The sequence below is a fragment of the Mixophyes fleayi genome, chromosome 8, assembly GCF_038048845.1.
Source record: "Mixophyes fleayi isolate aMixFle1 chromosome 8, aMixFle1.hap1, whole genome shotgun sequence".
Classification (NCBI taxonomy): Eukaryota; Metazoa; Chordata; class Amphibia; order Anura; family Limnodynastidae; genus Mixophyes; species Mixophyes fleayi.
Genome location: NC_134409.1, coordinates 57,741,149 through 57,813,237, shown reverse-complemented (window position 1 = coordinate 57,813,237; position 72,089 = coordinate 57,741,149). Strand labels below are relative to the sequence as shown.

At 38.8% G+C, this 72,089-nt stretch overlaps 1 protein-coding gene across 4 annotated transcripts; it reads left to right on the top strand.

Moving 5' to 3' along the window:
• The first annotated feature begins 20,259 nt into the window (after positions 1-20,259).
• On the top strand, positions 20,260-69,467 carry GPSM2 (G protein signaling modulator 2). 4 transcript variants are annotated; one of them, XM_075182608.1, is made up of 16 exons: positions 20,269-20,359; positions 30,305-30,367; positions 32,857-32,889; positions 48,596-48,817; positions 49,265-49,400; positions 51,107-51,249; positions 51,336-51,459; positions 55,078-55,193; positions 55,570-55,725; positions 56,289-56,397; positions 57,457-57,586; positions 62,395-62,465; positions 62,929-63,108; positions 63,842-64,004; positions 65,525-65,742; positions 68,175-69,467. In XM_075182608.1, exons 4-16 carry the CDS (start codon positions 48,597-48,599, stop codon positions 68,340-68,342), a joined length of 1,935 nt encoding a protein of 644 aa, XP_075038709.1. In that variant the 5' UTR covers positions 20,269-20,359; positions 30,305-30,367; positions 32,857-32,889; position 48,596; the 3' UTR covers positions 68,343-69,467. The 4 variants fall into 4 exon arrangements, with proteins under 4 accessions (XP_075038707.1, XP_075038710.1, XP_075038709.1 ...); XM_075182606.1 differs by lacking the exons at positions 30,305-30,367; positions 32,857-32,889 and adding an exon at positions 43,038-43,324 and having other exon boundaries at positions 20,260-20,359; XM_075182609.1 differs by lacking the exons at positions 30,305-30,367; positions 32,857-32,889 and having other exon boundaries at positions 20,261-20,359.
• The last annotated feature ends 2,622 nt before the right edge of the window (positions 69,468-72,089 follow it).

The following is a 72,089-nucleotide window of genomic DNA, read 5'->3' as shown; positions in this document are numbered from 1 at the left end:
CATATGATTCAAATAAACTGACTGCAGCCAGTTTTATTTGTGGATAGAAGTAATTTACAGCTTCCAGGTAAGCAAAATAAACATAAAAAACCTATAGCTAGTCCTGCATATACTAAACATAAAGTGCCTGATTCATCAAGGGACGCATACTGAGCGCAATGTTCATTTGTCCTAGAACGCACGTACTTCAGCTCTGCGCATGCCCAAAGTCAACAAGGAACAGATCCGTTGCTTGATAAATTGTGTAGCAGTCATTTATGTGGTGTAAAAACTACACGTACGTTTGATTATGCTATGCATTTGTATTGTGAGCTATGGGAAATCCCCATGTTATAAATAGGATCATTGACGCTTAAGAGTTCACTTTGCAGCGGAGCTCTTAGGAACCAGTTTTGCGTAGTCTACCAGGAATTTTATTTTGCAGAAATTCCATGAATCTATTATGGATGAAGACACTTGGATGTAGGTGAGCAATAAATAGGGTGAATCAGGGTAGTATAGGGGTGTTTTTAATTCGGATACAATTCTTTTTACCCGTTTGTTTTATGTACATTTTTCTTTGGTGCACTACAAGTCCCAGTGGGATGCTGGCATTTGTGGTTCCTGATCTCCCCAGAGAATCCAGCCCTGTGCTGACCAGCCTTGGGCTGGTTTGACATTATGGAGAGGGGACTCCACTCTCTAGGCTTTCCTGCTAAAGTGCCACCAGCCCATGCTGACAAAGCCTAGTGCTGGTAATAGTAAATTCAGGGGGACCTCACGCTTTTTGTCCCCCAGGCTAGCAGCACTAGGGTTGGTTAAGCTGTTTGAGAGGCGGGGGAACACCTTTTATCTTTTAAAAACCTTAACACATTTTATTTGCATTTATCAAACATTAATCAAACACATACACAAAATGTAAATATTAACAATTTTTTTTTATTTTACTTTTAAACAATGTGATTAAAGTTTGAAAATGAATAGTTTTGATGGAGTAAATTTAATAAATAATTGATTTTTTTTTTTTTAAATCTCCATCTTATAACTGGGGGTGGGGGAAGTCGATTATGGGGCTTTCCAGAACGAGGGATATGAACTGTGGCTCAGGTGCTTGAAGTCTAGAGGATCTCTTCTTCAGCTGGGAATGCATGTAGGAATAGAACTGGGAGGCATACACTATTAGGCGCCCATCCCTTCTTCTTTTTCTTTGTGTGCCAATTTATCTGGACTTACCACCCGGCTCTTTGGGAGAGAGGCAGCCACCTTTAAATGTGGAGTGTTTTCTATACATTGATGAACTTCTAACCGGATTATTAAGTAGAGCACCCATTGTATCTATCTGTGTGTTTTTAAAATATATATATATATATAAATATATATATATATATATATATATATATGTATGTATATAGACACATACACACACACGCACACACACATACATGGACCATCACTGGGCAAAGAAACACACCTTTAAAACACTTTCATATGGCCTTGTTCTGGAAGGTTTATATTAATCAAACACTGAGTCATAAACATCACTATTACATAGCAAGTGTTGTACTTTGCCCAATGAAGTTTATTAGAAGCCACCTTGCTTTGTAATGGGCCAGATATATAACAATAAGATTATTTTATATTAAAAAGTACCATTAATTAAGAACTTACACCTCTCAATCTCAGTCCTCAGATGTGCGAGGGGCTCGGTCTGTCTCCTCCTGAATCCATTGCTGCTGGACCTGCACAATGGAGCACCTATGGGCTAATTCTAACCGCAGGCGCCTTCGGACTGCCCTGTACCTATTTCTAACCTCAGGTGCCTGAGGACTGCCCAGTAGCCATTCCAATTTCTCCTCATTCGTCACATACCAAGCTGCGGGTCAAAAGCAACAATCCATTATTGCATTGAAAATCTGCAGCCCGGAACGAGAGAAGGTGGCTGACTGCATGTTTGCAAGTGAATGAGACCTTTCAACATACTGCATACTGATTGGTTCTCACTGCATGTATAAGCGTATGCACGTCATTCATGGATCCCTTCAATACCACATGTATGATGGCTGACTCAACTGTCAATTAATTTAAATTATAATCCGCATACAGACAAATAGGAGCGTCATACACAAACAATTGCAGGAGAATGCACATGCATACCCTATATAAGAGCTGTAGAGACAATCATTCACTCCTACCATTTTGTGATTTATGAATTGAAAATTTGGATTCAGATTTTTAATTCCAAACATGGATTTAAACTTGTGCCATACTGGTGAGTACCAGGCCCTATGTGAGACAATTTACAGCCCATTTAAGTATTGTTACTAAAGACTGCCTTTTTACCCTCATAGAAGTGGAGGGAGCTAAATGTCACACCGAGAGGTGTAGGTTTCGGGCAGTTTGTGGTGGAGAGGCTGCACTCTACCACCTGGCAGCTCTCCGCCCCGCCCAAAGGCCGGATATGGGCGGATATTATCACGCAGGCTAATGCCGTGGCTCCAATTCGTCGAACGCTGACTGAGGTGACAAAAAGGGTAATGTAATCAATGTGGACCACTAATTCATATATTGTGCTCTGCATCCCTAGTACAGGTCATGTTAATTTTCAAGTGATTTCAAATCATTGTCCAAGGTATAAATGAGTAATGTCTTTAGTAACTTTATATGTTAGGACATTATCCTACAAATTTTTAAGTATTAGCAAAGGCTAGGATCATAATACTGCCACCAGACCGTATGCACTGTGTTGTATGCAAATTCCTGCTCCGCGTATGGGTTTAAAAGAGGAGTGAGGAGCCAAGGGTGAAAAGGGGATGCATTGAGAAATGAAATACCAAACATACAAATGTTCAACAGCAACATGATATGTTGCTGTTGTAATGGTACACTATTTGACAATTTAGTTTATGGGCCTGAATCATTAAAGCAAAGATAAAAAAGGAGTAAATTTGCACCCTGGCAAAAACCATGTTGTATTGGAGGAGCAGGTAAATTTAAAATGTGGGGACGGATTTATAGTTGGGGTAGGGCATGTCCTAGATCACCTTTAAATGTCAGTATAAAAATAAAGCTATCAAGTATTTGTATGCTACATGAAAAGCAGCCTTACGTGCAAAATAATAAACTAATTTCCTTTGCATTGTAACATGCACCATATTGAAAGAGTTTTAATATTCTGTATAGGTGGTAGACCTACCATTTCTGACTACAGTGTATAGGACGACAAAAGGTTATTGTTAAATAATGATGAAATATAAAATAGTACCTAATAGCCACGTGTCACCATGTGGCCTTGCACATCCTTGCCTCAGTTGTAATCTGCACCACGTCCCTGATTGTCTAAAAGCAAAGGAGTCATTGGACTGGACAACCATGGTACTTACTTCTATTTTCCCAGCTTGCACTAAGGCTATGGATGTGGATAAAAGGTACGCCACACTCTATTAACTTAATTGGTTGGGACATATGGGTACTCACAGCGAGCAAGGAAATCCCGTAAATTAAGCCAAAGTTCAAGACGGCCAGAAAACAGAAAAATCCAGAAACTGATCATGAGCCAGGAATACAGCATACAGTATCAGCAGCATGGACACTATCACTGGCAGTGAGCACAGGTCCCCTTATATTATAAAGGATAGGGAGCCAATCAAAGCCATGCTAAAGTTGCACCCCCCCGAAGAGCCCTTCTCTGGCTAAACAGGAGGAAATGTCCAGGATGTCTAGCAATATGTTGCATCCAGGAAGACAATATGGTGGTGGCACTCTGCAGTGTGAGTCGCCACTGGATCGACCAGCACGGCATCTCCGAATGTTTGATTTTTTGATCCACTCTTCACCTTGTGCCGCTGCTAGTTACTGTAACCATTTGTTATAGCGTAGTATAAAAGGGTTTGTTCCTTATTTTTTTTTCTTCAAGTAATAGATTCATGTGTATTCATGTGTAGATATAGTAATAGATTCACCAGTACTGGTGCATGCACCAGTACTGTTGCATGCACACACCTAACGTGTGAAAGGGTTGATACTTCCAATTACTACCATTAATTCCGATTATTACTTCAGTAGTCTCTCTCTCAATCGATATACAGGTCATGATTCTCTCTATAATAACAGGGCACCTTAGAATGCAGTATGGTTAATTAACCTATTATGCAACTATTACATTGACACTTATGTCTGTGAAATAATTCATATTGCAGCATTTTATAGAGTAATTGCGAGGATGTTATAATGAGGGCTATATAGACTCAGGATTAACGATTCTCTAGATACTCTTGCTTACTATTTTCTAATGCTGGATGCCAATGAAAGTGAATTGTGACTACTCTGGCTGTGGCTGTATGATCAAGGTATACACCAGATATACAAAACATCAACTCAGCCATAACGTTCCATTCGTAGGACTGATACTGTATTCATGAGCATATATAGGCGACATTTTGATTACAGTATCAAGGGCACCAATTTCATACAGTGTGTATCTCCGTGACTCGAGAGTATTAACGTTATGGGATTACTTTATATAGACTCATTCATTATAATTATTATCCATTTTAATACAATATTAGGAGTCTCTAAATACACTGGTCAACAACCATTCATCCCTATATGTGGACATATGTATATCACATTTAATAGGGGATTCATAGGCAGCAACACAGACTAGCAGTCAAACTGCTATTTTATATTACTTTTTGTTTGTATTATTAGTCCTCCCTTTATTTCATTTTTAATATTTCGCTGCTTAACTCTATTCTCATTGAGAACCATATTATTGATATGATTATATACATTTTCTCTCTTTTTTTAATAGTGAATAATAAAAGTTATATTTTAACACCATTCTTTCTGAGAGTCCTATTGTCACGGTCGTCTGAATTTCTTGATCCGATTCGGGACCCTTGGGACTAGCTGGAGCAGGAGTGAAACAGAACTTAGCAGCCTGGATGAACTTCTTGCTCATGTTCGTGCTGATTGTAGAATATAGCAGGGGAATTAGCAGTCTGGAAATGTAGACAGGAACACTGCACTTGTAATGCAGTCAGGAACACTGCACTTGTAATGCAGTCAGGAACACTGCACTTAGGAGTGCAGACAGGATTACTGCACTTGTAATACAGTCAGGAACACTGGAGCCAAGAACTATCCTCTGGAGAGAAGTGTGTTGTTCTGGCAATGAACAGATCACAGCAGAAGGTTTAAATAGGATGTCCCAAACAACTATTGGCTGATCAGTTCATGTGATCACAGCTTCTGAATCTGGTTGGTTTGGAATGATCACCTGACTGCATCCAAGATGGCCGCGCCCATGCTGCAGGACAGACAGTATGTGTTTGTTTACAAATGAAGGTGTGGAGAACGGGAATGCTGCAGATGACCAGAAGGGACCCAGGTAGCCGTGATATGACAGCGGCGGATGAGGTAAGTGCGGCTAAGATCCCGATTTGTGACAGTACCCCCTCCCTTACGAGTGGCCACTGGACACTTAGATTGGGGCTTAGTTGGAAACTTGCGGTGAAATTTTTTGATGAGAGATGGAGCGTGAACATCAGAAGCTTTGATCCAGGCCCTCTCTTCTGGACCATAGCCTTTCCAGTCGACTAGATATTGTAAGGTTTTATGTCGAAACCGAGAGTCCAAGATCTCTTTAATTTCATATTCGTCACCATGTTCAGTCTGCACTTCAGGAGAAACCAGTTTGGGTGTATAAAACCGATTTAGCACCAGTGGTTTCAAGAGAGAGATATGGAAGGTGTTGGGTACCCTGAGGTAAGATGGTAGATGTAATTTGTAGGACACTGGATTGATGACTCGGGAGATGTTAAACGGTCCAATAAAGCGAGGAGCGAATTTCATAGATGGAACTCTGAGGCGTAGATTGCGAGTAGACAGCCAGACTCTGTCTCCGGGTTTCAAGCTTGGAATGGCTCATCGCTTTTTGTCGGCCTGAATTTTGTAGCGTTGGGACGCTTTAAGTAGAGATTCCCGTACCTGGCGCCAGTGGCCTGAAAAATTCTTTAGGAAAACTTCAGAGGCAGGTACCGAGGCTGTAGGAAGTGGAGTAAACAAGGGTACCCTGGGGTGTAGGCCATAGACCGTATGAAATGGAGTGGAAGCAGAGGATTCGTGATAATGATTATTATGAGCAAATTCTGCCCAAGGAAGCAGATCTACCCAGTCGTCTTGAGAAGAGGATATGTACAAACGGAGAAATGTTTCTAGGTCTTGATTAACTCTTTCCGTTTGCCCGTTGGATTGGGGATGATAGGCCGAAGAGAAGTTTAGTTTGATCTGTAGTGCTTGGCACAAGGATCTCCAGAATTTCGCCACAAACTGAACTCCTCTATCTGAGACGATTTCTTCAGGACACCCATGCAAACGGAAGATCTCCTTTATAAATTGCTGAGCCAGGATAGGTGCTGATGGGAGTCCACGGAGAGGAACAAAATGCGCCATTTTAGAGAATCGGTCAACGATGACCCAGATGGTATTGAAATTATTAGAATTGGGCAAATCGGAAACAAAGTCCATAGAAATATGGGTCCAGGGTTTGGTGGGAATAGGCAGAGGCAAAAGTTGACCAGCTGAAGATTGTCTTGAACTTTTATGTTGGGCACAGCTGCCACATGCGGAAACAAATTGCTGAACTTCCTGATGAAGCGTAGGCCACCAGTAGCTTCTCAATATGAAAGATTGAGTTTTGCGGATGCCAGCATGACCGGCAAATCTGGAACAATGTGCCCATTGGAGCAATTTTTTCCGCAGATTCTCAGGAACAAAAGTTTTCCCCTGGGGAGGTGTATTGTCGGGTCTACTGACTGCGATGCTGAGTGGGCTGATAATAGGCCGTGGATCCACAATGATGGAATCTTCTTCTTTTACCATAGAACGTGACAGAGCATCGGCCTTGCGATTTTTGGAACCGGGACGGAAGGTGACATGGATATCAAATCGAGAAAAGAATAGTGCCCATCGGGCCTGACGTGGATTCATGCACTGTGCAGTTTTAAGGTAGAGCAGATTCTTGTGATCCGTGTATATTGTGACAGGATAACGAGCTCCCTCAAGTAAATGTCTCCACTCTTCAAGCGCCAATTTGATGGCAAGCAGCTCTTTGTCCCCTATGGCATAATTTCGTTCAGCTGGTAAAAATTTTCGGGAGAAGAACCCGCAGGGATGCCATTGCTCATGAGCTGGTTTTTGGGAGAGAACTGCCCCTACTCCGACAGATGAGGCATCAACTTCCAAGTAGAATGGACAGGTTAAATCTGGTTGCCTCAGTATGGGAGCAGAAATAAATGCTTGTTTCAGAAGTTGAAAAGCAGATTGGGCTTCTTCAGACCACTTGGCAGGATTAGCTCCTTTTTTGGTGAGGGCGGTGAGTGGTGCTACTACAGTAGAGTAGCCACGAATAAATTTTCGATAGTAGTTAGCAAATCCCAGAAATCGCTGTACTGCCTTTAGTGTAGATGGTTGAGGCCAGTTAAGAATAGCTTGCACCTTCTCTGGGTCCATACGGAGACCGGTGCCCGAGATGATATACCCCAAGAATGGAATGGATTCAACTTCGAAGGTGCATTTTTCAAGCTTGCAATACAGTTTATTCCTTCTGAGACGGCTGAGGACCTCTTTAACATGTCTGCGATGGGACTGGATATCAGAGGAGAAAACAAGGATATCGTCCAAATATACCACAATAGTATGGTACAGTAAGTCCCGAAAGATTTCGTTTATGAAATTCTGAAAAACCGCTGGGGCATTGCTCAGACCGAATGGCATGACAAGATATTCGTAGTGCCCATCCCTGGTGTTAAAGGCGGTTTTCCATTCATCGCCACGCCTGATACGGATCAAATTGTAGGCCCCGCGGAGATCCAACTTCGTAAATATATGCGCACCTTTGACTCTGTCAAATAACTCTGTGATGAGGGGCAGAGGATACCGGTTCTTGATGGTAATGTCGTTGAGACCTCGGTAATCGATGCAGGGACGTAATCCACCATCTTTTTTTTTTACAAAAAAGAACCCGGCTCCTGCCAGTGAAGAGGATGGGCGAATAAAGCCCCTTTCCAAGTTCTCTTTTACATATTCAGACATAGATTTTGTCTCAGGGATAGAAAGGGGGTAGACTCTGCCACGCGGTGGGGTTTTACCCGGAACAAGATCAATGGGACAGTCCCAATCCCGATGAGGTGGTAGAGTTTCAGCGGCCTGCTTACTGAAAACGTCTGTGAACTCTTGGTAGGCAGAAGGAACTGGCAAAACGTCCTTATCAGAGGTGGAGCAATGTGGAAGAACACGTTGTAAACAGGACCCGAAACAAGTTGGAGCCCACGCCAGGATTTGTGGAGTCGACCAGTCAATATGGGGGTTATGCGTTTGAAGCCATGGAAACCCGAGAACCACAGGGCTAGTGGCTTCTGGGATGACCAAAAAGGTAAGAGACTCGGAATGCAGAACTCCTATTTGGAGCGTCACTGGAGAAGTCTGATGCGTAATGGTACCCCCTGGAATACGGCTACCGTCAACCGCAGAGAGAAAGATGGTCACTGGAATTTTCTCTAGTGGAATGGCTAGTTCAGCAGCTAATCTGGCAGACATGAAATTCCCAGCTGCTCCAGAATCCAGCAGGGCTGAAATGTATTGGGAGCCTTGAGCGTGTTTCAGAGTGACTGGGATAATACAGTCCTTGCCTTGTGGGGAGCGAAGAGCCACTCCTAGGCTCACTTCCTCATTGTCAGCTAGGAGGTTGTGTTTACCCGGCTTACGAGGACAATGATGTAACAGATGTCCGGAACTGGCACAGTATAAGCAAAGTTTCTCTCTAACTCGCCGTTCTCGCTCGGTGGGTAAAAGACGTGCTTTGCCTAATTGCATGGGTCCTTCAGGGAAAGGAGACGGTACACGGACCCGTTGAATAGGGTGGAACTTGGGGTGTTTCAGCTTCCTCTTTTCTAGAGTTCTTTCTCTGAACCGAAGATCAACCCGATTGCAGGTGGTAATCAATTGGTCTAGCGTTGTAGGTAAGTCCCGAGACGCTAATACATCCTTAATGTGGTCAGACAGGCCCTGCCAGAAAACCGCAACAAGAGCATCATTATTCCAAGATAGTTCAGAGGAAAGTGTTTGAAATTGAACGGCATATTGGCCCACAGACTGCTGCCCTTGCCGAAGGCGCAGAATATCTAAAGCGGCTGACGTTGTTCTTCCAGGCTCGTCGAATATTCTGCGGAAGGTAGACAGGAAGCTATCAATGTCAAATAAAATTGGGTCAGATTTTTCCCAGAGCGGTGATGCCCATGCCAGAGCTTGCCCTGATAGTAGCGAAACAATATAAGCAGTTTTGGTACGTGCAGTGGGGAAATTTCCGGGTTGTAATTCAAAGTGTATACTACATTGGTTGAGAAACCCGCGGCAATTCTTCGGATCGCCATTGTATTTAGCTGGCGTGGGAAGATGGAGTCTGGATGAAGTAAGTAGTGAAGCAGGTATTACTGGCTCAGGCGGAGTATGGGATGGTTGACTGCGGAATAACTGCAAGGTATCCATACGTGTAGAAACATCCTGCAGCAATCTCAAAATTTGCCCCTGGTTAGTTTCTTGTCTCTCAATGCGTTCAGCTAATATTTGGACAGAGTCCTCCCTCGGGGTATGTTCCCCTAGCGGATCCATTGGGCCAGAACAAACTGTCACGGTCGTCTGAATTTCTTGATCCGATTCGGGACCCTTGGGACTAGCTGGAGCAGGAGTGAAACAGAACTTAGCAGCCTGGATGAACTTCTTGCTCATGTTCGTGCTGACTGTAGAATATAGCAGGGGAATTAGCAGTCTGGAAATGTAGACAGGAACACTGCACTTGTAATGCAGTCAGGAACACTGCACTTGTAATGCAGTCAGGAACACTGCACTTAGGAGTGCAGACAGGATTACTGCACTTGTAATGCAGTCAGGAACACTGGAGCCAAGAACTATCCTCTGGAGAGAAGTGTGTTGTTCTGGCAATGAACAGATCACAGCAGAAGGTTTAAATAGGATGTCCCAAACAACTATTGGCTGATCAGTTCATGTGATCACAGCTTCTGAATCTGGTTGGTTTGGAATGATCACCTGACTGCATCCAAGATGGCCGCGCCCATGCTGCAGGACAGACAGTATGTGTTTGTTTACAAATGAAGGTGTGGAGAACGGGAATGCTGCAGATGACCAGAAGGGACCCAGGTAGCCGTGATATGACAGCGGCGGATGAGGTAAGTGCGGCTAAGATCCCGATTTGTGACACCTATGAGTGCCTCATAACAGTTTCTTCCTCCCTTTTTTGTGATATTTACTAAAAACACTGTGTGAGTGCACCGTTCCTGGTGGCAATTATAAATAAAGATACAAAAAATATATACAATTATTTACATATTAATAAATGTGTCATCAGTGTACCTGTGAAGACTTAACCAGTGCGGTTCATATTTGTTTAGAACCATTAATTTTGGTCTGCGATGGCTTGTAAAGGCAAACTTGCCTTTACAAGCTATCGCCGCTTTAAATTTCCCCTGCAAACTCGACGATTTCCTTCGACTTGCAGAAATCGGAGCTTCATGTATTTACCCCCTGGTCTTTTCAAAACTTCCTGCGTTCATTTGATTGTCTAATTGCCTGTCAGCCCTGTCTATTTAAAGCACCTGCCTCCCTACTAAGGTGCCAGATCTTCAGGTCTTCTTACCTGTTAGGACATCTCCTCCTCTGGCTCCTGTTTATTGCTTCCACCTCGTTATTCCTTGTATTTAGCAACCACATTGCAGATCATTGCGCATCTCCTCTGATCCTGCTCCAGGGCATCCAGCTCATCAGGACATCAGCGCTTCACCATCCTTCAGCCTGTTGCTCTCCTGTGTACTTTTGTATCACTTCCGCAATCAAGATGCTGCTGGTACTCCGCAGATCGTTGAGCATCACCTCCGATACTGCTCCAGGGCTTCCAGCTCATCAGGACTTAATTGCTTCATCACCCTGCAGCCTGTTACTCTCCTGTGTATACAGATGAGGACAACTGGACTATGATTAGAGAAGGGATCTCCAAAACCTCTATTTCCTCCCTTGTGAAGAAAATTGCTTATAAAATATATTTCCAAAGGTATCTGGTTCCAATCAGGCTAAAAATGATATACAGAACCACCTCTGACCTGTGTTGGAGGAGCTGTGGGAACGGGGGTCCTTCCTCCACATCTGGTGGTCCTGCCCAAAAATTGCTGTTTTGGGATGTTGTGGTCTCTCTAATCAGTGATATTACTCATGTTTAGATATCTAAACGCCCTTGGTCCTTTCTTCTAGGCTCCACATTAGATGTTCATGACAAGCACTCCGAGAAATTGTCCGTACAAATTCTTAATGCAACCAGATGCTTGGTAGCCAAGAAATGGAACAACAACTTTTAAATAAAATTTGGTTCCTGGTGTCAATGGAAAACATATGGGCATATAGGAACAGTAAATCACATAATCACACATATTACAAGTATATAATACCCTTTCTAAAATAAACATGGAAGTCCAAATGTCACTCCGAAATAGAGCAGCAAATATAGACTCCACAATAAAAGTCACTTCAAAATATATGTGGATAAATTCTTCAAAACATCTCGGCGTCCCCTTAGGGAAATGCACTTACTAGATTATCGTAATTAAACAGCAAGGAATCTTTCCACGATGACAGCTTCACTCCGGAGCTCACTCCCCGATAATGGCACTGTTCTCCGAGCTTCACCGCTGTCTCCAGAACACAGTCTAAACGGACACGCTCACCAAATGGAGATAGGTCTCCCTCAATTAGTAATCAGCCAACACCACAACAGCTTCCGATATGTGAGTGCTGGTATCCGACCGTATGATCCTTCTTATAATCGCTTCTTTCGTCTGTATTTCCTCAAATATATATATATAAGTACCGCAATCTTCATTAATTATGTTGTCACTCACAGCGGTAGGATATGGAGAAGAAATGATATGTGGAAGAAACGGAAAGCACTAATAGTGCATTATCTTTTTAAAAAGCATGTATTTATTCAAAACAGAAAACTTCAGACACATACATAAAAGAGTATCACTTATATGATTCTTTCTCGGTTGTACCCTTACCCGCATAAGATGTTAAATATGCAAGAACAAATTATCCACAGAATCGCCTGCAATTCATTGGACTCAGCATTCACGGTAAGAGGTACAGATCCATAAAACTCCCCAGCGAATGCGTTTCAATTCAACTGAATCTTTCTCAAGGCTGAGCCTAGGGAGACCTATCTCCATTTGGTGAGCGTGTCCGTTTAGACTGTGTTCTGGAGACAGCGGTGAAGCTCGGAGAACAGTGCCATTATCGGGGAGTGAGCTCCGGAGTGAAGCTGTCATCGTGGAAAGATTCCTTGCTGTTTAATTACGATAATCTAGTAAGTGCATTTCCCTAAGGGGACGCCGAGATGTTTTGAAGAATTTATCCACATATATTTTGAAGTGACTTTTATTGTGGAGTCTATATTTGCTGCTCTATTTCGGAGTGACATTTGGACTTCCATGTTTATTTTAGAAAGGGTATTATATACTTGTAATACGTGTGATTATTGACTTAGAGTCAGTATTGTTTTTAAGCGCCGTTTTATGTATGGTATTTGTGTCTTAAAATATTGTATTTTCTACTATACTCCGTTGTGGATAGGAGTTTCCATACATAGGCAGCTTTGAAACCAAGAGTCAGCGCTGTTTATTCTATCTATATTTGCTTTGAGTAAATCACATAAATTCTCCCAAATACTTTATCTTTCATAGACCCCTGTGTTCCCATACTTCTAATGCTCCGTCACAGGATGTCTTGACCCTCTTCTTATAAATAGCCCAATGATGACTGGGAGTCCCATACTAGGGGGTATATTTACTAAACTGCGGTTTGGAAAAGTGTAAATGTTGCCTATAGCAATCAATCAGATTCTAGCTGTCATTTTGCAGAATGTACTAAATAAATGATAATTAGAATCTGATTGGTTGCTATAGGCAACATCTCCACTTTTTCAATCCCACAGTTTAATAAATATACCCCTAGGTCTCAGTTATTCGTATTTTAGGTAAAATTGGTTAAAATTGAGGGCTACAGCTCTGTTTACTTGTAGAAAAGATTATGATGCGCTCTACTGATTTCTTGAATTGGAACGGAATTTGACTACACTTTGCCAATGGTGCAAATATAGCTTACATTAAGGGCATCCCTCCCTTGTAGGTAAACATAAAATGGTATTAAATAGGCGCACAGTGGTATGTTTCTAAATTAATATACCTCGCTGATCTATATATACACTTACGGTGTAATAGTGGACTTAGTGGTTAATAAGTCTTTCTATTCACTTAGTCATCTGTTTGCGCACTCTAACTGTACACTAAATGTCATTCAAGGTGAGGCTAAATTCATAATATTTTGAAACTTTTATTGAAGAATAACTATTATAAACAAACTGACTAGAGTTAAAAAAAATATCAATAGGTATTATCCATATGCAAAATTTTTCATCCACAACACATAGCAATAAAAGGCAATACAACAAGAAAAACAATAAATACATTCAATTTAGCATGCCTAAAATCCAAAAATTACATATTTGATCACCATCAAATTAATACATGTATAAATCACATTAAATAAAAGTGCTCTTCATTGAGGTTATAGCAGTAAATTAGTCCACACAATGATGATCTCGGTTCCAAGTCTTGGGTGGAATACCAGCAGTACCATATGAGTAGCAATGTCAATATTACAATAAATAATATAAAAAGCAATCTTTAAACTTGACAGCAAATGGTTATCCAACCATTTTGAATATATTTGTAAACAGATGACTCTTTCCTGATAGATGTGTAGAGCTGAAATATAATACTTGCTGTTTTCTCCCAAGTTACTATTCAGTCTGGGCACCCAGTATAAAGGAACTTGGTATTCCACTGAGTAGATTAGGTTCCCGACTCTACCACAATTAATTAATCCCATCATTCTGGGGTTACGATGGTTGAAAACTCACTCAGTTCGATTAGCAGCATGCTCAAGTCACCTCCTAGGGACCGCTCTGTAGCAAACATGGCCTCTCTTCAGTGTGTTTACCTGGAACCCTGCCTCACCCTCCCCTCCAAACTGGCTCTTCCTGCACCCTACTCCTCCTTCAGCAATGTATCCAGCAAGGCCACCTCTGAGAAGTTTCCTCCTCATTGACTATTGAACTTGCTTTCAGCTGAAATAAACAGCTATGACATTCTGTCTTCCTGCCACATAAAGTGCCTGGAGCAACTGCCCATAACCTGACTTTTGTTACTTTTGCTCCTAGTACTTCCTTGGCAACTTATGAAGGTGACTACAGCTTGTCTAAGAATAGTTTAAAACAATTTCCCTGTAAGAGAGGATGAAAGGACTGAATTGCAATTCAGACTGCCCATAATTCAAGAACAATATGTGTTATATTCATTCTGTAATCTGTGTTACATTCAGAAAGAGATGAGCCCACAGCCTGTGGTACTGGAGTCTGTCATGTTATCCAGTCTAGTTTTAAAAGAGACACACTTATTGCTTTTAGTTTTGGAATCTGTCACCATTTTAAAGACTCTTTGGTGATTTTTGTCAACTGAATGGTGTGATCCAGAGAGATTTGTCTATGATCCCGCTAAGTCAGTGAGTCTAAATAGAGATTTAGCATTAGTTGCCATGTTTATAATCCAGTCTTGCTCCTGCAGACAGGCTATTACTAGAATTATCCTGGACTGGACAATGTGCTCTGTCTTCCCTGTCACTAGGATGTCGCCCGGATAGAACTAGAATAATGATAATACTGAACCCATGCCAATGCTACTCGTGTAATGAATACATTGGTGAAAGCTCTCAGGGGATGCTGCCATACCTAAGGGAAGACTAGTGAACTGGAAATGTTGTCCCAGGACACAGAACCTGAGGATCTCTGGTGATAAACTGCAACAATTTAAAAGTAGGTCATCTAAAAGATCTATGGATGCAAGAAATCCCCTTCGCTTACTGCAGCGAGAAATTATTTTCTAGACTCCAAGACAAAGTGATTGAGTCTCCTGAGGATTTTCTAACCAGGAGAGTCTGGAATAAATGCCTGTGTCCATATGATCTGGGGTAACAAGTGACATCACACAAGCTTCCTGCAATACTTGCAAACTGATGTGTAAAGTTTCCAATTTCACTGAAGCTAAATAAGATCTGGATTTGACAAAGAAGTTTCCATGGAAACATGATGAAATTCTTTCTTGTAACCTCTTCTAACAATGTTCGAGACCCCACTGATCTTGAATAGTATGTGTCCATATTTATGAATGCTCTGTGATCCTGCCACACACAGGTGTTAGTGGTGTCTAAGCCAGGCAATAATCATTTTGACCTGATCTCCACTCTTTGAACCTCAATCCCTAAACGGGTTGTTGGGATGCAGTAGTAACACCTATTCTGCTCTATTGTCTCAAAAGTGTTACATGCTGCCATGTTACTCGGGTCACACTGATTATTCAGATCTAACTGCCTGCTGGGCACCTGGGACATTACTTACAGATCCTGGCGGTCACATGACCACAACTGCAGCAATAGGCTGCGGGGTGAGTCACTCACTTCTAATGGAGTACTTTGATTGGTCCTGTTTAAATGACATGCAGAATCTTGTGACCAATTGAATTACCCACTATGATTTGCAAGTTGTTCTGGGGGTAAATCTAATCACCTGTTGCAGAATCAAAAGATTAATTATTTTCTTTCTTCGGGGCATATTCAATTGGTTTTTTTTCGTGCCGCGGAAAAACTTTTACCGTTAATACGGTAATAGTAAGCTGGATTTCAGCTCGCGACTCAGTATTAACGTTTTTTCCGCGCACGATTATCGTGTGGACCGCAAGATTTTCGGCGTTTCCGCCGAGAATTGAATATGCCCCTTCATGCGAGGGAAAATAAAGGGAGATTTTAGTACCATATTAGTCGGCAAGGTGTGCAGCCAGACATCGAAGAGATGTCTGGTGACACTTTGAAGCTAATTGAATCTGCCCTTTGGTGTCTAATTTATCACCAAAAGACTTTTCAAAAGGAAGTATTGATAGATCATTGTAGACTGAGGGCCTGATTCATTAAGGCACACAAAACAAACATTTTGTGCGTTTTCTTTTAAAAACGAACATAATTCGGGCATACGCATGCCCGTATTGAACTAGAAGTGGATCTGAAGAAATTACTATTATTATTATTATCGAAGATTTGTAAGGCGCCACAGTGCCATACAGTAGGGGAAACAGTACATACATAAAACATGGACATACAAGGTAGACAAAATAAATACAGACATGAACAGAAAGGGTATGAAGTTCCCTGCTCATCAGAGAGCTTACATTCTAAATGGAAGAGGGCACAGCTGTAACAGGAGGAGCGAGATTGGGACAGTTGTGAAAGTGTATTAATGTGAATAGCGTTATCGAGGATAAGGTCACCTCTAAAAAAAGAGATGGGTTTTCAAAGAGCATCTAAAGATTTGAAGGCTGTGGGAAAGTCTGATTGAGTGTGGTAAGGAATTCCATAATTGGGGAGCAGCTTGGGAGAAGTCTTGTAGGCGGGAGTGAGATGTGGTTACCAGAGATAAGGCAAAGGTCAGAGGTAGACCTAAGTGGGCGGGAGGGAGAGTATTTTGATATGAGATTTGAGATGTATGCAGGGGTAGTGTTGTTGAAGGCTTTGTAGGTAAGGATGAGTAATTTGAATTTGATTCTGGAGGACACAGGGAGCCAGTGTAGGGATTTGCAAAGTGGTGCAGCAGATGTGGAGCGGTGAGAGAGGAAGATCAGTCTTGCAGCAGCATTTAGGATGGATTGAAGTGTGGATATGTGGGTGTCAGGAATGCCAGATAGCAGGAGGTTGCAATAGTCAAGACAGGAGATGAGAGAATGGATAAGAGTTTTGGTAGCATGTTAAGTAAAAAAAGGGTGTATTCTGGCAATGTGTTTAGAGTGGTGACTATTGTTGAGTACAAGTGTAGACAGACACAACACACTGTGGGTTATGTACAATACATAAGTTGAATATAAAGTTCAAGCAGAACGGTAATTTCCACCCCCACCCATGAAATACATTCATCATGATTTTATTAATGTCTACTGTACATAAAATGTATGTTTACAGTTGCTCTTGATTACAGACACATGTTCTAGCATGCATACACAACTAAGAGGCACTTACACCAGCCCTGTAGCTAGTGCAAGTGATACGACTGGAAATCACGTACCTTCGAGATGTCCAAAGCTTGAATCAGACGCTGTTGCATGCGCACATCCTTGGCTCGCCCTTACTGTACTTTGACTATGTGCATACACCCTCTCCCTCCCCTGTTCTAGCTAAGAAATTGTAGACTGTCGGAAGTGTCCTTTGCATTCGAATATGAATTGGATGCACTTGCGTTCACTGGCATATAGTATGTTTCTGGGCATGTACAGTGCAATTTAAAGCAAAATATGGCATGTATGAGTATTTACATTCCTTAATAAATCAGACACTGAGGGGCAAATTCAATTGTAAAAAAAATCGCTGTGTAGTGTCCCGGAACGACCGCAGCAAATTTTTTTAGCTAAATATCGGCTCACTTTTGTCCGCGTCCCATAGAGACGCAAGGAAAAGTGAGCGTTACTTTTTACCGTATAAACAGTAAAAATTTGCAGACGTGATGTTCCTCGGAACATTGCGCCTAATTGAACGTACCCCTAAGAGGGGAATTCAATTGGGCGCGTTACTGGTAAAAGTAACGCAGCCTGCGCATTATTACGGTAATAATGAGCTTAATTACCGTTATTGCAAAAGTTTCAATGCCGGCCTTTTGCTTGCAGCTGCCTGAGCTGCGAGCAGACAACCGGGTTAAAATTACCGTAATACCGGTAATTGCTTTAACATCGCACTAATTCGGGGGGAACTGAATTCCCCCCCTAAGGGGGGGTATTCAATTGTTGCCGTTAACGCTCTCAAACGAGCGCTCTAAAAATATTAGCGTTAATATGGTAATTACTCGCTAAATTTCATCTCGCAGCATGAAATTCAGCGAGTAAACTACCGTATTAACGGTATTTACGCGCATATTACCGTATAAACTGTAATATTTTTCGAGCGCTCGTTTTTTTTTTTGTTTTAGCGCGTTAAAAGCAACAATTGAATACCCCCCTAAGTGTCTGCTGCACATGGAAGCAGCCTGACAGCTTTTCTAGTTACCCCCATTGAAGCCGTAGTTCTTAGATGAAAGGGGAATGGTACCAAACAATGCCTCGCAAAAATTGCATTTACTATGATCCTCAAAAGGGACTTCTTTACTGCAGTGGAGGTACATGCTTTCTTCATCTCCAATGATTTATATATGTGCCTGAGCACAATTTCCACATTAACCGATTTAAATAGTATGGGCTCTTCCTAATTTCCCCAGATTCACTACTAGAGTGTTATTTCACATGTACCAAATAGTGCTAATCTGACTGGGAACCCCTGACCTCTAAATCCTAATTTGTCTGGGACCATGCTCTCTTCCCCCCCTATATAGCACATAAATCTTCTTTTGTCACAAATTATTCCATCAAGCAGGCTACTAGCTCCTCAATAGCACAGGGACAAACAGTAATATATTGTTGTGTACAGTGATTAGTGGAGTATGTATATTTTTTTTTCAACTGCTAGAGGGTATGTAAAACTGGAGCTTTGCCATTGTCTCAGCACTCCTATTCACATGCATGCAAATCCGAGTGATGCTTAAAACATTAATTGTTGAATACAGGCCAACATTTCAAATGCCCCCACAGCTCCATATGTCCATAGCCACACACACAAGCACCATAACATCGCTCAAGATTCAGATTAGCATGAACTGCTTCTACAAATGCCACAAAGCACTTGTAATAATAGAGAGCAAGGATTCAATTGTAAATTTAGGAGTCAAATGGTGTTTCTAATGAAAAAGATGAACAGTTTATCCAGTGGCCTATAATCAAACCCAAAACAAGGAGAATATGGAAAAAATAGTTATAAGGATATTTGGGTCCAAAAGGAGGATTAGTGAAAATTACAGTATGTTACGGAGAATCCAGATAATATGACTGTTCTTGAATGACAGTTGTTTGCCTGACCAAAGGCTTTAACGTGCTAAGGGGCATATTTAAGAAAGCACGATAGTGCTCTTACCGGGTAATTAAGGTGCCTCCGTGTCCTCCGCATATTCATGAAAGGTGCATCGCAGCTTTGCACTCCTCTTCGTTTTTGGGAGCATTCCCCATTCAACAGAATGGCGACTGCTCCCAGCCGCAATCTAACAAGTTCCGAAAAAACATTTTTTTTCGGAAACTTGTCATGTTAATGTAGCCAGCTGAAGCTGGCGTAATTATCATAAATGAAAAAATCCAATGCTGTCAGCTCTGCTCCGAAGAGCATGTGTGGAGGGATCACATATACCCTCCCTGTCACTCACAGCTCTCTCTCTGCAACGATAGTTGCAGAGACAGAGCGGGGATCTTTGTGCGCATGTGCAGTTCTTCGAAATGCACATGCACAGTTGAAGGATGAAGAACACCTGGAGGAGATCCCGAGACAGCGGTTCCGAAGAGGGGGGTAAGTATGATTTTTTTTTTTATCACAGAAACAGCAGTTTTTCGGAACTGTTGTTTCTGTGATCCGTTGTTCATAAATTTGAGAAATAGTTCAATCCTTATCCATGCGATAAGGATTGATAACTATTTCTCATTTTTGTCGATGATTGATAAATGTGCCCCTAGAGAGAGAAAACGTGATTAAACAGTCTCATGTATTTGAAATAGTACATTATTGGTACGACTTATTGCACACTGTAATACTTATTCAGCAGCAGCAGCAGCAGCTATTTATAAGTAGAAATAGTCAATCTAAGTAGAATGAGACTGTATCATGACATCAGGATTCCTAACTCTATTATTCATTCACAGTTTTTCATTTAGGCGTTTCTACCTCTTCTCACATCACCTGTTCATATCTGCAGCCCTGACCTACGGTACAGATGGCTATACGAGGTGACGGCCTCAGTTCAGCACCACACTCACTCTGGTCTAGTGAGCTGAAACGCTGACTGAAATCGTATCGTCCTATCACAGCTCGCAGCTTCTCTCTTAGGCTCCTGTAACTGGTCCGTCCAAATGTCGCGCCCTCCCCACTCTGTAACTCTGGCTGGGCTCAAGCGAAAGCAGCGGTTGGTGTTTGAAATGGGACGGGAGGGGCGTGGCCTGGTGACTGGGCGTGGAGTCTCGGCGAGTGCGAGTGGGAGGAGAGACCGAGCTCGGTGGCGGCGGACACCGGGTATATGTAAGAAGGTTACCGGATAGAGGTGAGTGGATGTGGCGCCCGGTTACTGACTTTTTTTTGTTAACTCTTTCGTTGAGTATGCGACTTTGCTTTGTAGTTCTGCTACCCCCGTGACCAGGGAGAGGTTAATCTGATGGACTGTTGTCCTGAAGTGTCAGTGTGGGTATGGAGGAGCCATGTAACCCCTTGTGTGCCGGAGTATGCAGCAATGGCACAATGCTCAGACATGTACTGTACCACGGACCAAGTTGTCAGCTCTTTTGTTTGCTAATCTTTAACTGTAATCGAGTTTCAGTCATATTATTTATGCACGTTAAAGTCCCAAAGTACTCAAAATGCAATATATAATAGTGTATTATTGTTAAATTACATAATGCAAATGTACGTTGTTGTAGTTAAAAGTGACAAGGTATAAAGTTCATTAAGGTAGTTTGTATCCCCCGGTCCTGCACAGTATGCGGCTACAGGCTACTTGCATTTATTGTGATGACCACATGCAAGTTTTTCAGTGTACGAACTACTTTGGTACACTGTCCCCTTATTAGCATATGCCTGTAGGTGTATTGTTATGTCATGAGGCTTGTGTAAGGTTGGAGGGCACTTCTGTATAAGTAATTGCTACTCAGTTTCAATGTTGTACACACACTAACTAGATTTGAGACTTATTTAGGGGGGGTATTCAATTGTTAGCGTTAACGAAAAAAAATGAGCGCTGAAAAAATCTTAGCGTTAATATGGTAATTACTAGCGGAATATCAGCTCGCCGCTCCCCGAGCGGCAAGCTGAAATTCCGCGAGTAAACTACCGTATTAACGCTTTTCGCGCGCAATATTACCGTATAAACGGTAATATTTTTTGAGCGCTCGTTTTTTTTCGTTAACGCTATTGAATACCCCCCAAATTGACAATGCAACTAATGTCAACTTCAAATTTGGCATTTTAACAATAGACGTTCGCATTTACATTTTCATACAGTATCCAGTGATGAAACTGTAGTTTAAAATTTACCACCATAATATAGTAATATACTATAAGAAAGATAAGCAATATGTATATGTCATGACTAAAATTGTTAATATTAAAGTTGGCTATATCAGTCTAATGCTTGGATTGGCCTTGTGTTGATTTGATCTGTATGGTGCTGAAAGGGCATAAAATAATCACATATTGCATTATCGCTTAGGCTAATAATAATATATTTGGAAAATACAGTCCCTATAAATAATAATCACCCCTTTGACATTCTATTTTCTTACATCGTGGAATGAATTTATTGAACTTGTAATACTTTAATGTCTAAAATAAAAAAAACAAAATGTTTTCTGTATTGCCAATAAAAACCTGAAAGTAATTGATAGCAATTAGTATATTCGGTAATATGTGTGTGCACACATAGAGGGGAATTCAATTGCCATGATGTCCGATTGTGCACATGGCTGGCCATTCCGATACAGAATCTACTCTCATTTTCTCTTCGCGTCCCATGGAAAATGAGCAGAGATTTGAGTAAAAACTCCACTGCAGTGTGTCTCCGCGGACTGTTTCAGAGAGGTATTGCGGCGTTGACTTGAAGTCCTCCCTTATTTTGCTAACCATGAAGTCTGATGATCCTAAATGCTGTATAAATGCTATTATGCCATTTATAGCTCTAAATTTAAACCTTGCTCTGCTGTTCTCTCCCTCTTACTAAAGAAACAACTGTTCCCTCCATCCTTTGGATTACTAACTTCAAGTCCAGACCCCTTTTATTTATTCTGTCCCAAAACAAGTACTGGACACTGATGTCCTGTCACCTGTGTTCTCCCATCCCTGAACAGTCAGGTGTCATCATCTTTTGTCTCTGAACATCTGCCATCCTGCTCTGTGCTCCTAAAGCACCGTGTCAGGACAGTGTATGACGGGAGCAGGAATGCAACAATGACATAGGAAATGGCATTGGGAGGTTGACACTACAGGTACAGCAGTTTGAGTTGTCCAGGACTTTAACCAAACTAATTAGTTAAGTTTAGCTGTGTAAATTGCATGATACTACTAATACAAATCTAACTATAATTAGCTGCTGGACATTGCTATTTATACCCATTTTTAATTGCATTACTGCTTAAGTTTCATTGTCTTGAATGTGGACTGTCGGTGAACAGCAATTTGCCAATCACTCCTCAGTTTTTTAATGATGTTGACTGGGCCATTGCTGTTACTGTATTTAATTAACATGAATGTGTGTTTAGCTGTATGCTTTTGGTTCGCTGACCTGAAATATAAATCTGCCAAATCATAGGTCTCTTGCAAGCAGGTTTTCCTCCAACATTTGTCTATATTTTGCTCCATCCATGTAGCCCTCTAAATTTAAAACTTTTCCAGTTCCCCACACAAATAAGTATTCCCATAGTATTATGTTGGTCACTGGGCCTGAGTGCTTAAGTAAAGTAAGGCAAAAAGAGGAGTAACTGTTCTCGGGGACAAACCATGTTACAATGCAAGGGGTGCAAATTAGTTTATTATATTGCACATAAGTTAAATACTGGCTGTTTTTTTCATGTAGGACACAAATATCTGATAGCTTTATTTTCACACTGACATTTTAAAGTTGGTCTAGGGCATGTCCTACTCCAATTATAAATCTCTCCCCACATTTTAAATTTACCTCCCCCTCCAATGCAACATGGTTTTCCCAGGTGCAAAGTTACTCCTTTTTTTTTTTTTTTTTTTTTTTGCTTTGCCCTCCTTAATAACTTATAGTGTTCTTGGGATAATGTGGAGTCCCAGGCCTGCGCCAAACATAGCATCTAGCGTAAGGACAAAAAGTTTATTTTTGGCGTCACAAGACTATATAATCTTCCTCTACATGGTATACATTTAACAGTGCTCTGGGGAGGACATTAAACATTTTGAAGTCCTTAAATGTTTCCTGATTGGAAGCATTCAGTAGCTTTTTCTCAGATTTTTTTAAAGAATGTTTTTGATCTTCTGAATTACTCCCTTGTTTGATTGCTGTCACAGACAGGTGTAATTATTTTGAAATAGATTGAAGCAATTGTAGAGGTGTATTCCAATCAATTTATTATGTGTCCACTGAAGACAACTGATTGCATCAGGGTTTATGTTAGCAAAAGGGGAGAATACTTCTGTTATCAATTATCGTCTGCCACTTATAATTGAAAAACAGCTTTGGAGTTGATTTATTTTTTTTAATTTGACATTACAGAGGATTTATTATTGGTAAACATTGCTAAATAAATCTATTTTGACTCCATTATATAAGAATATAAGTTGTGAAAAATGGCAAAGCATTTGGAATTATATAGCTACTGTATGAAATCTGAAATATCAATGTACAGCTGTAGAACTGTGCTACATAATGTTCAATATATTATGAAAAATAGAGTAATCTTGAATGGCCTTACCAATCAACAACTTTTAACATGAATTGCTCAGCCAGTGGAGGGTTTCAAGTAATTTGCTATGTGATAGTCTGATTAAACCGAACATTTTTTTTATGTCCGGATAGGTAGGGAATTATTTTACTAGAGTATATAAATAAAACATGTTTTACTTTTATTATATAGGGAAGTACTGACACATAATTTTAGCCTTGGTTTTATAGTGCAGAAACAACCAACCAATATTTCTTTACTAGCTAACTTGGGAGTGGTGATAATTATCATCCTCATCCTCTTTTAATTATAAAATGTCACCATATTACACAGCCCTGTATCTAGCATCAATAGAGCCCCATAGTTGGGATGGTTCAAAGAAAGGGGACCGTTTTCTTCATGGGAGAAGAAAAGGATTGCTCACTTTTACACAGCCCTTTCTTAATCCTGTCCCCCCATGTTTATCAAAGTTACTTGTATCATAGAGCCAGCTCACTATTGTTCAGGTCCAAAAGTTAGCTGGCTGATTCAGGAAACAAGGGGATGGGGGTTGGATGATTAATTAAAAGGGACTATCCAAAGTAGACATCCCCTTTTTTTATTTTTGTTTTATAAATCTTTTTATTCGTTTTTCTTAAATTTTTGAACAAAGAAGAACAAAAATGACAAGTACATTATATGATATATCAAGTTACATACTCTGATGAGTTCAAATACAGTTAAGATTTTCAGAACAATTTGACATCAGACTTCAACATCAAATATAAACAAAGATCAAATAATTGTACTGTTTAAATTATAAGAAAGCATTGTATATAACTTTATACATATTCACCTATGAATGTAACTGTTTGATAAGGACCATTATCAACTGAAGAACAAAACTGAAAAACAAATTTTTAAGAAAACATAGAATCAGGGAAAGGGGGAAGTAGTTGTCTTTTAGTTAAAAAAATAAATAAAGGATATAGATCAAACCTTTATCTATCTAATAATGATCTGTGTCCTTAAGGGGTTAAGAAGGGTCAAATTAAGGGGTTATCCTGACAGCTTTTCAAAAGTCAGAATAAATTTAAATTTTAGACTCCAGAATTTTAGGTTTTGGATTTCAAACAATTTGGAACTGTTTCATTTATCAAACTAATTTTAACTTAGTTGTCTACGTAAATACCAGGTAGTAAATTCAAATAGTTTAAAGATGTTCTGTTGGACCGAGGGCTCCAGCGATTCAATATATGTGCCCCATTTTTCTTGGAACCTCAACCCACCTTTTTCTATATCTGGGAGAGTGGCTTTCCTGTCCAAATATACAATATCTAAAATCTCAATTTTGAGCATTCCTAGAGTCGGGGACACTGGTTATGTCCAATGTCGCAAAATCAGCTTCATTGCTACTGTAACAATTACAGTCAGAGCAGCTAAAATATCAGAGGACGGTAAGAAATCTTTCCAGGTACTAAAATCAGCCAAAAGAAGTGGTTCTGCGGCTAATGTAACCCGTATCTTGAAAGTGTAGTTAATAAAGTTAGCAATCTTATATCAATATTTCTTGATCTTCCTGCAACCCCTTAAGTTGTGTTACCAGTCCGCTCTTTGAGATTTGCATTTTGGACAGAGACCTGTCTCCCCTTCAACCATAAAACAATGTCTTGTCTGAGACATCCCCTTTAATGTCAACATAGCAAGGTGTTTTCATTTCATAGCTTGGCCTCCTTATTTTTATTAATATTTCCATTTACTAATCTGCTGTCGAATGCACACTATTATGAATAGGAAAGCCTGACTGAATGTACAGTGCATCTGGAAAGTATTTACAGCGCTTCACTTTTTCCACATTTTGTTATGTTACAGCCTTATTTCAAGATGGAATACATTCCTTTTTTTTCCTCAAAATTCTACACACAATACCCCATAATGACAACGTGAATTTTTGTTTGGGGAGATTTTTGCAAATTTATTAAAAATAAAAAACTAAGAAATCACATGTACATAAGTATTCACAGCCTTTGCTCAATACTTTGTTTATGCACTTTTGGCAGCAATTACAGCCTTAAGTCTTTTTGAATATGATGCCACAAGGTTGGCACACCTATCTTTGGGCAGTTTCGCCCATTCCTCTTTGCAGCACCTCTCAAGCTCCATCAGGTTTCATGGGAAGTGTCGGTGCACAGCCATTTTCAGATCTCTCAGAGATGTTCGATCGGATTCAAGTCTGGGCTCTGGCTGGGCCACTCAAGGACATTCGCAGAGTTGTCCTGAAGCCACTCCTTTGATATCTTGGTTGTGTGCTTAGGGTCGTTGTCCGGATGAAAGATGAAGTCGAGAGTGCTTTGGAGCAGGTTTTCATCCAGGATATCTCTGTACATTGTTGCATTCATCTTTCCCTCTATCCTGAATAGTCTCCCAGTTACTGCTGATGAAAAACATCCCCACAGCATGTTGCTGCCACCACCATGCTTCACTGTAGGGATGGTATTGGCCTGGTGATGAGCCGTGCCTGGTTTTCTCCAAACATGACTCCTGGCATTCATGCCAAAGAGTTCAATCTTTATCTCATCAGACCAGAGAATTTTGTTTCTCATGGTCTGAGAGTCCTTCAGGTGCATTTTGGCAAACTTCAGGCGGCCTGTCATGTGCTTTTTACTAAGGAGTGGTTTCCGTCTGGCCACTCTACCATACAGGCCTGATTGGTGGATTGCTGCAGAAATGGTTGTCCTTCTGGAAGGTTCTCCTCTCTCCATGGAGGAATGCTGTAGCTCTGACAGAGTGACCTTCGGGTTCTTGGTCACCTCCCTGACTAGGGCCCTTCTCCCCCGATCGCTCAGTTTAGACGGCCGGCCAGCTCTAGGAAGAATCCTGGTGGTTCCGAACTTCTTCCATTTACGGATGATGGAGGCCACTGTGCTCATTGGGACCTTCAAAGAAGCGGATATTTTTCTGTACCCTTCTCCAGATTTGTGCCTGAAGGCAATCCTGTCTCAGAGGTCCACAGACAATTCCTTTGACTTCATGCTTGGTTTTTGCTCTGACATGCACTGTCAAGTGTGAGACCTTATATAGACAGGTGTGTGCCTTTGCAAATCATGTCCAATCAACTGAATTAATCACAGGTGGACTCCAATTAAGCTGTAGGAACATCTCAAGGAAGATCAGTGGAAACAGGATGCACCTGAGCTCAATTTTGAGCTTCATGGCAAAGGCTTTGAATACTTATGTACATGTGATTTCATATTTTTTTTTATTTTTAATAAATTTGCAAAAATCTCCCAAAAACTTTTTTCACGTTGTCATTATAGGGTATTGTGTGTAGAATTGTGAGGGATAAAAGGAATTGATTCCATTTTGGAATAAGGCTGTAACATAGCAAAATGTGGAAAAGGTGAAGCGCTGTGAATACTTTCCAGATACACTGCATATAAAAGACTTCCAAGATTGTCACAGTCTCATAGCTGGTAAAGAAACCAAGCTGTCAGTAATTGTGTCTGACACCTGATTATCAAACACACAGCAGTTCTCCCCAGCACCTATTTCCCGGGTGCTGCACCCGGCTCTTGGACCCCAGTATAGTCCTATTACATTGGGATAAACTATTGTTTCTCCTATTAGAACAGGCACTATGTGAGCACTGCAGCCAGCAGTGTATGTTAGACTACTGACCACCAGTCTGACCAGTCCTGGCAGGTGTGGGCAATAACCCCCAACATTTTTCATTATTACTACAAAGTATTGCACTGCCCCCACCCAGTTGGCAAAATGTTCTAGGCAGAATACTGCCCAGTATTCAGCCTGGTGGTCAAAGTGGGCTAATGTACAGTGCTATGCCTTACTTGCACTTTTCCTACTGCTTTAATTGTTAAACTGTTAAATTTCATTTACCATTTTTATTTCTATACCACCACTCCTAAATTTCCACTTCAATCTCCTGATTTAAACTGTCTTCAGTGTTCTGAAAGGTTGAATCTGTGCTTCCATATTGAGCTTGCTGCAATATATAATGGCACAACTATGAATGCACCAGGGTCTTGCTCCAGAAGGTACTCGTCATATTAAAAATATTGATGCATAATAATAACAATGTAATAGAAAAAAAATCCCTCAATTCTCACGGTTAAGCTGGGTACACTCTACAGGTTTTTCAATCAATTATCATGCCAATAACCTGATAAATGACTGCCAGGATTGATATTGCATTAGTGTGTACTCTCCCGCGATCATATTTTATCGTACCAAAGCACATTGTATCGTTTGATTTTTTTTTAGGCAAATTCTAAAATGTGTATGCACTAACGACAAGCAGTGTAGGTATATCTCTATGGAGTTTACAGAGTCACAATCTGAAGGTAAATCGTGTAGGTGTGTACACATGAATCGGCATAATCATCTTGTCCTTCAATCACTGGTAAAATCGTTACAGATATCTCATTGGGGGAATTTTTCCGTAGTGTATATCCAGCTTTAATCTCTGCTCTAACTCCTATTTAAGAATCTGTGCACAGGGGTCAATAAAATGTATACATTTGTACCTGGACACTATAACTCTCTATTATTCAGTAAGGCACACGCTGGAAATTACAAGCTGATTACATTGCAGAGTAGATATCTCATTTTACACTAATTAGGGAGAATTTATCTCCCGTCCCCCTTTTTTTTTTCTTTCTTTGTTTCAGTATATTATGGGCCATGACATAAAATACATTTATTTCTATGCGTTACCTCTTATTCTACGAGTAATCTCTAATTTCTGGAAAAACATATCAAGGCTTGCTAGACAAATGTTGACCACAAAAATATAACATAAACATATTGTGTTAAGCATTTTGGTAAAGAAATAATGCCTTAGTGTGGTTTTGTGGTTGTCACTGTATTGGGATACTGTGTTTGTATTTTTTCTTTCACAAATATCCATTTAAAGGAAGCATACAGGATACCAATACCACATAGCAATGGTCAGATCACAAAGACTAGCATATCCTATACCCAAAAATGCTGGCATATTGTACAGGTAAAATGACCAGCACCACTCATTCCAGAGTTAGTCACTGCTCATCCTTACCTTTAGGTCTCTACAGTGACTCAGACACAGGACAGGTGACACTTTCTAGGAATGGAGTCTGGATTGGAGAGGTTAAAAGAACTTCTGTCTCAGCTCCATAGTATCCTAGGAAGGTGAGTCACCTTGTTTTAAAGGGAATTAATTGTTAAGCTAAAATAAATACATGCAGGCCTGAAATATATAATAAAAATAGTAACCCCTCTCTTTTCCCTAATATTAACCCATGCCTAAATACTGATCTACATCATGTTTGAACTCTACACCTAGCCAATTGCAAATTCCTAAAATGTGTACCAGAGGAACATTTTTTTAGCTGTTAAGAAAACTTGATACATTTTACTTATGTTTTGCAAAGGCGATGGGGTACCTAGTAATTTGATTACATAATTGACAAGTTATGTTTTATACTTTGAGCTTTTTGTCCTTGATCCATATGTTCGATCCAGATCCCTCTGTAAGAGTTGTGTGGATGGCTATAACTGTTTGTAATTATTGGGAAAATACATAATTACTTTCATGTTTTGGCTTCTATCAGTCAGATCTTTGATTAAAACAGCTCTGATAAGGCATATTTATGTGCTCATTTTCAAGACTATATTCTACTTACTTAAGAATGTATTATAGACTTACAAGGAAAATTAGTTTTGTGCCAAGTATTAGAATACACAATATTTAAGTTTTATGCAGCCACAAAGTTTGCATCAAATACATAACTTATTTTGTAAGGTCATCTATTAAATTACAATTCATTTAATTGTTTACTTGACACTAATAGGGCTGTTCCTACCTTGTTATTTATGTCTTAGGTTAAGGTTAAGCATATACTGGAAGTACAAACTGTCATGTGCTTATGAATAGACATGAGATCATTCATTCTTTGATAATAGGGCTATAACCTATTGAAACTATGCAGAAATGAATATCAATGCAGAGGTAAACAGTATTGTAAGTCCACTCCCTTGAATATAGCTGAAGATCTCTGTAGGTTTTGTTTGTGTATACAAAAAAGTATTTGAAAAGGGCTTGTGTAGTAACTGTTCTATATGATGTGCATAATGGGCCACATTAAGAGTTAGGACCAAAGCAAAAGGGCAAAGTTTAAAAAAGGTGCAGATTTGTTCCATACCATGGTGCAAATGCATTTATTTATTTTTTATACATGAAAAATACTGGCTGCTTTTGCATGTAGCACACAAATACTGGACAGCTTTGTTTTTACACTGTAATTTTGAGTTGAGCTAGGGCATACCCACTTCCAACTCTGCACATTTTAAATTGTCTCCCACTGCAATGCACTATGGTTTGACCGGGAGTAAATTTCAACCTTTTTTTTTTTTGCTTTACTCCTATCTCTAAATAAGGCCCAATATGTATTTTACTTAATTGACTGTCTCTATTGTAAAAAAAAATAAAAGATTCAAATAGCATTCTCAAATATATGTAAACGTTTCAAGTGCTTATCAGAACTGAATATATTTGATTTAAGGCCGTGAACGAGTGAAAATAATTTTCTATGCACACCCAACTTTCTGTGTTTCAGCTTATTGAGAGATTATGCAGACAACTTTTCGGAACCTGAATTGACTGATAACAGCCAACAATAGTTTGTACCCAGCATTTGCAATATCAAATACATCAAGTTTTGTCAAGTGTGGAGACTTATATTGTGGCCTTTCAAGCAACATTAACAAGTGGATTTTGTAATGCTGGGACTAGCCCTAATACTGCATAACATTTATTTCCAGATTAATGGAAAGGAGTTGTCTGGGGGTGTAGTCTTTTTTACCGAATAGTTTATAGTCATGCTCCTGATAGTTAATAATGAATAATTTGGACAAAATAAGCCACTGCTCCAATCTGCCCAGATATGCTAAAGGACATATCCACTTGCTAATAAGGCTAAAATCATATGGGGCCACAAATCGGGACAGTCCCACTAAAATCGAGATTACAGGGAGGTATGCCTAGGTGGTGGTCCTCCTTAGCTATTTTGCACTGTAATATTGGGGACCTATACTAGAGAGCACTGTCTGAATACCTCAGAATTCAATGCACTGGTGAAAATCACAGATGTCATGTCTGTCTGTGTACAAGATTCTCCTTTTGTTTTTTTTTTTGTTTTTTTTTTAATTGGGCACTTATTAAACTATACATCAGTCAGTGTTGCTGCACCAACTTTTTCCACTTTCATTCCCAGCAGTTTTTTCTATTGTTTCTAGTTAATTCAAACAAATATGGACATAGCCCTTCATGTTTTATTTATGAGCCCTGCCTTACTCAGATATCCAAAGCCTTTTCTGTCAAGGAGATTTTTCTTAAGGTTAAGCCTACAAGCATAAGATTATAGGGCCCATCCTAATAAGAGGTTGCCCAGAAGTGACATATAGGGTGTGAGTGCTTGTAAGACTGGTTTGGGAGTTTAAATGAAGCCAGACAGATTTAATAGATTGATGTCTGGGTATGTGCAAAATGATAAACGTCATGTATAAAATATCTTAAATATAGTTACTCCATGAAATGGGAATTGTATGTTGGGCTTCTTGTGTGGGTGTTACATTGCATTCCCGTGTTGTGTACACTATGTGACAGTTGGTGTAATTTAAAAAAATGTCAGGGCAATACAAATGATAAAGGTGATAATATTTTGGCATGCTCTGCTAACTATATAGCAGGGTTGTCTAAGGAAAATAGTGAATGTGAATACACTAAATAGTAATTAAAGGTGAAGCTCTACACTGGACATAGATGTGTAGAAAGTGCTCATAATTTCTAATAATTATAGGAATTTTGTCATGTATCCCAGCATACATAACCAAAGAAGGGAGATTATGTAACGCATAAAGGGTCTGCTTGACAAAACGGAGAGCCTAAGGTGGGATTGAAATGGGCATCTTTTTACCTCCACAGGTTTATTTGTGGTACATTAGTGATTATTATAACCAACATAATAAAACATTACCATAACATACTAAAAAGTGCCTAGCATATAACAACATGGATGTTATACTCAACAGTACGCACCATGTTCCACCCAACAATGAACATTTTATCATACCCAAAGCTACAGAGTTGCCAAAATGGTATTTAGAATACAGAATTGGCTTTCCCATACATAATATATATAGATCTGGTTAATTATGACAAACTTAATATAACACACTGCCCTTATTTATATGTTAACAATACAGAAGTGGAAGTTGCCCAATTAATTTATAGGCTCATAGCAGGTGCTTGAAAGGGTGGGTTTATCCTGAGAGGAACACACACAAAGAAAAATTCCCCAGCACACTGCTATAGCCAGCAAAGGAGCTGCCATTTCTACTTGTACATAAAAATGCAAAAGTCTCAGTTGCACATTATTATTATTATATGTTGTCTATTAAGAAATCTGTTTAATGAATAGATTAAAGTTACACATTAAGGGCTAGATTTACTAAGCTGCGACTTTGAAAAAGTGGGGATGTTGCCTATAGCAACCAATCAGATTTTAGCTTTCATTTATTTAGTACTTTCTACAAAATGACAGCTAGAATCTGATTGGTTGCTATAGGCAACATCCCCACTTTTTCAAACCCGCAGGTCAGTAAATCTAGCCCTAAGTCTGAGATGGAAATGCATGCAAAGAAGTTACGATTGAAGGGATAAAAGTAGTATTTTCAATTGTATGCAGAATTTTAGATGGAACCAGTAAATAAATTGGAATAAAAATTCTGTGACATACACCGAAACAAGTTAATGAATATATAGTTATTGCTGCTGCATTTACTTAAGTGATGAGGTTGTTAAGAAGGTGATTACATTAAACACAGCCTGAAAGTATAAGTGTCTGAAAGAGCATTTTGTGTTCGGCCACTGAGCTAAAGCTTGCAGATTTTTTTGGAAAAAAAACCCACACAAAAATGACTGACTATTGTGATGTGTGACCCCATCCTGACAGTTCAAGCATCCATTCAGTTGAATCTGAGTTGATCTGTTAGAACAGTAAGGTGGATTGGCCAGCTGAACTTTCAAACATATGTAACTTACAATCATATGTACATGATTTTAATTAACTTTTTTTTTTTTATCAAAACTATTATACAATTTTTAAAGAGGAAGAAGCAGCAGCTAAACCTGACAATCCAGGTATTTCAAATCTAATCTGCAAATCCTTAAGTAAGCAGAAAATGTGTGTGCATTTGTTGTACAGGTAGTGGATAAAATATGGAAACACTTGGGTAAATGAGGGACAACAAGCATATTGAAAGCTAGATTTTCCATACAGGTGTGACTCTAGTGTGAGTTAAGAAAAATATATCCCAGCATGTATAAAAGTGCTGCACTGACTTATACCCCTTTCATACTGCAGCCTTGACCCAGGTTTTCGCTGGGGCTCCCTCCGGCAACCCGGGTCGAGGCTGCAGTGTGAATGACTCCAGGGGGTAAATGTATCATAGTGCGGGTTGTACAAGTTGCCGGAAATCGGCGAGATGACAGCTTAAATTTAAAGCGATGCTGCCTTGTAAAGGGAAGTTTCCTTTTGCAAGGCAGCACCGCTTTAAATTTAAGCTGTCATCTTGCCGATTTCCGGCGACTTGTACAACCCGCACTATGATACATTTACCCACAGGTCTAATTCCTGGGTCCCGAGTCTTTTGGTGGGGTATTTCCCGGGTGCGACCCAGGAAGCCTGCACTATGAACGGTGAGACCCGGGTTTTTCAACCACTGACTAGTGTAAAAAGGTAAAAAAAAAAAAAAAAGTCCTCTATACCTTAGATTTCCACGTCGCTGCCTGTCCGGCAGTTTACATGATGAAATTACGTCATTATTATTGGCCGGGGAGAAAATTATGCATTTAAAGCGGCAATAGCGGACCCTACACCTGGATCACGTTATACAGGTGTAGGGCCCGCTATTGCTTCTTTAAACGCATAATTTTCTCCCCAGCCAATAGGTATGACGTAATTTCTTCATGTAACCTGCCGGACAGGCAGCGATGTTGAAATACTAAGGTAAAAGGACTTTTATTTTCTCTTTCAGTGTGAACCCGGTCAACCCGGAATTTTGCCTGTCTGGGAGCCTGTCCCCCGGCAATATCCCAGGTTCATATACCCGGAATATTGCCGTGGCTGCAGTATGAAAGTGGTATTAGTTGCCTATAATTATGTCTAGCATGACTGCAAGAGCAGATCTCAGTAACTTTGAAAGAGTGGGATTGTTGGAGCACGTTTGGCAGGAGCTTCAGTGCCCAACACAGCTCATCTTGTTAATGTTTCATGAGCAGTGGTGTCTAAGGTGACATCAATATGGAACCCGGAGGGAAAAACATGATCAGCAACAGTAGATGAAAGCATAGTCTCCAGAATTGTAATATCTGGGCATTAATTCAAACTACAGTTCAAAAAAAGCAAGTAATTGCAATTCAATTGACTGCAAATTTCCATGTGTGGCGTGATTGGTTAGTTTGTTTAATAATGCTCCAGTGATAGCTCCTCTGAGAAGCATATCATAGTCTGGTTGCAGTGCATAAACCTCTCATCACACCTCCATGAATGTTTGCGAGTTCAATGGTGCAAAGTGCACAAAAGGTGGATTACTTAGCAGTGGAGAAAGGTGATAATGGATCTTTCAAGATGTTCTCTACAAATGGACACGTGCACATGTGGCGCTAACATAAATAACACTACAGCTTTCAATGCTTATTTCAATCAGTGAAGGGTTCTTGTCGTTCCGTAATATAGTGGAGTGTAATTATCTGGCATATCTTGGGTGTAGTCATTCTAGAAGTCAAGGTCAGTGATAATTGCTACGTAATTGAAGTCTTGTGGGATATTCTGGAATGACGACTGAAACCATGTTTAACACCACCATTAACCAGTCATCAGTTGAGTGACATTCTTATGGACATTCCTCCAGCACAAATCCAGACATTGTAGACCTAATGCTACATCGCATACAGCCCATATTGGCTGCATGTTTTAATCCCACCCTTATTAACTGGCTTTATATTGGTGTTTCTGTTTTTTCATCCACTACCTGTGGAGTTGTTGCTTACTCTCCCGAAATGTCTGAGTGACTTCTGTATTTGGGAGCAAATGATTTTCCTCAAGTGCATTTACCTGCCTTATGTGCCACGATGACGCAGTTCACGTCATCAAGCCCCACCAGTCTCTGTGAATACTACATGTTCATGGGTTTTATGATGTAATTAACGTTGCTGTAAGTTTTACCTGCCCACTTAATACAAATAGCTCATCAAGTTATATACTCCTCTTTCTTTCTTCTTTCTTACCTGCCTCGGCATCTACCTCTGGGGAGATATGACAAGTAGGCAAGTATGATGTAAATAAGAATTACAATTTCATCAAATGTCTACAAATATCAGTGTGTTGCAGCTCCGTAAAAAAAAATATCTATTAAACTGTTTAAAATGTCTTTTAAAATGTTGTTTGTGATTCATCATTCTAACTAAACTGCATAAGTTTAACTAATACCTAGTTGCGTAGCTGTTTAATCACAAAACAATATTATCGGGGTCCGTTAGATCTTTGTTTTTGGAAAAGAACGATCATTGCATGGAATTTTTAATTGAACTACTTACTAGATGTGTACACATGTGTCAAATCTGAATAAAAATATAAGATCATTTTCAATGTTTATAGCATTTTCACCGTTTTCCCAAATTGAATTTATATTTATACAAAGCTCTCTCCCATGCCACTATTTCTAGCCTACTTCTGGCGCCCTGTCTTAGTGTTACCAGTTTGATTTTATTTTTATAATTGTTCTTTAGGAAGCTCCTTTCAATTAAACTTTACAAATTGTTACACATACATCATGTGTAAACCTTTTATAAATCTAATTATGGAACTCTGCAGAGTATTACACTGGTATATTCCTGGTCTTCAAGAACTCCCAGATATAATGGCTTAGAAAGTGAAGGGAAATTGGAGTAATACATTTCAATGACCCTTTATTTGGCTTTTTCTAAAATAAAGAGTAATCCTTTTATCATTTAAAAAATATAATACAGTTTTATAACGCTTTTCCATTTTTGTATGTAATTGAAATGTCATTCAGTTAACTAGTAAAAGCTTATGTTTAACATTCTGAAGATCAAATGTTATCATATTTGACCATTTATAAGTCACTGTACATGTGCATCATATAACTGGTTTGTGAAAAAGACAAACAAAGTGCAACTTTTAAATTGTGTTGCTCTACAATAATACAAACCTGTGATGCTTGGCTTGCTTCTAATTATATATGAGATTTCATAGATTGGTCTGGTGTTACCTGCTTTATCTTGGCTATGATTTCCTTCTATCTATGTGTGTTTGTGGTAATTTTGACTACACACAGTGTATGTCTACCTTGCCCCTTTCAACCAAGCCACCCACGAGGACCACCACCTCTTAACAATAACTACATAACAGTGATGTTAGAAGAAAATGACCACAGCCTTTATTGTGCAACATTTAAGGGAAGGAGTCACGGATGCTGTGTCCAACCCTTGTGGGCCACTGGTAAATCTAGACCTGGAGATCTCCCTCCAATATTCACCTCCTGACAGTGTTCCCATTACAAGTATTTTTTTCTTCTTAATGTTCACATCTGTATGTAATATAATAATGGCAAACAATGTAAACCTCTCTAATGTTAAGCATTGCTAGGTCCATGTGCTACCCAAATACAACCCATAACAGAACTTTGGGACTGCCTCTACGTGGATGCCTGTTAAGAGGATGGGGAGCATGCGCACAAGGCTTATATAATAGTAGCAGCAGGAGGTGATACCACTCTCTCTCCCTCCTTCCAACTACCCTCTCTCTGCAGCCATTTTTGCTTTCCTTATGCAAATCACAGTGCAGTGGAGCCTGGGGCAAGGTTTCACACTGTAGTTGCTTTCTAGCAGTCTACTTCTGCATTGTAAATGCTTTGAAAATGTGTATTGTAATCTAGTTGTCCATAATGAACTAGGAGCTGGCTGCCATTATGTATGGCAGCAAAAACTAGATGTTTGTAGGCAAAAACAATTATATCTAGGAAGCTGTTTCAAGCATTCACACGAGCTGTGGTTCTTTCAAGCAGTACTTGTAATTGAAATGTTTACTCAGCAGAAAACATTTATGGTTGTACACCCATGATATGATCAGCATGGACTGCGGTAACTGTGGATTGAATGGCTGAGAACATTTATCTTTATACACTCATTGTTTTCTGGGTGTTTGATGGCCACAAATGCAACAAGTAGCATTCCTGATCCGATAAAGGCTTTAGTGCCTGATGCAGAGCTGAATGTATGCCAGTTTACATAAAGTACACTGGGCATACCCACGAAGAGAACGCACCAAAGCAGGCTATCTGGTGCTCCTTACGGCTGAAGAAGCAGAACAGGGGGGGGAAGAGAGAGGCATGCAAACTCAAGCCAAGTAGATAAAGGAGTGTTCACCCAAATGTGGGTCATACAGACTTGCAGAAACATACAATTGCGTCTATTAGGAGGTGTATCTTTTATACCGGCTACAGGACAGGTGCAAATACACTCTGATGATGATGACTTGGCGAAACCCGGATATATATGCTGCTAATGCAGAGTCGGATGCATCTCAAGATGTGCACGGCTCTGCATGTCGGCGGAAATACACTATTTTTGCGTGCACTTTTTTGAAAATAATTTACACCTATTTTTCGACCAACTATGCACCATGCCCTTGTTTGTACTGATAACAATTAGCAATTAGAGATTAGCAATCTATAGTTTGACCGCCAATCAGCATTTTGTATAAACCACAGGTGAATAGAATGCTCTTGGGTGTTCCAATATTCTGCCTATCAATTCTCAAGCTTTATTAACTTTGTGCCTCATACCTCAGTGATGTTACTAGTAAATTGATATGCTTAATATTGGATGATCGCAAAGTGTCAGCTGCTACCATCTGTAGACAATGGGCACACTTTAAGACAAAGTTGATTGCAGTTTTGTAGCCTTCTGTTAATTAATATTGACATCTGCTAAAATTGGAGCACAAACTATGTTGTAACAGAAATATCCTACAGTCCTCTACATAAAACCTCATAAATAGGTATAAAACAATACCTTTCTTAGTTCTGTCTGACTGGCAAGTTCTTTACCATGCCTAGAAATGCAGGAATTTTATATGTTACTAATATCACCAGTTCTGAGTGCTAATTAGTTAGAACTTTCACCTTTTGAAATCTGCTTTATATTACAAAGATATAACTCGAGCACTCGAACACTATTGTTGCAATTGCATTTTTTAAGCGAGCACATTTTTTGGGGAGCAGTTGGGTCAAGGTGTTACTTGCCCAGTGTGTTACATCTGTTTTTTGACGTTTCACACTAGTTGTAAAAAATACATCTGCAAAGATTTATATATACAGTGATTAGATCTATGTAGATAAAAAAATGTATTGCATATGAAAGCTTTCTGAGAAAAACATGATTTCTGTGATGCCTTTCAAATCCTATGGTGTACAGATGTTTTCTGCTGCACAGTGTTTTCCGTTCACACAGACTGTATTACCTGCTTCCATCTGTTGTGTTCTAACCTGAGCACTCCTTAAGGCAAAGTGCATTGCTTATTTAGTAGCCTTGGGGATCATTGATCCCTATGATGACTCACATTGATTTACATGACCAATCATTTAAAAATAGAAAACTGCATTAAAAAGTTTTGACATGCAAAAAGATGTCTTCCCCATTTGGGCTGTTGTCCTTTCTTTTTTTCCAATTCTCAGAAGCTGATTCAGAGCTATGTTTCTGTGTGTAAATACCGCAATTACTATAATGAAACCATTGCTCAAAATGAGCGAAGAGTATTGTCTAGAACAGGGGTTGGCAACCTTTTTCTATCAGTGTGCCAGCAAACATCTAGTCAAGCCCAGGTGTGTGTGTGTGTGTGTTTGTGGGTGTGTGTGTGTGGAATTATTTATTATTTTATGATATTAATATCAAGATAATATTACTAGCAATGGAACCAAAAAATAAAAGTTCAAGTTATGCCACTTAATAGTACTCTTGATTCATATTATGCCACAGTAGTGCCGCTAAATCATAATATGCCACAGTAGTGCACTCAATTCGTATTATGCCACATAGTTGTGCCCCCAATTCACATTATGCCACATAGTAGTACCCTCAGTTCATATTATGCCACAGAGTAGTGGCACCAATCAATTTGTATTATGTAGTACAGCCAATTCATATTACAGCTCATAGTTGTGCCCACAATTCATAACATCATGTGGTAGCATCAGTGATGGTGTATTAAAATGCCCAGAGAATACCTCTACAACATGTCCGTCTCCCCACAATGGTGGTATTTCACCGTGGTGGTCCTGTTGCCTATACTTAGTTAGAGCAGCCCTTTGCTGGATGAACCAATGTTTATAAAAAATACATCTTATTTAAAAAAACAAAACTACTTATGTACAACCTGAAAATCGCAGTCTACAAGTCACCACTTGGGCACTTCTAACTCAAGCTCTCTAGAGAATATCATAAGTGCTTAACAAAGAATGGAAATGGATTTCAAACATTAATTGTGTATAATGATAGTGAAAGCTTGGGTCTAGTTTTGACATATTTTTCTTGTTGACATATTTTGTTACGGACTGTAGACATTTGACAAACCAATCAGTGCAAAAGTCATGTTGTTTTTTTGTTTTGTTTAAAAAAAATAAATTATGCAAGATTAAAACGTTTATATGTAGTGAACAGAGCAGCAAAATCCACCTGTCCAATAACGAGTGCCCTGAAAGACTGTTTGTGCCATTTCATGTTCAGTACTTGTATAATCTACTCTAGTTCCACTTAATTTTAATTCCATTGTTTGTTTATATTGGTGACATCAACTTGCATTACCTGGTAGTGCATATCTAATGCTTTTTGCTTTTCTTAGCTCATAAGACTCTCTGATTCCATGTATGACTTATTCTCATCTGGCCTTGCTGACAATGTAAGATATGGTAATTGAGTAGTTAGAGTGACTCTAGTGACTGTCTTTATTTAGTCACTATTTACACGCAGCAGTATAAAGACAAGAGCAGGCACTTACTGAGGAATTAGTTTTGTTGGCATTTTGCTAACAGCCTTGGATGCGGTTTTGAGACTTAAAGCACATGATTTATTACAGTGGTGTTTAAAAAAGTTTTCGCCCCCTTCCAACAACAACTGGCCCTGTGTGAAATACTAATTGCACCCTTAACTACTCAATGAACAAAATTGAATTGATAATTGGGTTCAGTTAGACTAGACACAATCAGGCTTGATTACTGCAGCCTTGTTGAACCTAAACATCACTTAAATAGAACCTTTCCAGCAATGTGAAGTTGGCTAAAAAATCTCAACAAGCATCACAGTATGCCACGATCAAAAGAAATTCCAGAAGAGATGAGAAAGAGAAAGTTATTGAAATATATCCGTCTGGAAAATGGTTACAAAGCCATTTCTAATGCTCTGGGACTCCAGTGTGAGCTATTATCTCCAAATGGAGAAAACTTGTAACAAGGTGAATCTTCTCAGGAGTGGCTCGCCTACTAAAATTCCTCCAAGAGCTCATAGACGACTCATCCAAGTAGTCACAAAGGAACCCAAACGAACCTCTTTTGCTCGCCTCAGTCAAAATTCATGATTCCACCATAAGAAAGAGACTGGGCAAAAATGGGATCATTGGGAGAGTTGCATGACAAAAACCACTGTTAACCAAGAAGAACATAAAGGCTTGTTTCACATTTGTCAAGAAATACATTGATCTCCAAAATAGTGTTCTGTGGACTGATTAGTCCAAAAAAATTTTTGGGGAAGACATGGGTCCCGCCATCCCTGACATCAAGATAACACTGCATTCAACAGTCAAATATGATGGAGGTATTGTGATGATGTGGGGTTGCGGCAACTTGCCATAATTAACAAAATCATGAATTCTGCTCTTTACCAGAAAATTCTGAGGGGGAATGTCTAGTCATCAGTCCTTGATCTTAAGCTCAAACGCAATTGGGTTATGCAGCAAGACAAGAGCAAGTCCACCTCTGAAAGGCTCAAAAGGAACAAAAGAAAGGTTGTGGGGTGGTCTAGTCAAACCCCTGACCAATTCAATTGAGATACTGTGGCAGGACCTGAGACGGCAGTTCATTCTCAAAAACCATTCAATGTGACTGAATTAAATCAATTCTGCAAAGAGTGATCCAAAATTACTCCACAGTGATGTGGAAGACTGATCTCCAGTTATCAGAAGCGTTTGGTGGCAGTTGTTGCTGCTAAAGGTGGCACAACCAGCTACCCTGGTATTTATCACATTCTGTGGTGCATGGTCTTTGGAAGTAGCCTACTCAGCCTATACGGGGGGATTTTTTTTCATAATTGGAAAACTTCATTGATAACAAGTATTGTCTTTGGACTACACCAGACCTTGGAGTGGTTAGTATTTATTTTAAGATATTGTTTTTGTTTTACAATGGACAGTTTTTGATAATGCTATAGGGACACCATCAGGCATGCACAGGCACCTATGTGCATACTGGTGCTTATAGTTCTCCAAGCACCATCATGCAACAACAGTCATGAGCTGTGAAACTTTTTCTGCGCTAGAAGTTTCAACATGCACTAGCACTATATTTACAACAGATTACTCTAGTACCCAATGACCAGAGGTACCTGAAGGGGCCCAGTGTTTTTGCCCACTCAATTTTCCAGGCTCCTACAAGACTGAGTCTGATGCTGACATAGCTAGGCTGTTTTACAGTATGACAGAGACATGCTTGCTGTATTTTTTTGCAGTTTGAGCTATCTTATCTGTCACAATATTTATTTTTTAACCATTGAGCGGAAGTTTGATAAGTGGGATGGTTTTGTTTGATGCTATTTGATGTGTCATTTTTGCCTTTAGTAAGTCGCACAGTTTGCATCAAATAGACAGAAGAAAAATTTATCTCAATATTCTATTTCAATGAGAAATGACTACATTGCAGACATTATAACTGTTATGTAGAAAATGTGTACTGCAGATTAGACAGATGGCAATAACTGACTAATAAAACAGATGTCATAGCATGAAAAAGAAATAGATTGTAGCCCACAATGTTTTAGTGTATTTTGTGTACTTGTATTTGTAATTTAAAAGAGTTGCATAGTTGTTTGGGTGGAAAAAGGCATGTCCATCAAGTTCAACCTTGATCTGCAAAAACCCAGTTGATCCAGGGTAAGGGAGAAAAAAAGGACTTGAAAACGTTTTTTTCTGACCCCATACTGCAATTCGGACAGTCTCTTGGATCAACATGTTATAATGTGTTATTATGTAATAACCCTGTATATTTTCTGCTATTAGGAAAATGTCCAGTTTGATACAGAATTTTCAGTATGGACATTAATATATTTATACACAGTAATTATACCCCCTCTTATCTCATCTTCTTTTCTGCATATAGTTCTAACAGTCTTTCATCATAACTGAGATCTTTTGATATTGAGCTGCTAAATAGCAGTTTGGGGAAATAATCAGTTATTTTTGAGTTCCGGATTGGTGAATATTAATTAATTGCTAAAGAAACTTACTTTTTTGTAATTCACCTCCTGAAAGCTAGTAGGATTGGTGAACTACATACACAATAAATGATGTATGCTCTAAACACCTACATTTTTTTAAGAGTTATTTATGTATGATTTTATTCTTTTCTTTTTTTTTAACAAATGTAGTTTATGTTACAGGATTTTTGGGATTGATTGCATTACTTTAAGATACAGAATTCTAAATCAATATAATCATGAAAAAATATATTCTAGGCCATATATTTTATGAATAAATTCTATCACTTCCTCTGTTTAAGTTGTGATTATGCAAATCATTTTCTTATGAAATATCACACATTATCATTTGTGAAATGTAAATTCTAAAATTACCTAGATTTTGTGATTTCTGCTCAGTAATCTGCTTGCATGATGCTGGTCTCTTGCTTGTGTGCGTTATATGACATCATCCTTAATTATATAATCCAGTGCTAAGGTGATTCTAAACAGCTTTGGTGCAATCTGATACCTCTTGAAAACTTGGCCAGCTTGCTACCTTCACAGCAAATGATTCGCTATCATTTCCCAGGATCCTGCTTGCTTTAGTCACCATAGCTACAGTGCGACACATGTCTCTCTAAGTCATTGACTGCTCAGTCAGCATAGATCACTTTGCTTTTTCCACTGTATAAGGGCTGCTTTAGTCTGCTGATGGAAAAACAAAAGTTGGACTTGAAGCAAAGCATCTTGTGTTCCCTCTACAGAATGGAAGCTGACTGGATCTGCAAAGGATTCAAGAACCAGGAACCTCTCGGAGAAGCGTTTCACGCCTAAATAAATGAAGATATTGGAGCATTAAAAGAACGGATTTTGATCTTTGCTTTGGAAATATTTTTCGTGATAGAGAAAAAATATCATTGGTGATCAAAAATATTTTATAGCAGTTTTATTTTTAGTTTCCTATTTCATGTTTTTGAGAATGCATCTTGATGGAGGGGACTGACGTTTTAATAAGCATGCGAGAGGACCCTAGTTTTCATGTTCGTTACAGGTAAGAAATTTGCTGTTTCTAAAGCTTAGTAGCTATTTCTTAAATGCTGCTAGAATGTGTAGGGGAATTAGTCCTGGAATTTCGATATAATTTCTTCACAGTCGATAAGGCGTTAAGGGGGTAAATGTATTATGCTCTGATTTCTGCAACTCACCGATATTCGCCGAGTTTGACAGCTAAGTTTAAATCGGCAATGTCTTTAATGGCAAGTTGCTCTTAAAGACATTGCTGTTTTACATTTAGCTGTCAAACTCGCTGAATATTGTCGAGTTGCAGAAATCGGAGCATAATACATTTACCCACAGGAGTTGACAGACATGAATGAAGTCCTGGGTTTTTGAAGTGTATAACAGTCTCTTTCAACTTCATTGCTAATAGTTAATTCCTTTGCGCATAAGAACATAATTCTTGTGTTATTTTGTTAGTCTTTACTTTGTAATTGCAAACACCTTTTTTTATTTCTGTAACTTTCTATTAAGAATTTATTTAATGTGGTGCTGTTACTGTTAACACAAAACCTGTTACAAACTATTTTTGCTAATAGACAAAGTTAATTAATACTACAGCTGCAATCCTTAGGATATTCACCATTCATGATGCTTGCCAGTTAAATCATCTACATTTGTCTAGCTATTACTTTAATATCATTTAAATGAGCAAGGTGTAGTGCTGGATGAAAGAAGGTTTAGAACTTACTAAAAGTAATTATTAGGCAAATAATAATATATTGATTTTGTGATACTTGTTTTAGTGCTGATCAATACTGACAAGATAACTTCATGTCTAATCTAGAGTGCAGCTGGTATTTCAAATATATTGTATTTAAGATCAATATGTGCAGTGATTTTATGTAGCATATATTATCTTCAAATGTGTATGTAGCTAAATGTTTTGTTGTTTGCTGCTTTCAGTATTAATGTAATTAAGTAAATTCATAAGTAGTGTGGCTGATAATAAAGTACATTTTTATTGCTCTGCAAATGAGCAAGACCAACTAAGTAAGGTTTTTTTTTTCCCCACACACTCTACAACACAACATCCACAGACTGCACCAAACCCTTCTATACAAAAAGTTGTATTTCATTACACCCTCAAATCTCTACTATACCCTGAGTAGAGCTGCAGTGTTAGATAGGATCAGTATTTACCCAGCATTCTGTTTAAGTTGATATCTGTCAGATTTAGTCATATATGTACATTGACATGTGTTGCCAGTCCTGATGGGTTAAGCTGAATGGCTCCATTTTTATAGTCAAGACGAAGACCACATATATGGTCCGATGCTGTCATTCTCCATCTGTATTGAAATCTGAAGTCTAACCATCAGCTGTTGATTGGGATTAGCAGTCTTTTAGGGCCTATTCACTAGGTCAAAACCTCCTTGGCTAAACAGAGAAGACCAGAGGCTGTTACAAACAGTTAATATGCTCTTAAACGGGCAGCTTATTCTCTCAGCCCGAGCGAATGGATGTATTTAGAAATTGCAGCCAAATATGACAGGTTCATCAGTTTGCTTCACAGATCAAGTGGCTAGATTGTTAGGCGCAATTAGTGCGGTTGGATGATGACTGTACAAGCATTCAGATGGCATTAAACGTCTGGCAGTATTTCCCCACCACCACAGTCAACATCTGACTGTTCCCGGTCAGATGTTGATCAAGATTGACAGTTGTTTTGGGCTACAAACACCAATTTATTAACAGTGCTCCCTCCATATGCCTCCCTCACCACCATATATTTTATCAACCTTAAAATGTTGATTCTGTATTATGGCATCCTTTTTATAATGTAAGCCTCACTATAATGTCAGTGACAGGTCCCTGTGCAAGAAAAACATTTCCTTTCTTCCCCCTGCTTCGTCTGGGAGACTAAGGCAGGGTTTCCCAAACCCAGTCCTCATGGCTCCCTAACAGTGCAGGTTTTCCATATCTCCTTGCTGGAGCACAGGTGTATTCATTACTGACTAACACATTGTAACAGATCCACAGGTGGTCCTAATTATGTCACATGTGATCTGGAAAACCTGCACTGTTAGGGAGCCCTGAGGACTGGGTTTGGGAAACCCTGGACTAAGGGATAAAAAGCGTTTTCAATATTCTTGCTGCATACCGAGCAGTACTCTGCCCCTCCCCTACCAGCCGCCTTCTCCACGCCAGCTCTCCTTACTGGTATCACCTAATGAATGGCAGCGCCTATAATTAGCATGCTGGCCAGGCTAATTAGCATGATAGGCAGTTCAATTACCATGTGCATTTCCCGAGTCATGGAGACTGGCTGGGTAACAGAAGCCGACAGGAGGGGTATGGTAGACCTAGAGATGTATAGACAAAAACTACTCTTAATGGCATTTTTGTCTATAGTGCTGCAGAAATGGCTTTCTGCACACAACTCGAAAAGGAAAATATTTGTAAGTGATATAAGTAATGCCTAAAATGTACTAACTTTGCTACAATTTTAGCTTTTGTCGACTTCGAGACATCATCTTTCAACTCAGAGGGTTTGATACTTGTGCTGTATAATAAAATCAAGACAGATTATATGATAACTCATTAGTTTTGGGCTGATTGTCTGTTTTATTTGGGCATATAACTGCAGGCAAAAGGAGGTAAAAAGTTTACTCCGCATGGACTGCTGCTGACAGTGTATTGATGCAAGTCATATAATTTGGGGACTGACTTTCATATAAAGACGACAGAGTGCAGTGAGCCACTTTTGAGTGATGAGAAATAGAGCTGTTCTAATATACAAAGAAAGTCTGTATATGAATGCCATACGGATCAAATTTATATGTTGCTGAGCAGGACCTGATTAAGGGTTCAAGCCGTCACAGGCTAATATGCTTGTAGCTAATTACCTTCCACGCCAGGCTAAACATAAAAACAAACTTGCTCTTCTTTTAAAATTGGCTTCCTTCACCCCCTTGCACCTGTGTATGTTCCCATGTTTTTGAAACTTAGCTCTACTTGGCTTTTTAAAGGGCCACTGTAATCTTTGTCACTTGTTTTGTTTTCATGAAAATCGGAACTGTACAGCAGAATGGAGGCATGAATGCGCGCTGCTGAGGGTAAAGATGTGGAGAGGAGGGGCTGTCATTGTCTTCAGCCTTTCCCATGGGAATACATCAATATTAAACAATAGTCTTTCATGTTTTCTTTTTACTTCAGAAAACAACTATTCTTTTATATTTTCAAATGAATTTCTGTTTATACCTATCTCTGTCATGGTTTTGCACTCCCAAAATTGGCCCAGTAGTCCAGTGGTAGGAAAAAAAAGATCGAACCCTGTAGGATATAGTTAATGCGGTTGGACAATGACTACACACACAACCTGATACTCTGACCGTCCACTTGGATTTGCTGATTATGCTGATCGACAGTGTAAAAACCCAAATGGATGTTGATTGAATTGGGTCCATACCCGCTTAGGTTAGTGGCCAATTAAGAAAGAAAAAGCAACAAAGAAATTTTCTGGCAGTCATAATTTGTATTGTTGGTATCAGAGGAGCATATAGGTTCTTTTATTCAGGGACTCCTCGTCATTTATCAATTTTGATATTGCTTTAAAATGACCATAAAGCGCTACGGAATATGTTGGCACCATATAAATAAATGATGATGATGATTATTTAGGCATTCTGTTTTCATCTTGGTTTTCTCCATTAAATACTGTATTAAAAGGGTGGATGGGGTGGGAATAAGAAGCGACTGATATTGTTGGCTAAATCTTCTAATATTTATCATGTATTTTTATTTACCAGTGGCTTGGAAAATATGTTTTATCAAAACTGTTATAACATGAGACATTTGTCATATTAGTTTAATTTAACACTGAACACTATAAAGCTTATATGCATTTTTTTTATGACGCTGTTGTAATGCATTAGTTCATAGTGAATGAAACTGTTATGACAGATGAAAGAGTTGACCAGTTCATCCTTTGCATGCATCCTGTCTAAGCCAATTCTGATTTCGCATTTGTAAATCAGTTCTGATGTGTCATAGAAAGCCAATGCAAAGACTTAGGTGCAAATTACACAGATAATGAAACAGAAAATATCAAGCTGGTATCATGTATGCCTTTTCATCAAGATTATTTGCAAGAATTTAATAAGAGATTAGTAGAAATAATAAATAGTGATGCTAATTAACAGTGTCAGTTAACATGTGATTTCAGAGCAGACAGCCTGGGAGGAGATTAGCTGAGATTACCCATGCTGTGTTTTTAATCCTAACCCAGATCCCAATGGCAAAGGATATTTCCAAAATGATGCCTTCTTTTAGCACATACACAGGCACTATAATCTGCTGGACAGCTTTTTACAATTTAGAGGAAACTGGGTATTTCATTCAAGACTCACAGCTAAAAGTGGCATGGATCATTTCTTAGGATTCTTGGGTTTCCCTGGTATTTATTTTTCCAAAGAGATTTCTAGCTCTCCGAACTGAGAATGTCTGCCATGGCATTCTGTTTAGGTTGTAGAAAATCTCCAAGGTATCAAATATATTGTATTTTTTGTTATTGTTTATTGCACATATTGCTTGTTATGTACATTGTTCATTAGTAACTTTCCTGGAAATAGCAACATCCACTTTAGTGTTTTAATCTCCACTTAAAAATATTTAGCTGTTATCAGCCAGGTTTTCTGCTCATTAATGTCAGTGTATTAATATGTTGCTCTTAATCTTCACATCTAACTAAATCACAAGTTCAACTGAAATTCTTTGAATGTTTATGATATTTCTATCTGATGGTTTTTATGTAAATTTGAACATAAGCGACTGTCTCTCCCCATGTTGTATATAATGTTGGTATTTGTGTCTGATGTCCCCCTCTATCTGAAAGAGTCATGTTCTACATCAGTGAAAAAAGATGTGAACTCTAATTTAGAACATACTGACGACAGGACATGTCACTTAGGAATAAGTGGTTGCTTTCTGTAGTACGATATGCGCTATCTTATACATTTTTATGCATATATGTGTGACCTTTTCTGATGTTCTACTTTCCAGAATGTTGATGATTGTTTCCCAATGCTCCTATTTATATATTCATGCAGTGAGACCTTTGTTAGGGAAGATCCCTGCTGTTTCACAGCTGAAACATCATAAATCATTCAGATCCTTAGACAAATCCACTATTATACAGTTTTAACTCCTTCATTGTGGTAGCTACTGGATGTATAATGAATAGTTATCATACATACAATTTATCCTTGTACAAGATGCCTGTTCTTCCTTGGTCTTATAAAAAAAAACGATACTCTGTTTTAAGAATGGAGGCATCCTGTCTGGAGCTGGCCTTGGAAGGAGAGCGTTTGTGCAAGGCTGGAGACTGTCGAGCTGGAGTATCCTTCTTTGAGGCTGCAGTACAGGTGGGAACTGAAGATCTGAAAACTCTCAGTGCCATATACAGTCAGCTGGGCAATGCATATTTCTACCTGCATGAGTACAACAAAGCATTGGAATACCACCACCATGACCTAACACTTGCAAGGTAATTGATAATGAATAACACTGAAAAGGTTGGTGAATAGTAGAAGTTGGGCAGTAGTCACTAGGAAGACACGACTGCTTAACGTTTTGAGCTGCTTTCAAGGATTGCCTGTTACTTTCTGTTTGCAATACATATTTAAGCTAAAGAACCCTTACATATGAACAGTGATCTTATTAATTTCATATTATAGCTACACATGGAAATAATGCAGACATGATTACTTTAGTGATACTTTTAACCTTTTGATTGCTGGATTATTTTTGTTACACTCGGCTTACATTTTGCTTTCCCACGTGTCATACAAAGTACTCTGCACACCAAAATCACATTAATTGTAGATATTATGATACACATGAAAAAGGCTGGGGTTTTCTTATTTCATAATTATCAGCTTTGTTACAAACATGATTAAACCCATAGTTGTTTTTTTTTATTCCAATTTTGCAGAACTATTGGAGACAGACTTGGGGAAGCCAAGGCTAGCGGAAATCTTGGCAACACTCTGAAAGTATTGGGTAATTTTGATGAAGCAGTTCTGTGTTGTGAGCGGCATTTGGATATTTCTCGAGAGTTATATGATAAGGTAATGTAAATAAAAGGATGTGCTAGGATTTACTCTAGCATGCTTGCATTAGTCCTGCAGATGATCCAGATATCTCAAATTTCATGTTACTTAGACACATCTTACGGAAGAGTCTCCTCATTTTCTATTTATGATGTTGATCAGCTTACACTTTATCTACATGCATGACTAAATTGTGTAGGACTCCCATCATTTTGAATTGAAGAAGGCGGCACCCTTGCTAATTTGGGAATGGTGAATCGGTGTACAGGCACTCTAGTAATAATGTGGATATATTTTACTGTCATATGTCAGTAACTTTATATATGCAAAAGAAGTAACAGTAATGTGAAGGTTGCTAGATATGGTACTTACTCCTCTTGTTTCAGCCGTGCCCTCTTTCTTTGTTTTCTGCATTTATTTTGTATACCTTGTATATCACTGTTTTATGTATGTCCTGTTTTCCCTACTGCACGGCACCTTATACATCTAAGATAATAATAATAATAATAATTTTATTTCATTGCTTTTCTGTTATACACAACAGCATGTGGTGCTCAGTGTTTATGGCCACTATGCACAATATTGGCTACAAATTGTATAATACTCCTGGGATATTATCTTTTAACTATAGTATAATATCTAAAACAGATTGAAATTATGTAATTGGACAGATGATATATAATAATTATTTGCCCTAAGGGAGTGATGATCAAATTATAAAATTATATTCAAAACTCTATAAATATTGAGACCCCCAGAAAAAATAAAACACAGGAATCTTTGCCATTAAGATGAAATCATCACTAGCGCAGAGGAAAGGTGATTTACTCTTCATTTGTGGAAGTGGTTTTTTTTTTTTGGGTTTTTTTTTCCTACAGTAAAAGTTATGGAATCAGCTACTAGGGGAGGATGATGTGACTAGCGCAGTAGATATGTTTGAGATAGCCGTTGTTTTCTTCCTTCAGTCTTCAGAAATTGAACTTGTTGGACATGTGTGTCCTTTTCAACTTCAATGTCTGTGTAATCATATAATAAAAAATAAATTAGGGGACATCAATTGTGCAAGCCAAGTAATCATATGGCTACTTGGCTTGCATATCTTCAATATTACAGCTCTATAGAAAACACATAACTAAAAGCCCAAATCATATCTGAAGCCTCCAGTTTCACAAAGGGAACATGGACTAGAATTGTCATCTTACATAAAACAGTTATTGCCTTTCAGCAGTCAATTTAGATTTCACATTTAAAACCATGGGGTATATTTACTAAACTGCAGGTTTGAAAAAGTGGAGATGTTGCCTATAGCAACCAATCAGATTTTAATTATCATTTAGTTAGTGCATTCTTCAGAATGACAGCTAGAATCTGATTGGTTGCTATAGGCAACATCTCCACTTTTCAAACCTGCAGTTTAGTAAATATATCCCCAAGACTTTTAATAGCACCAGTAAGTAATACTAGAGCCACAGGACTCTGAATATATAAGGGATAATATTTTTACAACCTAAAAGACACTGAATAGTAAGAATTTGTGAACTACTTTAAAGTTGAATGAAAAGCCCACTGATTTAAACACCAATAGAAAAAAAAGTGGATTCACTGACATATTTTTTTTAAACTGATATTATTTGTAGAGTGTATACAAAGTTCAGGTTAATGCTAAACTGTCATGGTTTTATATTTTGAGATATTGAATACGTTTTTTCTTTCTACCTATACAGGTTGGAGAGGCTAGAGCACTTTATAATCTGGGGAATGTGTACCACTCGAAGGGAAAGAGCCTAGCTTGCACAGGGACTCGAGACCCCGGGGAGTTTCCAGAGGAGGTGAAAGTTGCTTTACAGAGGGCTGTGGATTATTATGAGTAGGTTTGAACTATATTTTCAGTAGCACAGTATTTTATTTGAATAATATTAGTCAACTTATATGTTTTTTTTCCTTTGTGAACAGGGCCAATTTATTAATTGTAACAGATCTAGGAGACAGAGCAGCCCAAGGACGTGCCTATGGAAATCTGGGAAATACTCACTATTTACTTGGAAGTTTTCGGAAAGCTGTCATGTCCCATGAGCAGGTACTTTATATCTCTGTCATCACAAACCAGCATGCAGCTGAATTTCTTCTGTTTGACAGAGAAAATGATTTCTCCTTCACTGTGTAACCACAACATCAATATACCGTATATACTCGAGTATAAGTCGACCCGAATATAAGCCGAGGCACCTAATTTTACCACAAAAAAATGGGAAAACTTATTGACTCGAGTATAAGCCTAGGGTGGGAAATGCAGCGGCTACTGGTAATGTGTAGATGGTACAGAGAATAGAACACGATCACTAATTAATACAATTAGTTCTAGTGAACGTGAGCATTATATCAGATTTCATGGAGAACACCTCTAGTATCATATATAAGATACAACAGCGTCCATTAACCCATAGTAACCTCTCCAATACGGTAATTAGTGCTACTAGCAAAAAGACAGCCAATTTCAAGTGTTAATTGATTCAATAAAGAGGAAAACTCCACACAATTATATTGAATGTATTAAAAGAAAGGAAATTATAACAGTGATTGTTCCTAGAAGTAGATATATCCAACATCTAGTAATCAAGTTATTACATACGGTCTGCAGATGTCCCAGTGTTGGGGGTGGTCACTTAAAATGATCCCCTTCCCGGCCTCTCACGACAATAGTCGTCCTAGCACAGGTGGTCAGAACAGTGTATTCCCCGGACGCAGGTGGCGAAGACACATGTAGCCAGTTGCATTTGGTACATTCCTCACAGCGTTCAACGCTTTTCACCTGGCAGGTTTCCGTAGGGCTACTTAAGCTTCCTAATTTCCACCTTAGCCTTTTACTTACCTCCGCAGTGGAACACTGACAGGAAGTTCGGCATTTGGAACGCAAGTTGTGTTCCAAATGCCGAACTTCCTGTCAGTGGAATGCACATGCGTTCCACTGCGGAAGTTAAGAGCTGAGGGACTGGAGAGCAGGTAAGTTCACTCGTGTATAAGGGGCTTTTTCAGCATAAAAAGTCGGCTTATACACGAGTATATACGGTAACTCTTGTGGATACTGCACTTTTCTGGCAAGAAGCTCTGTAACATTTCATGTTGTACGAACATGTGTGAAAAGGACTAGTAACACACTCATGTTTCCGATAAGAAAATAAACGTGGAGTTTGAAAGCTGTTAAGTTTGTTTCATTACACATAGCTCTCTGTTTGTCTGCTTTTAACTCCCGACTGTACGTCATGCCGTCACGTAGCAACAGTTACATTGCTAGTATTAAGGAGGCAATGCTAATTAAAGCAATCGGCTTTGTTTTGTTGGAGTTACTGAAGCTGGTAATGTCATATTCGCACCAATGACTACCACCGGTTCAGCACCATACAAATCCCACATGTCAAAATTCTGCATGCAGTGCCTGGACAGTGGAATTGCAATGTTGTGATAAGGAAATAGCATTCCATATTCACTTTAATGTTATGCCTAAGAAAACCACTACATATATGCCAGTCTGACACTCATTATTAAGCAGTGAGGTAAATGACAAGTAATGTTTAGTATTTTTATAGTTCACTATTTCTTTATTTCTGGAAGTATATTGACTTTATTGTTTTAACATTGCAAACAAATCTATTGCTGGCTTGTCTTATCTAAAATCTTCATACTGTAATGTTAAAACTAGCACAAACATGCCAGGAGACATGGATATGGGAAATAGGACAAAGGGCAATATTGTAGGGTCTCTTGAGCAGAATTTCACATTCTGTATTGATTAACTCTTTTTCTGTACATTTTTATAAAGATTTCCTAAATGTAAATGTTCCCTTCAGTCTTGTGAAATACAGGAATGTACATTATCTCATCTCAGTAAAAAGACATTGTAGGAAGTCTTTCTTAATTGTAACAGTTTCTTGACTCACATGGTCAGTTCTTAAGTGCCACGGACACAGGAGTATGAGGTTGGGCATGACTGTGTGTACATGTGTGGGTGTTCTTCTTTTTTTCTTTTTTTTCCCTTCTTTATTATTTCCTTCTTTATGTAGTAGGATTTTTTTTCACTGTTTTATCGTGACACCCACAATGTAATGAGGGAAAGATTTATTCCTTCACCCATTCTCTCCCTCAAAAGAAAGCAGAACAAATAATCTTTCCTGCAGGACGCTGCGCTTATGTGTCCACTTTTTCAAAAGCATGTACCTCCCAAGGGGTTACAAGTTTTTTCTCCAAATGTTTTCCAGCTTAAATCACAAGGTGGTTTTGTTTTTTTCATAACAACCAGGAGATTGTTCTCCTTTCTTTGTCACAATCCTATGGAAAAATAATCCAAGCCCCACACTCAGTATATGATCCTGAATTTATGGATCTATCCAGACATGGCATTTAGTTCCCCGATTCTGTTTAAATGTAATCTACCAGATGGTTATAGGTGTTAGTTGGCACGCCCACTTTCCTTCAATCGCTACACACTCGAGTTAGGCACTTGGTCCTACAGTTTGGTAAGGCAGCTGGATACCGTCATTTCACAATTATACCAAATACTGTTGGGTTTATAATGTTTGCCAGTTCAGGTATGTGGGAGGAAAGTGCCATATTTGGTAGACTCCTAGAGACGTCTTCATTTTCTACATTTAGATCTGTAGAGAACACACATCCATGCTCCCTAAGATGTCTCTCTTTGGGATGCAGAATCGCACCCTTTAGGCTTGTCGTTTGTGTTTGGGTTGCAGTTTGGCCTGTGCTGTTTAATGCTCATTTTACTTCTTCCTTGTTTTAACCAGCATTGGTTTTTGTAGAAAAGTATTTACTGTACGGTAAATGAAGATTCCTAGATTTTCAACTTTTCCATTTTTCTCCTAAAATACCGCTCAGTGAAACTTCCTGTCCTATATATAAATCATAGGAATGAGTGGACATCAGCCTGGTTTTATTAAACTGCCCAAAGTGTGTCTCGAAAAAACACTTTGTAACAGGAAGCTGCAATAGACATTCCATTAAAGCATAGGGGTAATGTTGGGATTCCACCACCTACAACCAGTCAGAGAATTCAAATAGTGTTGCAGTGAGGATAAGACTGTGCTCCTACCATTTAAATGGGAAATGCTTCCCTGAATGCACCCTCTCCACCCTGGCAGCTAATCTAAACAGTCATGTCCAGCACCAGAATCTTTTTTTTCTACTTCAATTCAAAATTAGGCATACTCGCATGCTGAATCCACATTACTCAAATAGTGACTATGATCCTATTAGACTTTGCAAACTTGCAAAATCCATTCATTACCTCTAAAAATGTTTTTTTTTGCACTTTAATAAATTACCGTTAGTGTGTATAATTACCTACAGCTGTTATGAGTGATTCTTGATGGCTAATGTGCTTTTTACGTCCAGCAACAGTTTAAATGCTAATTTCTACGGTTTGCATTCCAAACAAAGATGTGTGTACTTAAATGACATAGATGTTTGTGCTTGCATTAGTAACAAGTACACATGATAAAGTATGTAGGTTCTGAGTTACTTTTCAGATTGTAAGCTCTAGCCAGCAGATCTTTTTGGTTTCTGTCTCACTGTGTGTTTCTGTATTGCTATAGGTGCATCTATCATACGTTGCTGGTTAGTACATACTTATGTACTAACATGTAATAATAGTGATAATTGTATTTGTCTTTTTATTTTTTATTTATAGCGACTTTTAATTGCCAGAGAATTTGGTGACAGATCTGCAGAAAGAAGAGCTTACAGTAATCTTGGGAATGCATTTATCTTCCTGGGTGAATTTGAAATGGCAGCAGAGTATTATAAGTAAGAAATAAATCATCATAGCAAGGTTGGCGATAAAAATAATTTAAATGATATCCCTGAGTACACATGTGTTTGCGTATGACTACATCTTAGACTAAATTGAAGTAAACACCTACTAGTGTAAAAAAAAATATCCTACAATTAGATTTGCATACCTAGCTACCAGATCTCCATTACTAATGTTGTTATTGGTTACCGGCAACAATCATAGACAGTGTCTGGGAGATTTAATTTCAAAACACAGCTTAAAAGTTACATTTATGACTTTGCAGCCATTTAAAACCAAGTAATAGCAGTCTTGGACAAGTATAGCAATAAATGAATGAAGCATTCCTGAACTATAGTGATCTAAAGAGTCTGCATTGTCTTCCTGCAGGCGGACACTGCAGCTGGCCCGGCAACTAAAGGACAGGGCTGTGGAAGCGCAGAGCTGTTACAGCCTGGGTAATACATACACTCTTCTTCAGGATTATGAGAAGGCCATTGATTATCATCTAAAGCATCTTGTCATCGCTAAGGAACTCAATGACAGGTGAGATCTTAAATTACTCATATTGTACTAATCTTTCTTCTTGCTTATGGCCCAGGCCCTGCCCTTGTACGGGAATTTCACAATGGGTTACTGAGAGCAGTTATGTATGGGTGTCTCCCTATGACACAAGGAAGCTTAATAAGTATCTCTTCGCATTGGCTGCCTTCAATCATCAAGTTACAATGCAAAAAAAAATAGCTGCGGCATGTGTTGACATGAGCCTGTCTGACACTGCCAATTAGACATCAGGAATAATGGAAACTGTAATGTTGATGTATTATCTGGCATTCATAAGGATGTGTTTAAAAGAGTTCCTTGGAAATCATAGCGATGGTTTTCCTGGGTTGTTTTTGTGTCAAGTCACTGATCAACATTGTGTTGTTCAATATCACTTTACTGTTACTAGTAATATGAGCATATTGAAGTTAAAAGTTTTACTCAGCTGTAATGTAATTTAGCTTTGTTCCTCCTTATTAAATTGTATTTATCCCAGTGTTGTAGTAGATTGTTTCCCACATTCCTAGAAAGTACATTGCCGTGAATAGTGTTTTCTTGTATTGCAGAGTGGGAGAAGGCCGGGCGTGTTGGAGCCTGGGGAATGCATACACTGCCTTAGGAAACCATGACCAAGCCGTACACTTTGCAGAGAGGCATTTGGATATTTCAAGAGAGGTAACAAAAGCAGGTCTTTCATATCAGTGACGTGACTGACAGACGTGTGAAAATACGTCTTGCCTCACCTATAATGGAAAGATTATATATTTAAAGTCTTTTTGCCATGCACAACTGGAACATTGGCTCCCAAGGAAGTAAACAACTACAAATGGAGCAGTTTTACTCCCACAACGTGGCTTTATGGAAAAAAATGCATTTAATTATGGATTTCTCTTGACCCCTTTCACATATCTTTCTCAAAATATATTGCAGTGTCTTATGTTGATTATAACTTTGTAAATAAGGGTTTTGGCTACAATACAATCTTAACTAGGATTTACATCCAAGGCTGGGCTCTTCGATGAGGTGTCAGCAAAGTAAAAATGATCCTTGCATCAAAGTAGTGGGAGTTCCAGCATATCAGGGTGGTTGCAATCCCAATAGTATTACTGTGATATGTACAATATGAGTAATGGCTCCTCAGGTCATTTTGTTGAACACTGCAGAATACTAGTTCAGAACATCATAATTGCTAGCTTGGATATTATTTCAAACCATTAAATGTAAACATTATGTCCTTCACATTTTTCTAAAAACTTCTTTATTGTAATCCTCCTGTAATGTCCATTTTTCTTTTTGGTTTTCGCTTTTTACTTCCAGTGGATCACTGTAGTTACTTAATTGCTGAAAAGAAAGTATAAATTTGATTTGCATACTTTAAGAACAAGCACTGACCTTATTTTTGCAGAATACAAGCTCTACCTGCACAAAGAGTGTGAGAGAGCTATATATATCAGGGGTTAAAAGCCTGTTCAATTAGCTAACATTACATCAGTCAGTTGAGGCTCCCAGACATGCTGATAAATCCTGTCCATATGCCTGATCTCACATGTCGGAGAAGCCAGAGAGATTATAAATGTCAGAAGACTAACTATTTTGTGTTGGCTTTTATCAAATGTATTTATAGAGTATAGTCGGCTTTTACTGGCATATCTATGCTTTATAAAATAAAATCACTGTCTTGGTATTTCCATGGCACTCTTTATAAATGAGATTATGTTTGTTTTTATTTGACAGTTGGGAGATCGTAATGGAGAACTAACAGCACAGCTGAACCTGTCTGACCTCCAGATGGTGCTAGGACTTAGCTATAGCACTAATTCTTCAGTACTGTCAGAAGTACAGGATGTAGACACCAGTTTACTTGGTAAGAGAAAAATTATTAGAGCCTTGGTTTTTACTAGATTTTCCCTGATTTTTAGTTCTGGGAATATTTAAAGAGCTATTACAAAACTGTACATTTTATATAAGGTTTTGTTTGTTCAATTTTAAAGCACTTGTATAGTTGTAACTGGTTATATGATATCTCGTCCTATATGTAATTTCTCTTTAATGAAAAATGATCCCGGTGTAGAGCAAACGTCTCCATACCAGAATCCGAGAGCTAGCCCTCTGCAACACTCAAGGGGAAACAAGTATATACTGCACAGATATTCATAGATCTTCAGTAGAGATTAATAAGCATTCTATTGAAGCTTTATGGGACGACTAAATCTTCCAGTATCAAGATCTGTGGTGTAAGTCAGCTCTTGGCTTTAGGTAACGGAGATCTCAGCCCCTATCTCTGCTGTTTGTCATATGTGTGGGACATGTTTTATTAAAGAGGGCTTAAATAAAGATGGAGTTATCCTTTACAAAATCATTCTAGAAAAAAAAAGATAACATATTTAAAATGATTTCTTCTATTCCCCACATTGTTCTGTCTCAAAATGCCTGGTATCTGTGTCTAACCCTATCCATTGTGGAAAAGGCATAGTAACATATAAGACTTCAGTAAATGACAGACAGCACTCAAGCCTCTCACATAGGTTGGTGCTACTAGAGATAGCCACACAAAAACACTGAGGTTACTGAGACATGGCTGGCGAACAGAGTTTTGGCGATAGGAACCCATTCTCTAAAATTGCAGGAAAATTTATTTTTTCAAGAATGGTTTTATTTATTGTTGTTATTATTCTAATTATGAACATGTTTTAACAGTGTTCTCCCCACGCTTTTACGGGGCGCTACGCCCGTCAGAAATACGCTGGCACTCACTGTAACGAGCCGACTGACAGCCGTGACCCTTGCCGTCGGGCACTCGTGATGCGATCGAAAGTCGCACTGCACTAATATCAGCCCAAATTTCAGTCGCATCACAAGAGTGCCAGGCGGCAGTGGTCACTGCCTATCGGTCAGCTCGTCGCAGTGAGTGCCTGACGCCGGGCGGCAGGGTATTTTTGCACGGAGTGGGGGGAGTGTGTGTGTGTGTGTGTGTGTGTGTGTGAATATGGGAAACCGAGGGGGGGCAGGGGTGTCCATATTGGAAACCCGGGGGCAAGCGGTGGGTGTCAATATAGGATCACAGGTGGAGTGTCAATATCGCATCACAGGGAAGTGACAAACTTCAGGGGAGAGGGGGGGGCACACCTGTATAAAAGAAAGGCGTGTTTGCCAGCAGTTTACTTGCTGGTAAACTTTAAAGACAGTGCTTCTTACTTTGGGGTCTTTTGTGTATAGCCAGCATTTGTGCAGTATTTGGGCACTTGAAAAAATTATTGGTGTCTAAATAGCATTTATGCAGTATCTGGGCACAGTTTAAATAGCATTTGTGCAGTATCTGGGCACAGGATTTTCTACTTTAAAACAAATTAAAACCTGTTTAAGGAATGGCATGAAGCAGAGCACACTGAATAATCTGATACGGATTTCATTAGAGGGACCAGTTCCTATAGACCAGGGGTCAGCAACCTTTTTCAATCGGTGTGCCGAATAAAATCTACTGAAACCCAGGTGTGCCAATGGTACATATATAGTGTGTGTGTGTGTGTGTGTGTGTGTGTGTGTGTGTGTGTGTGTATATATATATATATATATATATATATATATATATATATATATATATATATATATATATGACACCCAAAAAATTCTTTAAGCTAACCAGCGCTTAATAAAACACAGTAACCACAGTGAAATATTATAAGAATTATACTTAAGTGAAATAGGCAGCTCCCCAGTCAATCAACACCTGTCTGCAAGTGTCATACCTAAAAGATAAAATACAAAAAGACAGGGGGCGCCACACATAGTGTATTAAAAGTGATGGACAATATAGAAATATCTCCACAGGTAAGAAATCCCCGTACCAGATATTCAAATTAGTAGAGCCAATGTAAAGATCTAGCTGACCGTACTAGGGATCCACCTCAGGTCTAGATGTCAGGAAATCCCTCCAAACATGAACCATGTAGTGAATGAGGATCTGCGGACTCAAATATAACCACAATAGTGTAATACTATATAGAAAGAGACCATTCAAGTCTCAAAAGTGCACAAATTTAATGGCAACATATAAAAAATCAATGCCCGTACATTGAGCACAATAAAAACAAGCTTATCTGTCCTCTGGCACAATCATGGAGAATAAGGGTAACAGCCGGCAACACCTCAGACGTCCAGTGCTCAATGTACGGGCATTGATATAGATATATATATATATATATATATATATATATATCATACATACATACATACATACATACATACATACATACATACATACATACATACATACATTTAGTTATATTTTATTATGCTAATAACATGATAATATTATTAGTAATGGGACCAACGTAATGCAGTGCATATTCTTATGTTATGTACTTAGTACATAAAAAATTCATAGTTGTGTGGCTTGAAATGTAATAATGTATTGCCCCAGTTCACATTCAGCCACATAGTATTGTCCCTAGTTCACATAGTTCACATTAAGCCAGATAGTACTGTCTCCAGTTCACATTCAGCCATGTAGCACTGTCTCCAGTTCACATTCAGCCAAATAGTATTGCCCCCAGTTCACATTCAGTCACATAGTACTGTCCCCAGTTCACATTCAGCCATATAGTATTGTCCCCAGTTCACATTCAGCCACATAGTACTGTCCCCAGTTCACTTTTGAATACATGAAGGCAGCAGGTATGCGACTCACCCCGTCAGCACACGCGTCTTCAGTTTCGCAACGGAACCAGGAAGGTCTGCTGCGCAAGCGCAGATTCATTTCGCCCATCTTCAGTATTACAAACAGCCCCGGGCAGCGTGTCAGATGACACTGCGTTGCGTGCCATGCCTGGCATGCGTGCCAGGGGTTGCCGAGCCCTGCTATAGACTTTGATTATGAAAAAGCTGTAGACGACTGGACCTCTAAGAAGAAGAGTAGAATTAATATATAAAATGTTGATCTAAAGGTTATATCAATATAAGGGCAGGATTCAAAACTTAATTTGTCCCACCAGGCTACTTATTGATGCCACCCAGGTGGTAAAATTTTCTGGGGAGAACACTGCTTTAACCCGCTTCCTGCCATGGACAATACTGTATTTTATATCTATGGTAGATACAGGTAGCTACAGAATTAAGAGATTTGTTATGTATTGGCCACCCTCCTGATTGTTCATAGAGCAGTTGCAGCTGCTATTATGATTCCAGTCATCCAGTCGTTTTCATTTTCATGTTCACTGTACCTGCAAGTGCTGCGGGACATTCTTTTTGGGGACTTTGAACATTAAGTTTTCAGTTGCTGGCTGTTGGAGAACATTGTTCACCTTCTACAAGTAAAAGAATATCCTTATAACTGTCCAGTAACTCTCTAAGCCACTGATACCGCACTTACATGGGTGACAGCACCTACACCCTTGTGACACGAGGGGCACAGGGTGAGATATAATATATATATATCTCACACACACACACATAGGTATGCGGATATGTTCAATGTACATTACAAAAGGTTGTACATTGTACATAGCCGCATACTTACATTGAACATTTTGGCATAGGGCACCTCTGGAGATTTTTCTGCCTCCCAGCCATAATGCTAGGTTACAAATATTAGGCGTGCACGTTAATGTGTGTTTGTCAGACCACCAAGGTGCAACGGTGCAGAAATTATCTCCAATGGGTTTGAACAGGAGTTTTAGCTGCAAAGGATATTTTTTGTGTATGCATACATATGTTTGACCAAAAATTGCAGGAGATAATATGGAAAATAGATCCTAGAAATTCTGAAGGATATTTACTTACAGAAAATGGTTTGTTTTGTCCATTGTTTTTTTTGAATCTATAAAGCACATTTTATTGACGTAATGCAAAAATGCCCAACCACATAACCACCTGGCAGTGAAAAGGGTTAAACAGTGTAACTGATGTTATATTTTCAATTTTGTTTCATGATAGTCATCCTTTTAAATAAGCTCTGATGTGGCCCCTGCATTGTTATATACCTAGGTAACAAAAGTAAACAACTCTTGATTATAAATGTATGACTAAATGGGAGACGAAAGCTATAAAAAGAGGGTTTTTGTACCTCCATTAAATCCATTTTACTTATTTGGGGACATTGCTACTATGGGGTATAGAGATTCAAAAGCTCCTTCCCACTATAATCCTTCACCAAAGGTTTGCTGCTTAGGACAACCCTGTCATCATAAAGGGTGACCTGCAAGATAGAACCCCTAACTCAGAAACTCTCCTGGCAGAACATATGGCCAAAAGGAACACTGTCATGTAAGAAACTTAAGGTTGACTGTGTCCAGGAGCGGAAATAGTGGGAGCTGCAGAGCTGGTAACACCAAATTAAGATCACAAGGTGCTTCCAGTGGAACATTTGGTAGTTGTACATGGAGAGCTCTCCCTTTAGGAATGTCTGGAGCAGTTTCTTTTAAAATACAATTGACAAGATTCCCTCAAATAGGATGAAAAGATAATAGCAATGTATTTCATTGAAGTTGATGGAGGGCTTTTAAAAGCCAATAAATTTAAGTCATTTAATGGTGGAAAACCCCTTTGATCTTTTCATAGTACTTTTTAGTTTGCTTAAGTCGAACCATGAATTGACCCCTACAGCCTATAATATGAATGCTCTCTATGCTATAAAGATTTTCAGCTCTTCATTTTGTTTATCCTTTTGTGTGAAAGGTGCACGGCCTCGGTTAAGCAGACGTCACAGCATGGAGAATCTGGAGCTCGTTAAGTTGACGCCAGATAAGGTGATTGCATTCATCTATTTATTGTTGAAAAAAGGAAACTAATGAAATCTATGTGTGTGTACCTGGGAGATAAAGCAATTGCTGTATGGACTAGCATTATGTAAAATGCTTCATCTCAAAATATCTAAGTCTCACACACAAAATTGTAAACTGAAGAGAGGAAAAAAATGGAACCGATAACTTGTTACTTTACACACAGGTTTTTAACAAGCATCAATACCTCCCAGAATGTATATTCTTCTTTTTCAAACAGTTGCATAAAAATGTAAAAGATCACAACATACATATGGCAGACACATGTTACTTGTTGTCCATTGTCACAGTAGGGAGTAAAGGATATAGGTAAAAACACCACAGTCATATCAGGTACATTATGTTATGCCAATGCCTCATCTCTGAAACAGAGTACAATAAAGTTAAATCAGGTTTCTACAGAACATAATTTTCTCTTCAATTGTTACAGGTACAGAACTGGAACAGCGAGATCCTTGCAAAACAGAAATCACTTATTTCCAAGCCGTCTTCTAAACTCATGTTTGTGAACAGACTTAAAGGCAAAAAGTTTAAGAACAGCACTTCCAAAGTATTGCAGGACACCAGCAACTCCTCAGATTCCAACAGAAAAATAGCGAACGCTCAGCGGGTATGTTTCAAATGCTGTGTTTCTCTTGCTTCCATGAATTATGCTACATCTTTTCTAACTGTCTGAAAAAATGCCACAGTGACCCTATGCTAAGGACTTGTTCACACTTGATTGTTAAATGGCTATGTCTGTGCAGTTCAGCTTTACTGTTACCTGCTACACTTTCATTGCCCTGTGGATGTGATCATCGCAGCAAGACTATATAGCTAAGCGTGCTTCTACACTTATATGTGAGCAAGTTAGAAAAACTATAAATTACTCAATGTGTGAAGTCTTGAGTGCATTACTTTCATTTTAGTGGAGTCCAGCATAGACCAAAATGTTTCACGAAGCCATTGAAACATAACCAGTCAATCAACTGAGAACCCCACATTAGAAGTACAGTATGGAAGCGCAGAATCCTCTTTGGAGCTGTGTTCTCAAGTTGCACTGGTGCACCTAGATTTCTGCTAAAGTGCTTGAATTTGTGGAGCAAGATGGCCGTTGCAAACTTCTGCTCATCGTAAATACCTCCAATAGGAGACGTTGGACAGGGAGAGACATAAGCCACCATGTGTTTTCTGACAAACCTTCATCACAAACTATTAGTCACAGTTTGATCATATGTTCATTTTAGCCCCTTTCTGTACTACTAAGTCTGGACAAATTTTGTTTAACCATTTTATAATTTAAATATTATAACACTAATTGAGGACTGATTAAATAACTGCTGTCTTGTGCTTCTCTTTTCCAGAAAACTGCAATGCTGGACAGTATTGGAGATGAGGGTTTTTTTGATCTCTTGAGTCGATTTCAAAGCAACCGAATGGACGATCAGAGGTGCAGCTTACAGGACAAGAATATCCTGAGTGTTCCCACAGCCACATCTCCCACCACTCCAAAGTCCATGAGAAAATGTATGTCACACTTTAAAGCTCTTCACGAGAGAGGTTTCTGTTATGGTAGATGGCATGTTAAACATCACACTTCTAAGTTTTGCTGGGATAAAAATATTAAAGGGGACACAGTTTACTAAATACAATTATTCCTTTTTTATGCTGGGAATGAAATAGAACACAATTGCATGTAATTGCTTTTTACTCAACTTTATTCAAATGTGTTTTTTATTTAACTCTGTAAAGTTTTTAAAAATTATAAATGTCTAGTTCAATGACCAAAGTCATTGTAAGCTGATTGGCCATTCAACCTATTTCTGGAAGACCTGTCACTGCAGACTTTACGTAGGCGGCTTAAATGGCCCATAGAACATTGGCAGTTGTCCTGATTCTTTTCTTTTTATTCTTTTTTTTTAATTTGTGGGCTATTATTACATTAAAGACACACTTATTTGGCAAAATTGTATTTTTCAACTGTATGTGAGGGACATTTATTCACTAATATTCTAATGATAATGTATCTTTTATACAAATTTACTTTAAGAGAAAAAAAGACGGATAAACAGAGCTTTTAACCACAAAAATGTATCTACATGTCAGGGCAGATTACTTTTAAATCACAGTATTTATTAACAATGAAATATTATGTATGTAAATGTATTTAAAATGAAAAAATACTGCATGTATAAAACACAAAACATACAATACCAAATGGGGTGCAATTATATCCCAACTTTAAATCAGTCTGTGCGCTGTTAACTGGTTTAACAACCTTAGTTTATGGGTATTCATTCCACAATAAATCCATAAAGATGCCTGTCAGAATTCAAGTTACATCACATATGATGATGATGTTATATGATGATGCTATTAGAATGGCTGTCTGTTAGTTGGATGCAGCTGTGAATCTTCTCAGAGCTATGCTTGATTTTTAAAGGATATTGTCAAGTAAACATATGTGATCCTCTTCATTTAGATACTGGGACAGTACTCCAATATACCGTTCTAAAAGAAAGCTATTATTAAGTGTTGCTTAACCTTAATACGTTCTGACATGTTATAGTTACATTCCAGACAGCGGAACCATCGACTGGTCACAGAAGATGCAATATAATGATTCACCTTTTCTCCTTCCACCTGGGTCCATTCACAATAATTACACACTAACTTATACAACTGAGAGAGATTTTTTTGGGGTGATTGAGTTCATTCATTTTAATGTATTCCCATACAGCCCTATTTTTAACTATGTCTTTGAAACACTATCACTATTATAGAAATAAATAGATCCCTTGTGGGATTGTAGGCTTGCAAGCAGGGTTCTCTTACCTCTCTGCCTGTATGTATTACCCAGTATTGTCTTATTAATGTTTTTTCCCAATTGTAAAGCGCTACGGAATTTGCTGGCGCTATATAAATAAATGTTAATGATGATGACAATATGTGTTGTTTTTATGATTAATTATATTGTAACTAACTGAAAGCTCCTTTCCATATTTGTACTGCATACATGGTAACTGAATATTTAAATTTTTCCTTAGCTCTATCTGCATCTGCCGTATCCCCTCACACTGATGAGTTTCTGGACCTTATTGCCAGCTCGCAAAGCCGAAGGCTGGATGATCAAAGGGCCAGTTTTAGCAATCTGCCTGGACTGCGGATGAGCCAGCAGCACAGTAACTCTGTCCTGGGACATCTAATGGCCACAGAGAACCGTGAGCCCGATGAAGATTTCTTTGACATGCTGGTGAAATGTCAGGTAAGACAGTTGTTTTCCCATAAAACATTTTATCTCATCATTAAGTATTTCCAGTCCAGGGTGATGCCCAGTAACCCTGTGTCAATAAATTATTACATGGTTATTTTTCCTGCAGACAGATTATCAATTGTTGTTTTTAGCCTGAGCTTTGTTCCAAAGTCAAAATTTACACTTAAGCAACCTTTTGGAGCACATTGTTTACATACACATTGTATCTAAAGATTCATTCCCATACCTAAGACTCATAGGCCCTTCTTTTCTATATCTGTTCTCCAGCACTCCAACCAAGGGAAACTGATATTTGAAAGGACAGATCTTGTATAGGTTGAGTAGCCCCACAGCACCTTGAAATATACTGCTGTATTGTATTTTTTATATAGTAAATTTATAATAAGACATTCATTGGACTGATATTAAAAATAATTAACCATAACTCCACAAAACTGAAGAAATGAGGCACACCAAATAGACTTGATAGTTTCCTATAAGTAGTATATCAAACATTAACAAGATCGTGGTTGTGCTTCGCTTTCTATTGCTGAAATAAACTAAACACTACTCAAACATACATTAAAAAGTATGTGTATGTGTGTGTGTATATATATATATATATATATATATATATATATATATATATATATACAATCTCCTGTTTCCCCTCAAAATTCTACACACAATACCCCATAATGACAACTTGAAAAAAGTTTTTTTGAGATTTTTACAAATTTATTAAAAAAAACAAACTAAGAAATCAAATGTACATAAGTATTCATAGCCTTTGCCATGAAGCTCGAAATTGAGCTCAGGTGCATCCTGTTTCCACTGATCAATTAAGCTGTAGGAACATCTCAAGGATGGAGTCCACCTGTGGTAAATTCAGTTAATTGGACATGATTTGCAAAGGCACACACCTGTCTATATAAGGTCTCACACATGACAGTGCATGTGAGAGCAAAAACCAAGCATGAAGTCAAAGGAATTGTCTGGAGACCTCCGAGACAGGATTGTCTCGAGGCACAAATCTAGAGAAGGGTACAGAAAAATATCTGCTTCTTTGAAGGCCCCAATGAGCACAGTGGCCTCCATCATCCGTAAATGGAAAAAGTTCGGAACCACCAGGATTCTTCCAAGAGCTGTCCGGCCGTCTAAACTGAGCAATCGAAGGAGAAGGGCCCTAGTCAGGGAGGTGACCAAGAACCCGATGGTCACTCTGTCAGAGCTACAGCATTCCTCCATGGAGAGAGGAGAACCTTCCAGAAGGACAACCATCTCTGCAGCAATCCACCAATCAGGCCTGTATGGAAGAGTGGCCAGACAGAAGCCACTCCTTAGTAAAAAGCACATGGCAGGCCGCCTGAAGTTTGCCAAAATGGACCTGAAGGACTCTCAGACCATGAGAAACAAAATTTTCTGGTCTGATGAGACAAAGATTGAATCCTTTGGCGTGAATGCCAGGTGCCATGTTTGGAGGAAACCAGGCACCGCTCATCACTTGGCCAATACCATCCCTACAATGAAGCATGGTGGTGGCAGCATCATGCTGTGGGCATGTTTTTCAGCGGCAGGAGCTGGGAGACTAGTCAGGATAGAGGGAAAGATGAATGCAGCAATGTACAGAGACATCCTGGATAAAAACCTGCTCCAGAGCGCTCTTGACCTCAGACTGGGGTGATGGTTCATCTTTCATCCGGACAACGACCCTAAGCACACGGCCAATATATCAAAGGAGTGGCTTCAGGTTAACTCTGTGAATGTCCATGAGTAGCCCAGACTTGAATCCGATTGAACATCTCTGGAGAGATCTGAAAATGGCTGTGTACCGACACTTCCCATCCAACCTGATGGAGCTTGAGAGGTGCTGCAAAGAGGAATGGGTGAAACTGCCGAAAGATATTTTTTTTTTATTTTTTTTTGTTTTATTTTTTTTTTAATAAATCTCAAAAAAAAACTTTTTCACATTGTCAGTATGGGGTATTGTGTGTAGAATTTTGAGGGGAAAAAAAGGAATTTATTCCATTTGTGGAATAAGGCTATAACATAACAAAATGTGGAAAAAGTGAAGCGCTGTAAATAAAAAAAATATATATATATAAATAACACAACTTATTAAAAATACATTAAATGTCAACCGTACTGTTTCATCTTAATAATGAACACAATTGTGAGTCAAATTATCCGTTATTTGTGGTCAAATAAACATAGTTTTTAAATTAGTAGTATGCAGAAAGTGATAAGAACAGTCCTGTCCCTCAGATAATCACTTGGCAAGCAGTTTCACCACTCTAGAATAAGTCAATCAAATGAGCACTCCAGGAAAAACTGTAAACTAGAGATGTTTGTTAAACAGTTACTGTTTTACATTCATGTGAGAGCTCTTATCATGTAAAAGAATCTTAAATTTCTTCTGAATTGTTTTTCTTGTATTATTTCAGGGCTCCCGCTTAGATGACCAACGTTGCGCCCCTCCTCCTCCTCCTAAGAAAGGTCCGACTGTCCCAGATGAAGACTTCTTCAGTCTTATTCTGCGTGCGCAAGCCAAGCGTATGGATGAGCAGAGGGTGGCATTGTCCTCACACCTAAAGAGACCAAACTCAAGTTAGGGGAAAGCTGCCATGCCCTACCTTTCCCTGCAACCTTCATTAATAGAGCTACAAAAGAAAAAAAATGTCACGGGTTATTCATAGTACTGTATTTTTTATACTGTTTCTGAAAAGTAGAACTACTTGCATGATATCTTTTCCCTCTGCCATATGCTGCAGGCACTTTCTGCCTCTATTTAATAATTCTATTACTGTCTGAATGCCTAAAACACTGCCATTGTATCATGCTCTCTTTTGGGTTGACTGACTTGCCTTTTCTAATGCTAGAGAGGCTTCCAGGAAAAAATAACTGTACAAACCTCATATCTGGAAAGCTAGTTGCTAAACTCGGTCTCATGTAGCGCTGGGAAGCTGCCACTTAACAGTAGAATGGCATAGTAAGTAGTGTATAGCCTTTCTGAGTGTGTGTGTTAAATTTGTGTGTATATATGTATACTTTTATAAATATGCCTTTACAAAAAAAAAGTTTGGATCAATGGGACTAATGGTTAGCACTCAGACTTGTGCTAAGTCATAGCACTTGTCAGTAAATCTAGACCATAATCTAAAGCACTACATATTTTTAATAGTTATGTAAATATTCTTTCTAATCTGGCATTATTTGGTAGTCTAATCTTGTAACTGCTAGAGACCTGCTGTATTCAGTAGATTCCTCTTGTGGTAAAACGTGGTACTGCATTTGGTATTATAAACTTGGGGAGGGGATAGGGAGAGTCCATAATCTTTCTCCAGTTTTATAGAATTCCCATTCCCTCCCAAGACGTGAAAGGGTGCCATGCGAGCACATTTACTCAATCTCAAAGGGCTTTTTTACTTGGAATAGGTACTATCAGTGTTCTGTGTTGTCTGGATTATTTTATTTTTTAAGTTTGGCTGTATAATATAATATTTTTATGAATTTTTTTTAAAAGAACAAAACACTTGATTTTCTTACACCACTAATTCCTTTTTTTTTTTTTTAATGTTTGAGAATGTACATTTATCATCCAAACCAACTGTGTGAGATGTGACCAGGAATAAAACCTAGTGGAGAACACACATTCTGTTTATGGTAAAGATCTTTGAGTGATTTATTTAACTGTATCATATGTACTATCTCACAAATTGAAAAAATATGCCTGTTCAGCAAGGAGAAGATTCTATTTGCATGTGTAATGTGATTGATGTATGAAAGGAATAACTTGAGCCTTTAGGATGTGTGGGCTCTGCAATTAGGAAGTATTAAAGTGTAAGTGCAGAGTTAGCAATATGCTTGTTTGTTTTTGTTATTTGCTACCATTTTCTATGCACAGGTGATCCTGTCACTTTTGTTTATGTACGGTGTTTGTTTTAGTATCGATCCACAATTCCTCAGGAATAATTAGAAGGCACATGGAAGCAACATGTCTATAAAATACACTTGCTGGATCTTTGCTGCATACCCTGGTGGTTGGGGGTTGTGTATTGGAAGACTAGCTTGCTTCACTGCCAGATAGGATTTAAGTGCTGTCTAGTTAGGCAATAGCTGGATTTCTTAAGTAACCCAATTTAAGTGCAAATCCAAGTAGGTAAAATTGACAATGGGGTTTATTTTCAATTTACAAGCCTACCGTTTGGTTTGGTTTGGCGCATTCCCGTGAAATTTCACAAAGATATTAGTTACATAATAAGTTAGCAAATTTAAGGAAACAAGTGAAGATACGGTAATATCTCGCAGTCATTCTTGTAGTGGGTGAGTCAGAAAGAATAGTCGGCATCTGAACAGAGGTAATACGTTTTTACAACAACATGGATGGGTAATAAAAAGAGAGAAAGTCATCTTTTACCAACCACAGATGAAATTTCTGCGAGTCCAAATAGATACCATGTGAAACAAAATATTGTAAGATAAAGATGTGCCAATATTCTATATCTGACAAGGCATGTACAGAATCATCATACAATGATAAAGAAAGGGCTGTGGCTTTTGGAAATGTCTCCTCCTGGAATCACAAAAAGTTCTCATTAGTCCTATTAAAGTAATTCTATAGTTTTCAAATAAGCATTGCAAAAGCGATTTGTGTTTCCAAAGCACAAAGTAATTTATTTTAGCAGATGCAAAATTTAACAATTCAATACATGATTATAATACAGTACAGCCAATACCAAAAGATACATACATACCGCTGCGCTCCCACTGGTACCAGCGTACAGTACTTCACTCCAGAATACTGTGGTCAGAAAAGACTGAGGCCAGTGCCAGTGAGAGCTGTATTATATACACTCAGTGTTACAGTGAAAACAATGCAGATGGTGTGGCTTGCTTCTATTGGTCCAGGTATCAGGAAAGTCCAGAGTGCTGCAGGTCATAGGCCAGTTCTAACCAAAATATCCAAAGGTGGGGGTCATCTCTCCAGGGGTTGTGCTCTGACTTTCCCGCCAAGAATCCAGTTACAACTAGTCTATTAGCATTTTATAGTCAGTATTTCTTTAAACATTTATTCCCTAACATCGCTAACTAGAGTATGCAATGTACGATCTCTTCGGCGAAGCAACCGGACAACTGCTGATGAATAGGGGATTAAAATGATGCCAGACACGTTTCCTGTAACCTGAACCTCAAATAACACTAAAGTGTACATATAATCATAATATATAAACTAATAATAAACTAAATACTATCTGCTCACAAATAACTGGAATGGAATCAATATAAATATGAAATATATAAATAACTAAATGTTGTAGTGCGAGTGTGTGCGTATTTTACCGTGTGATCGCACCATGCCACGTGAAGCGTGGCATACTGAGTGCAATCGCACGATAAAACAATATTAACCAATATACTTTTGTTCATCCAATTATACAACTTTGACAGACCAAACCATAAAGTTGCCAGAAACCACCAAGAGAGCTCTCAACTGGTGGAGAAAGTTAAAATTAGTAACAATAGGAATACTAAATTAGTCTTGGAAGAACTAATTATACATTTTTTCCAAACAGTAAAAATGATTGGTCCTTCAGTCTGAGCTTTTCATGGGACCTCTTTCTAGTCCTCAGTATGCTAATGAAGGATCCCTTTGAACTGCTACAAGAAATACTGGTAAATTGGATGATTTTAAAAGTGTTATTTCTAGTGACATCGACTTCTGCCATGAGAAATGGGGAATTATTAGAATTTTGGTGCAAGGAACCTTTTCTGAATATGTATTCAAATAGACTGATGTTGAGAGCCAATCGTGCTTTTCTACCAACAAAGGAATTTTTGTACTTACCACTCTATCTGAATACATAAAATCAATTTCACTGAATCCATTTGGGGGACACTGCTCAGCCATGGGTTATAGAGGGCACCGGAGTAGGAACTTCATTCAACTACAAACTTGTTTGTACTGTAACTCCTCACCTCTATACCCATGTAGCCATATTTATAGTTTTGTTTTTTTTATGTACAAAGCCCTTAGGATAGGACTGAAATAAACAAAGAACTACAACACTCATATTAACTGAGCAAAGAAAAGGTGGGATCACGGTGTCCCCTAAATGGATTAATAGAAATAGATTTTACATTAAGTACAAAACTCCCCTTTTCTCATTCATCACATTTTGGGGACACTGCTCAACCAAGGGGACGTCCCATAGATACCCCTAGGGGAGGGTATGCTCAGACACAGATGTCGGCAAGATGTTTTGTCCAAAACCGGCGTCCTTGGACACGAGGACACTGAGCTTGTAGAATCTGGTAAAGCATGGACAGAGGAGCAGGATGTCCCACACAACTGATTAACC

What these genes read in the sequence shown, in the direction of transcription:
- GPSM2 (XM_075182606.1), top strand. Translation starts at nt 43,263, where the DNA reads ATGGAGGGGACTGACGTTTTAATAAGCATGCGAGAGGACCCTAGTTTT. An exon ending in GCTAAGGAACTCAATGACAG is followed by an intron (nt 55,726 to 56,288) that starts GTGAGATCTTAA and finishes CTTGTATTGCAG; the next exon opens with AGTGGGAGAAGGCCGGGCGT. An exon ending in ATTTGGATATTTCAAGAGAG is followed by an intron (nt 56,398 to 57,456) that starts GTAACAAAAGCA and finishes TTTATTTGACAG; the next exon opens with TTGGGAGATCGTAATGGAGA.